Source organism: Mesoplodon bidens (genome assembly GCF_964165515.1).
Source record: "Mesoplodon bidens genome assembly, chromosome: 17".
Taxonomy (NCBI): Eukaryota; Metazoa; Chordata; class Mammalia; order Artiodactyla; family Ziphiidae; genus Mesoplodon; species Mesoplodon bidens.
The window spans coordinates 50,702,034-50,774,122 of NC_138174.1; the positions used below are offsets into that span (position 1 = coordinate 50,702,034).

Here is a 72,089-nt window from a genome sequence, read left to right on the forward strand (position 1 = left end):
CATGTGGGATCTTCCCGGACCGGGGCACAAACCTGTGTCCCCTGCATCAGCAGGCGGACTCTCAACCACTGTGCCACCAGGGAAGCCCTATGATGACTCTTTTATTGTGAAAGAAATTGAGTTAGGGTAAACAAGTTAGTTTACAAATAAGACCATTGGAATTAAAATAAAACAAATAAATGAAAAAACCAACAGATTTAGAGCATCCATAGAAATGACTCTGAACTCCCCCTATATATTTGAATCATCCCAGAGAGCACTTAAAATATTCCAGTACCTGGCCCCAACCCTTAGATCTGGGCTAACTCTGACCCAGACATCCAGTATTGTTGAAACAGAAGATTCTAAGGAGCAGCTGGGCTTGAGAACTGCTGAAGCAAATTGCAGTATTCAAATAGATGCTACCAAGCACCTGAAATAAACATATTACCTCATTCAGACATTAAATGGAGCAGATCCTGGCAACAAATTCAAAGGGAAAACATGTTACATGGCTTCCATTTTCTGGATGAAGTATACTAAACGCTTCTTTAGAAATGACATATTTCTGGAGTAAAATTTAAGGTTGAATTTTCCTGGATTGACCTTTGTGTAAGGTCTTGAGTCGTGACTTATGGCTTCAACCAAAGCCTTTCAATGGACACTGCCATTCTGCTCAAATGAATACTTCTTAGAAAGACCTGTTATGGATGCAGAGGATATATCCTTAAAATGGGGCTGTGAATGAAATTTTGGCTAGGTAAAGAAACAAGGAGAACTGAGAGAGGAAGGTCTTTTATTATTACCTTAATTTAGATATAACCCAGTTACCCCATTAGAATTAGTTTGCATCTCTCGCTTGGGGAATCATTGAGTAGCCAGGAATATTCCTGAAACCTGATTTGCATGGGTACCCCAGATTTCCATGAAAAGGTAATATAAGCATTTATCTCAGCTTTGGCCAAGTTCCTTAGTTACTTGAAGTTACTTGCCTGGGAGACATCCTGATGAAAGTTGGGCAAGCAACTTTAGGTAAAAGGTTACCTCTAAGACTTGAAAGGTAAGGACCTGACTTCTGCCTTAAGACCTAAATAAAAGGGAGCTGAGTTGTCATCCAGAAGTGTGATACTAAATCTTTCTGTAGCACGTGTACCCCAGAGCATGTGGCTCTTGTAGCTAATATAGAGTATCTGCTCTAGGTACCAGAAAGAGAATTCAGTCATGAAAGAGCTTCCAATCAGCACTTGATAAATGTGCAAAACATTGAGTTGAGGAAGAATCTAACAGACATTTTTAAGTTCCTCAAGTTCTGTCCCTAAGCAACCCTCTTGGTAACATCCTGGTTGTTTAGTTACTGTTGGCTCATCTCTGTTAATTGGTTCGAGTCCTTCTTGAATTTATGGGCACCTAGCCCCACTGGGATTAATGGTAGGAAACTGTTAATGAAGAATAAGAAAAATAAATTAATAATTTCCACCACTGTGGGGAGTCATATTCTGAGTCCTCACCTTTCTAGCTAAAAGTTTGTAAGGGGTGAGTTATTTAACTCCTTTATGCCTCACTTAACTCATCTATAAAATGAAGATAATAATTGTACTAACTGGTAAGGTTGTTGTAAGAATTAAATGAGATAATGCTTGCCAAGGGCATTACACAGTCCCTGACACACAGAAATCATTCAATGAAAACTAACTGTGTTTGTGATCATCACTGATGTCTTCATTGTCACTATCATCATCATAAATCCTGGAGTGAAATGCAAAGGTTTCCCAGGTGGGTAAGACAATAAGATAGACATCTATTTCTGGAGTGTCAATTTTACTAAAATATTGAAGACTTGGATTGGAGAGAGAAACATTTTTTATTAAAACAAATATAAATATATTTTGAAATAAATTTCAAAAATCCCATGGATATTTAGGCTAAACTATGAGTAATTTGTGCTTGCAAAATGTCATAAATCCGTGCAACTTCATGTTAAGTCTCAAGACCTCAGAGGTCACATATCCCCTCTCTTCTGCCATACATGGAGCAGAACTCTAGGATCAATTGCATCTATTTAAAAAAAATTTTGATGGAAGCAGACAACACATTGACACTTGAAAGGATGAAAGGCAGAGCTCTTTGTTACCTACAACACCAAAGGAGAGAAGGCAACTGGGCAGTGCTATCCAAGGGCTTGTAGGGTAACAGCTAGCTGGAGCTGTAGTGGGTAGCTTATTAGGGCAGGGGTGTGGGATTATCTAGGTTTCTGGGCTCCCTGTGGATTGGCTAATTTGAATAGTTTCAGGTCCAGGATAGAGGGGCTGTTTCTGGTTGTTGGGTACCTGGCCCTGGTGATTAGGGCTGTCTTCTTATAGTAGCCTCGAGTGTGAGATCCTGAAAGGGAAGGGGTTGGGGACTTAATCAGCTGTTCAAGAAAGAGAACTGATTGGCCTCTAACTAGTCAGGACCTCAAAATCAGGTCAAGATAGCATTTAAGGGCTTCCCTGGTAGCGCAGTGGTTGAGAGTCCGCCTGCCGATGCAGGGGACACGGGTTCATGCCCCGGTCCGGGAGGATCCCACGTGCCGCAGAGCGGCTGGGCCCGTGAGCCACGGCTGCTGAGCCTGCGCGTCCGGAGCCTGTGCTCCGCAACGGGAGAGGCCACAACAGTGAGAGGCCCACGTACCACAAAAAAAAAGATAGCATTAAAAAAAAACCCAACTATATTCCATCCATGGCCACCATTGTGCTTGGGCTTGACAGGGCTTAGGGTGTATAGCAGGTGTATGAGAAGATGTGCTACTATTAAAGAAGCTCCAGAATAGGAGGATGATTCCTGAGATCAAATTCCCATTTGTACACGATTGTTCTGCAAGGTACATAATAAGGAGAAAGTAAGGTATCGTGATTACTTCAGATTCTGGTTTGGAAAAATTCTGCGTGAGTTTCTGCAGTCTGTATTCCTCTTTACTAACTCCATGTGAATGTCTGCTTCTGTTTTAAAAAAAAAACTTCATTGAGATATAATTTAAATACCATAAGATTTATCTGATTGAAGTATAGAATTTAATAATTTTTAGTAAATTTACAGAATTTTGTAACCATTGCCACAATCCATTTTTAGAACATTCCCATTACCCCAAAAAGAGTCCTGCATCCATTTGCCATCAGTCACCGTTCCCGCTCCAGCCCCAGACAACCTCTAATCTGCTTTTTGCCTGTGTAGAGTTGCCTTTTCTGGACATTTCATAAAGTAAATGGAATTGTACAGTAAGCGGTCTTTAGATCTGGGTTTTGTATCTAGCTTTGAGTTAGCATGATGTTTATGAGGTTCATCCATGGTATAGCACGTATCAGCACTTTATGTTCCCTTTTATTGACGAATAGAATTCCATTGTATGGACATACCACATTTTGTTTATTCATTCACCAGTTGATGGACATTTGGGTTGTTTCCAGTGTGAGGATATAGTGGACAAGGCTGCCAGGAATGTTGCATACAAGTTTCTATGTGGACCCATGTGTTCATTTCTCTTGGGTAGATACCTAGGAGTAGAATTAGTTGGTCATATGATACATTTATGTACAGCTTTTATGTACAAATTTTCCAAGTGGCTGCATCATTTTATGCTCCCAACAACAATGCATGAGAGTTCTAATTTCTCCACATCTTCACCAACACTTGTTATTGTTTGTCCTTTTGGTTATAGGCATTCTAGTGGATGTGTGTGAACATTTACTTCTTGGTCTTGGTGTCGGAGGATGGAGGGAGCAAAAAGTACCAACTGAACTGAGAAGGTATCTTGAGACTGAAACATGAGGCAAGAAGTTCCATATAAGCAATGGATCAGTTTATTATAGGGTGATTTGCTCATGGGGTGGGATCCAGTGGATGATGATCTGGAAGCATTCACAGCTGTGCTCCACCCACTGAGGAGCCATTGGGACAATTTTATAGTTAACCTAGGGCATGGGGGGTACGTGCTTGGAAACAGGAAATACATTCCTAAGTCAAGATTTATGAATGGGTGACTAGTCTCGTGGGTTCTGGGAATACATCAGCAAAGGTCTTCATCATTGTTTGGAGACTAACAGAGCATAGAGGCCACCTGGACCTAACGATTATTAAACAATACTAACTACAAAGCCCTTGACTACAGTGAAGAGATTTACTACACAGTACAGCCCTAGATAGGGTCAGTGAAAGGACAGGAGGAGTTGATGGGCCCAAGATGGCATCAGTTATGCTAACAGCCATACAATTGGTTTGATAGTGTGTTTGCAGTATATCTTTACTCCAAAAGTCTCTTCTATTCTGTGAGATGAGGGTAGTACCTCTGTCTTGGAGCTTGTTTCCCAACCTTAAGGGGAGCCATCCAGTTCCCTTTTATTAGGACTCAAGGATCCAGGAAATGGGATTGTACTGTGTTCTTTCCTTTTATGGTCCCAGAACATATGAGGGACATTTCCATATTGATTCCATGACCAGAAAGTCATGAAAAGGTCATATGATAGATAAAAAGTGAGTGTTTATTTCAAGCTTCATCTGTGGTAAATGATTCTATGGTGAGAAATACCTCAGAATTAATTGCTTTTGCCCTGTTGTCCTTGGTTAATTGGCAGCACATAGCTAAAATACTTTGGAGTGAGAGATGGCAGACCTAGCCCAGATTATCTGTGTTTCAAAATAGATTAGTTTATGGGGGAGGAGGTTGGTATAATGCAGTGAAGTTTGGATGATACTGGACCTTGAGCAGGTTCTGAGACATAGTTACATTATTCATAGAATAGGAATGGTAAATCATCAGAGGGTTTCAAAACTATTTTTTTAGTTGAAGAACTCTCTCATCTAGAAGACTAATATATTAATCAGAAATAAGAGGATTTGCTCCGTCTGGAATGGGGTGAGAAGCCAAATTCCTAAAGTTTTGCTTTCTTTTGGTGGCTAGTCCTCTCTCGGGGAGCACAATTACAGAGCCCTGGGAATCTGCAGTAAGGAAATTACTGACTATATCATCTGTGAAGTTCCCACTCAGCGACTAGGAATCTATAAGTATATAGCTTTTCAATTCTAGGAAAAGTTTTCTTCTGATGCGTTGCATAGATTTTACCTCTGAGAATAAACAATTGGCATTAAAGAAGCTCAAACAACTTATTCATAATATTTTACATAAAATTCAAAGCATATAATGCTACTAATAATCCAGAACATTTTGTAAGGGAGAAAGTGTTCCATAAAATGTTGAGAGATTTTCTACCCAACTGCACTCAAAGAGTTAGGATAGAAATGCCTGTAGTTTTTGTAATAAAATCTCTTGGAAGGAGTCAGTCTTAACACATGATTCTCATAATGAGTGAACTTCTTTCATATATTCACCAAACTATTTTTGACAACTAGTACACACCCATCACTGAACCAGGTACTGTGGTGTCTATTTAATAGATGTGAAATTTCTTTTATGTAGAGAGTATTGTCTCAGTAGAATACTCTAGTGGGATTTATTGGAAGAGGACTAGACTTTAACAATTAAGGTCAGATTTTTAGAACTCTGATAATTGTCCTTCATTTCTGCTTGAAATCAGCTCTATCTGTTGACACTCAGCTACCCTGGGAACACCCTTTGAAGAACCCAGAGCACCTGATAATATCATAGTTAAAATAAGAATAAGAGGTGGTCTGTGCTTCCTTATGGGAAATGAGTACAATTAAGGTGTTGAGACTAGGAAAAAATGTGAATAAGCAAAGGATTTTATGTGTGCTGGGAAATTGGTCCAGAAATTATTTTAAGTAAATTTTGTAGTCTCAAAAGTTAGAATTTAACCTTTCTTGCCATTAGTTTAGTTTGATTATCCGTGGAACACTGGTTAAATTGCAAGAAATAGTAGAATGGCATTTTTACCCTAAACTTCTAAAGTTTGTATTTTATCTTATTTTATTTAGTTATTTGTTTGTTTATTTATTTATTTATTTGCAGTACACGGGCCTTTCACCATTGTGGCCCCTCCCGTTGTGAGCACAGGCTCCGGACGCGCAGGCCCAGCGGCCATGGCTCACGGGCCCAGCCGCTCTGCGGCATGTGGGATCCTCCCGGACCGGGGCACAAACCCGTGTCCCCTGCATCGGCAGGCGGACCCTCAACCACTGCGCCACCAGCGAAGCCCATTTATTTATTTTATTTATTTATTTTTGGCTGCGTTGGGTCTTCACTGCTGCGCGTGAGCTTTCTCTAGTTGGGATGAGTAGGGGCTACTCTTCTCTGCATTGCATGGGCTTCTCATTGCAGTGGCTTCTCTTGTTGCAGAGCACAGGGTCTAGGGGTGCGGGCTTCAGTAGTTGTGGCACGCGGGCTCAGTAGCTGTGGCTCATGGACTCTAGAGCGCAGGCTCAGTAGTTGTGGCTCGCGGGCTTAGTTGCCCCGCGGCATGTGGGATCTTCCTGGACCAGGGCTCGAACCCTTGTCCCTTGCATTGGCAGGTGGATTCTTAACTACTGTGCCACCAGGGAAGCCCCTCTATTTTCTTTTTAAGAGAAAGGGAGACTTAGCTAAATTCTGAAGCAGGGATCCAAATATTTTTACTGTCTCTTATAATCCCACTCTCATCTCCTGAGTCTCGGACCTTGTCAGGTACCTAGAAGGAGCAGGGAATTCAAATGGCATTTTGTGGATTTAATAAAATGTATATTTTGTTTAATAAGATGGATATAAAATGTGTATCAGTGTTTCTACCTTTATAAAATTGGAATAATAAACTTTTCTTAGTTATTTGAATTACAGAAAAGACTGATTAAAGTAGAGCTTGTTATTATTGTTTCTAAATTGCATTGTTCATTACTGAAAAAACTCACTTGTTGTATCCGAAGTTATCCAGTGGCTTAGAATAGTAATAAAAGGATGCACATTTGTTTTCAGTAGGCAGTTTTAAAGTTGGTATTATACAATGTTCAGGAGGTAGATATACTCATGTTTACTTGTTCAATTGAAAAACATTGCCAGGAAAAAAAATGACTTGTTTCCTGTTCCTGAGTTATTGCTATCTTATTCCTTTCAAACAGACCATGTCAATTATCCATAATCTAATGTCTAAAATGCAAAGAAATAGGAAGATTCACTTTCATCATTTTGTCCTTCTTTGATGCACTTTAAAATGCAGAATGTTTTTTTAAGTATATAGTTGTTGTCTTTTTTATTTTTAATTTAAAGAATCTAGAAGAATATGACATACCACGTGGGCATCACCTCATGTCTTTTTAGATACACACGTTGTAGAAAATCTGTCCATTTGTCTAAGCAGTTATTGGAAACAATAGTTCCTAAATAGAAGACAGTATGATCTACTGGCAAGAGCACAGGACAGGGAGTCAGGAGACCTGAGCACTTATTCTGGCTCTGTGTCCAACCAGCTGTGTGATCCTGGCAACAGCAGTCAACAATCACTGGCCTGGAACCAAACAGGTTCATCCTAAATACTTGGTGAATGAATGGATTAACTCAGCCAATATTTGTTGTGTGTCTAACATGTTCCATGCACTGCTGTATGTGCTAGGGTTAGAATAGTAAACCAAGATTCCCTGGCCTTGTGGAGCTGTGATTCTAGTTGAGAAAGATAGACAGCAAAACAAGTAAATTTATAGAGTGGCAGATCTGATAAGCTTTGCTTTGGGGACAAATGAAGTAGAGAAAGAGGGTGCCGTAGATTGAATATTTGTGTCTCCTCAAAATTCATATGTTGAAACTTAATCATCAATGTGATATTATTTCGAGGTGGGGTCTTTGGGAGGTGATGAGGTCGTGAGAATGGAGCTCTCATGAATGGGGTAATATCCTTCTAAAAGAGCCCCAGAGGGCTTCCCTGGTGGTGCAGTGGTTAAAAATCCACCTGCCAATGCAGGGGACACGGGTTCGAGCTCTGGTCCGGGAAGATCCCACATGCCGCGGAGCAACTAAGCCCGTGCGCCACAACTACCGAGACTGCGCTCTAGAGCCTGTGAGCCACAACTACTGAGTCCACGAACCACAACTACTGAAGCCACGCCCCTAGAGCCCGTGCTCCACAACAAGAGAAGCCACTGCAATGAGAAGCCCATGCACTGCAACGAAGAGTAACCCCCGCTCGCCACAAATAGAGAAAGCCCACGCGCAGAAATGAAGACCCAATGCAGCCAAAAAAAAAAAAAAAAAAAAAGAGCCCCAGAGAGCTCCCTTGCCCCTTCTGTCATGTGAGGACACAGGCAGAAGACAGCCATCTGTGAACCAGGAAGAGGGCTCTCACCAGATATCAAATCTGCTGGCCCTGATCTGGGACTTCCTGGCCTCCAGAACTGATAAAGGAGGCTGCTACTGAGGGAAAAGAAAGGGTTTTATTTTCTCATCCAGGGCTGGGTTTTAAAAATGCTTTGTGGAGTTGGAGGTGGGGAGTCTCTCTGTGAATGCTCGTGTGTGTGTGTGTGTGTGTGTGTGTGTGTGTGTGCGCGCACGCGCGCGTATGGGGTGAGGTAAAAGCAGGGTGAGGTAAGCGGTTAGGAAGATGGCTCAGCTTGCAAGTACTAAAATTTAAAGGCATGAATATGTGCAGATCCCGGCTGTAAGTGGTAGTTAATAGCTGCATGAGTCCAGCTATCACATGCTCATAGGATGGAAGGGACATGTCTCTTCACGTTCACTATTTATCAGCTACCTTTGCATATCACGTATTTATTAACAATCCCTGAACAAGAAAAACAACATTCAGCATCCTGATTTTGTATTTTCCTTTTGGTTTCGTACTACATGTGGTCTTACCCCTTACCCTTTTTTTTTGACACAATTGATTTCTTAGGAACCACAATATTTGGAAAAGGATACACTAGAAATCCTTTTGAGTGATCCATAACGCTTCTCCTAAGTAATAGAGTTGAAGGTTGAAGCCAGATAATTGTGTGGAAGTGCTTTTAAAGAGATTTTACTGTTTGGGATGATGATTAGAGACAAGAAAAGTAGGACATTCCTCTCACTGTCCCTAAGTGGTGGATTGTATTACAGGGAACTCATCATGACACACAGTGGTGGGTTTTTTGGATTGACACTAGCCTCACTTATTGGTTCCAAATTGCTGTTGTGAGCTGAATAGCCTATAGTTTTTTTGGACGTACTGGGATTTATCTGAATTTATTTTTCTATCTGTTGTGCCTTGACATATTGACATTGGTTTACAACAGACTGAAAACTTAAAGCTGACCTTCAAAAAATAATTTCTCAAGCAATAGTTCTGGAAACAAATGATGTGCTGCTTTTCTCTAAGGTGATTTCTTGGTTCATATTTTCTTGGTAAAGGCAAACTTAAAATGTTTTGCAAAAAAAAAAAAAACCAACAACAAAAACTGGTATAGATCATAACTAACCTGACCAAAATAAAATGTTTTGTTTTGTTAGACAGAGTACATGTTTGTTAAGATGTCTGGCTGGGTAAGTGGAAAAATAATTGTTTTACAGAAGAAAATTGAAAAATCAATCTAACTTCACTGTACTATCCATCTCCTCCTTTCCGTGAAAGAAAGGCCGTTTGTCTGTGCAGGTGGTCTGAGTTAGAGTCAGTCGCTCTATTGATGACAGGTAAGATGCGGTGTTTCCCCAGAACACTGGGGTCAGAATAGGCTCCTGGATTGAGGAAAGATGAACAAAGTACTCTACTGGGATAGCTCTTCTTATCGCTCTCTCCCTGACCAGAATAAACGAACAGAAGAAAAGAATTAACTCAATTCAGGAGAGAATTATAAAACCAAGCAATTTATTAGAGGAAAAAAAAATCTTTGAAAGGTTTCATGTAGTTGAATTATTTGTCCAGAACAAGAGAAAGTTTAAGGCTGAGTAAACAATTATCTTAAAATTATTTCAGAGAGTATTTTTTATAGAGGATGTTTTACTCATTTAATAAATAGTTCTTGGGCACTTGTGCCAAGTGTACAATGGTGAGTAAGGTAAGACCCTTACTCACCAATGAGGGTAAGACCCTGCCCTTAAGGAGTTTTGCCTGGGAGAGAGCTCCTCCCACAATCAAGTAAGTGAACAAAAGATAAAGGAATCACAAATTGTGATAAGGACTGTGAAGGAAGCATGCAAAGGGCTCAGACAAAAAATTAAAAAAGAATCTACTTTAGATAGGAAAGTCTTTTCTTTCCCGTCTCAGCTTAAATATTCCTTTAGAGGAGGCATCACGTTTAGGGGAGGTGGCATTTAAGCTGAGATGTGAAAGAAAAAAAAAGGAGCTAGCCATGCATGGCAAACAGTGGGGAGGAGGAAGAGTGTTCTAACAATTTTGTACATGCAAAGGCCCTGAGGCAGAAAAGTGGTTGGCTTTGAGGATCCCCTGGAAGACCATTATGCTTAGGTGATGGGAAGAACAGGAGAGTGACTCAAGATGTGGCTGGAGAGATAGGAGAAGTCAACATCACGTAGGCTTCGTAGGTCATGTTAAAGACTTTGGATTTTATTCCAAGCACCAGGAGAGTTTATTGAGGGGTTAAACTGAGGTAGTGACATGATCCAATAAACATTTTTAAATATTATAATTTTACAAATATTGAAGTGGAGAGACCAATCAGTAGGCAGTTACAATACCCAGATGATGATGGCTTTATCCACCTTGCAGAGGCAGAGAAAGAGAAAAGTGCATGAATTTGAGACACATCTTGGAATGGAACCCAGAGGCAGAACTTTCTATTGCATTGGACATGACAAGTATGGAAAAGGAAGGAATCAACATTTCTATTTTTGGGGGGGTAGGGTGGTGGCTGGTAGTACACTTGGCTTAACAGAGGCATACTGAGAGTGGTGAGGTGGAAAAGAGATTTGATGAGAAAATCAATAATTTTGTTTTAGATATGTCATGTTTCGTATGTTCATGGACTCCCCCAAGTGGAGAAGCCAAAAGGATGTTTTAAAGAGAAGTATGGAGCATCAGAAGGGGCCTGGGTTAATGATACCAATGTGGAAGTCAACAGCTAATTCAAGGCTGTGGGAATGGATGCAATCACCTATGAGGAGAATGGAGGGAGAGAAAAGAACGGGTGAAGAACCCAGCCTCCGTGAGCATGATAGAGGCTGGGTCAGGAGACAGAGGAATCTAAGGAGAGGCGGTCAATGAAGCAGAAAGAAAACCAGCACATGGGGCATGGGAGTCATGAAGAGAGTGTTTAAAGGAGGGGAGAACAGTCAGTTGTGCCAATTGCTTCTCAGAGGTCTGAGGACAGAGTAACTAGTGCCTGTTGAGTTTGACAACATGAAGTTTTGGGTGATCTCGACCCAGGCGTTTCCTTGGATGGTAAGGCTGGAAGACCATATGCATTAGGTTGAAGAACTAAAATGGGAAAGAAAGACATGAAAGGTAACCTTCTGTCCTACGTGCTGAAGACTCAACCCTGCATCCAACACTGGTGATTTAGGAATAATTTTATGACAGTCAAAATTGATTTCCTCAATTTTGAGAGAGAAATGTAGACTCTCTCGTTCTTTGAAAGCATTTTAAAGCTCCACAGCTCTTGATATATCCAGAATGCTTAATGGTAGTCTAGCTACCAATATTTATTGTGTTATCTGAACTAGAATTTAAAATTTGTCATCAATCACTATTTTTTGAGTTTTCCTGCTTACCCAAGTCATCTAATAAACAAAAATTTTAATCTGCACTTAAATGACTATAAGCTGGTGGTCAGCATTTCTGAATATCCACAGTGAACAAAGTATCATGTAAAGCACCTGGGGGGTTACAAAAGAGGCAGAGACATAATCACAAGGTTCCAAGGAATTTACAATTTCAACTCAAGCTGTGGCCCAATATTTATAGAAAACAATTAAGCAACTTTCTCTCATAATAATCTCAACAAAGTCCTGTTGTCCCCACCATGGTTTATTATGAATAAGGAAGATTTTCTGTACAATTAATGAATTAAATATCATCCATTTCAGTATTCCGGAATGTATTTTGTAGATATATGATTATGTGTGTCTCAATAACAACTTTTTAGAAGCCGAGGAGATAACAGAGACTCGAACCAAGATTAATCAGAAGAGTTGTTTCTAGTATAATGTTATATGCCAATTACATCTCAATTTTTTTAAAAAAAGTTGTTTCTCTCTCTCTCTCTTCCAGTCTAAACCCAATCTGTCCTTATAGAACTCCAATCCCATCTCCTCACACTTTCTCAGGGTTTTCTTCTTTACGATATCCCCCAAATCTTCTGTATCTTTTACCTCTCCCTCTCTAGCAGTTTACCCCCATCGTTATGTAAACTCTCAAGATTCTCATGTATAAAAAAAGACAAATGATTTACAAGCTCCTCAAGTTTAAGAGATGCCAACTCAAATACATGTTCTCCCCTCGCTCATGGCATGCACACACACACACACACACACACACACCCTTCAAAATAATTTCAGGCTTCCTTTCCCTTGTGATTCCCCCTCTCTGTGAACTACATCACCCAAGCCAGACACCTGGGACGTGTCGTTGACTCTTTAACTACCTGACCCTCACTTTTCATTCATCAGTAGGTGAGGTCCTGTTGACATACCTTCTAAATATCTCTTTAGTCCAGCTACATCTTTCCAGGACTATTACCCTAGTCTAGGGCACCATATCTGTCACCTAAATCACCTATGACCTTTTAACCAGTTCCTGGAATTCCAGTTTTGCTCTCTTTAACTATCTACAGTGCATCCATGGTGATCTTTCTAAGTGCACATCCCTGGACTAAAAGTATTTAGTGTCTCCCCATCACTACCCAGGTCAAATCTGAACCTCTTATCTTTGAAGAGCCTTTCTGAACTAGATTTGTTCACTTGCCTGTCACTGTTCTCTTGCCCTGATGCTACACACACTTATGCAAACACACGTACACACAGAGACATACACACAGTTCAGATACACATACACATGCACAGAGACATACACACCCATGCACATGCATGTGCGTACATACAGACACACACACACATCTTCAGAGAACATGTTCTCACTCATCTCTAGGCTATGTGGTGCTGTCTTCTTTCCTGGGAGAATTTCTTTATGACTTCTGTCTAGCTAACTCCCACTCACGCTCAGACTTCAGCTTAAATGTCACCTGCCCTAGGAAGCCTTCCCTAAGTGCCGTAGAGTCTGGGCTCCTCTACGCTTTTCCTGTCAGAGTTCTTACTGAGCTCCATGTTGTGTGATTGATTTTGGGGCTGCTGATAGGAATAAATAAACAGTGTTGCTTATCTCAGATTTATAACTTGGCTTTCTCCACACTCTTTTTAAAATGAACTGAACAGTGAGTCACTTTCCAAGTGACTACAATGTCAATTTAAACAATTGAAATAATAAAAACTTTCCTAGTCTAAAAGTGACTAGGATAATGCTTATTTGTGTCTTGTTGATTATACTATGTTTCAACCTCTTGGAAAAGATAATTTTTCTAGCACCACCTACAACATATTAAAATGAACTTCACTTTCAGCCACTGTTTTCTTTTTCCCCTGTTTCCTTTGATTTGCCAAAAAGCTTAAACTTTCAAGAATTATTTTAGTAAGGCATTCGAATTTACCTGCTTATTATATTGAATGTATAATAGTTTTAAAATCCCCTTTGGAATTTATTCACTTAATCTTTAGTCAACATTATAAAATGCTTCTATATTACCTGTTTAGTAAAATAACCTTGTCATACTCCTGCCAACCCCAAGGAATACAGACACTCTGCAAATAATAAACACCAGTGTGATTAATAAGCAGCATGAAAAAATCTAGCCAGAATGATTATAGAGCTTATGACCCAGGAAATGCATTCACATGCCTCACTCTATCACTATTCCATTTTTCAAAATTAATTTTTATATTTGTTAAACTAACATATGCACCTAGTTGACTGTAAGAAGGTTTATAATGAGTAATACCTGCTTCCCGCCCCTTCCCCGTATCCTTTGCTTTTGTGAATTCTGTACCCTTAAATAACAACTTTCTTTTTTTCCTAGCCTTTTCAGGCTTTTCCTTTCATATTCCTAAATAACATATTTTACTGCTATTTCTCGACTTTTCAATTAGGTGTTATCTATATTTTTCCTGTTTTTTTTTTTTTTTACTTCTTAAATTATAAACTATAACACAACTCTAGAAAAGGGCATAAGACATGTATACTTAAAGAAATACTTATACAAATTTAGTAGTATATAAAGTGCATCCTATTTTATGTAATATGTATATAATAAATAATATATGCATATATATGTAATTTTATATAGTACTTATATAATACATATTATAATGTATAACACATGTATAATATAAATAGTGCTGAGGCTGAGAAAACTGTAGTAGAGTATTTCATTGTATGGCTATACCAAAAACTCCAGCCACAGAAAATTATCCTATAAATTATCATAGATGGAGTTAGAGTTTTTCCATTTTAGGCCTAAACAAACAATACTTCTATGAACATTCTGATATCTGTATCCTGGTCACATAAGCAGTTTCTCTACAAGTAGAAATTTTGGTCACAGGATAAGCATATCTTCAACTTTTCTAGATAGTCTGCAATTGTTTCCCCAAGTTGGGTGTTAGGTTTTTACCATAGAAAATTAAGATTTACCTTTGTTGCACCATAACCATCATACACACTTTTCTTCCCCTTTTCTTCCAATTTATTAATATCACAATTTTATTTGTGTCACAAGACTATTTAAAACAGTCTTCGGTGTTCATATTGACAACATAAATTAACTTATATCCAAGTCATGTACCTATTATGATTATTTTTCTCTGCAAGAAAAAATTTTGGAGATGAATAATTGTATAATGACTTTTTTTGTTTGCTTACATTCTATGTAACGATTATCCATTTATCCTTAGATGCTTTCATAGACTTATAAACTCCTGTAAATATGGTCAAACATAAAAGGCAATCTCTCTGTTCTACTTCTTCTTGGAGAGATACTTCCTCTGCTCTTCGGCTCCTAACTAGATTAATTGCATTGTAGACAGGTTAAACAGTATTTTTTTCCCCCCTCAATCATCTTGGGAATAGTTTTTGAGTCTTTCCTGTGTTGGATTCACCTGTTTCCTGGATTCCTTAATTTCCTTCCTCAGTTTAGCTTAAGCACATTTTGGAAGAATAGCTTTCCATTCTACTTTCCCTCAACTTCATCTCTGAAATCCTTTAATTTTATTTTCTTTTATTTCTCCCATCCTATTCTCATTTTCCAGGAGCAAGCATTTTTTCCATCTTTGAATGTCCCTTTTATTTATACAGCATCCAGGTTTTGCTGTTTGTTGTTTATTGCTCTGGGAAAATCAATTACAATTTTGTTATATTTTTTTTCTTGTGCTCTCTGCACTTTTGTTTCCTCAGTCTCCCCAGTTTTTTTCTCTTTGTTTCAGGTTCTTTCACTTCAGAAATTTTCCTAAATGTCTACTGGTCTTTGCCTGCTTGTTCATATTTCAAACTGTGGCACCAAGGGGCAGATTGGAAATTCTATGTGTGTGGTGGGGCAGAAAACCCATTTCAGTGAGAACATTCCTCACCCTCAATATTGATATCTGTAGGTATTTTTTTCCTTGAGTTGAGCTGGTTATTTCCCCAGGACAGAATCTTCAGTCTCTTGCCAGGATGTAGAAGGCTGCCAGTCACCCTTCTGGTGTGTCTAGTGGAGGATGAGGGCTGAAGCTCTCACTGTCTATAAGGCAGGTCTTTGCTTAATCCTTCTGATTCCAGTAAGGGGCCTCCGTTCCTTCCCACCTTCAGCTGTCCTCACCGTGTGACCAAGTCCACGGATAACAGGCACAACCTCTCTGGAAGATAAGCTACGTGTCTTCAGCTGACTTGGAGCAATCACTCGTTGTACAGGGTGGAGATGGATGCTTGAGTCTGATCTCTTGGAATTTTAATAGAATCTTTTGTTTCTTGCTTCACTTCCGTCCCTTGTCTTCAAAGACACCTGTTCCTCCAACTCCTGAGCCTCTTCTGGGCTGTGAAACAGGTTGGCTTGCCTCCCTGGCAGCCACTGTGTAGAGAAAGCCAAAATCTGACTCTGTTGTCCTTTATCTCTCTGGTTCTCGTCTTACACAATATCGTTAACATTTCTAGTCAGCTGCTATCTCCTCTTTCATCTCTGTCTTTGTGAGTTTATACCTTTAAGCATTTTTTTCCACTCATTTTAGAGGAGTTTTGGAAGGAGCATGAGGAAAAAAGCATATATATATATATATATATATATTTTTTTTTTTTTTTTTTTTTTTTGCGGTACGCGGGCCTCTCACTGTTGTGGCCTCTCCCGTTGCGAGCACAGGCTCCGGACACGCAGGCTCAGCGGCCATGGCTCACGGGCCCAGCCGCTCCGCGGCATGTGGGATCTTCCTGGACCGGGGCACGGACCCGTGTCCCCTGCATCAGCCGACGGACTCTCAACCACTGCGCCACCAGGGAAGCCCAAAAGCATATATTTTTAATACGTTACCTTTAACCAAATGCTTAATCCTTCTCTGTTGCTAAGGTGACATGCTATATGATATATATATATAATGTGTAATAATGAGTTAATAGGAGATGAGAAAATAGAGATATGTTATCATCATCATCTCTCTCTCTCTCTCTCATACACACACACACACACACACACACACACACAAACTGCTCCAGATGAGTTCTCCGATGTTTCTCAAACTGCCAATTTCAAAGGTTGCTTTGAACATTCTCATTTTACTCTGATTGACGCCTACTTCTTTGTTTTTGTATTACCTTCCCATGATGCTGGGGACACCAGGCTTCCTTGTTTCTTACTGTGTCTTCTGAATTTCTCTTCTCTGTTCACTCCTCATGCATTTGTGACTCCTGTTATTTTATTCTTTTTTTCTACTTTTTCTGATTCTCCTTGAACATTTCCTCCCTTTAATTAGCATCTCTAAACCATGATACACACATTTTTCATCTTGCATTCCGATAGAGCTCCTAAGTTTCTCCGCGGTTGCTCCATGATGGTACCGTAAGCTCATTCTGCCCCAAACAGACTTCATATCATCCCCAGAATTCTTTTTTTCTCCTCCAATTCAATTGCTACCTCTTTTTTCCCTTAATGCTATTTATCTAAGTCAGGGACTGGCAAATGTTTTCTGCAAAGGCCAGATAGTAAACACTTCAGGCTCTGCGGGCCGTGCAGTTTCTGTCACAACTGTGCTGTTGTAGTGAAGGGCAGGTATAGTCAACAGGTAAACAAGTGAATGTGGTTGTCTTCCCAAGACTGTATTTACAAAAGTTGGCCAGTAGGCTGGCTTTGGCTTGGCCTATAGTATGTGGATCCCTGATCCAGATTAATGGCCACCCAGCCAAAAACCTCATAAGAACTTTACCTTACACATCTATCTGCTTCGTGGGTTACGACGACTGTGTCTTTCCAGATCTGCCCTTCACCACCTTCACACACTTTCCTCCCTCAGACCCTCATCCCTCTCACCTGTCGATTGCAGTAGCTGTTTAACCCATCCCCTTACTTTCCATCTCATAGTCATGCTACACATTGCTTCCGAAGCAGTGTCTTATGAGAACAGAATTTACTCTGTTACTTCTTGTTTAAAATACTCAGTGTTTGGGGCTTCCCTGGTAGCACAGTGGTTGAGAGTCTGCCTGCCGATGCAGGGGACACGGGTTCGTGCCCCAGTCCGGGAAGATCCCACATGCCGCGGAGCGGCTGGGCCCGTGAGCCATGGCTGCTGAGCCTGCGTGTCCGGAGCCTGTGCTCACAACGGGAGAGGCCACAACGGTGAGAGGCCTGCGTACCGCAAAAAAAAAAAAAAATACTCAGTGTTCTTCAAATCTCTACACTGCAGGGCTTCCCCAATTTTATTTTGGTTTTTTTTTGTTTTTGTTTTTTTTTGTGGTATGCAGGCCTCTCAATGCTGTGGCCTCTCCCGTTGTGGAGCACAGGCTCCGGACGCGCAGGCTCAGCGGCCATGGCTCACGGGCCCAGCCGCTCCACGGCATGTGGCATCTTCCCGGACCGGGGCACGAACCCATGTCCCCTGCATCGGCAGGTGGACTCTCAACCACTGCGCCACCAGGGAAGCCCCCCACCACCAATTTTAGATGTATAAGAGCTACTTGAAGTCTTTGTTAAAGACTTCTGGGTCCCACCCCAGAGGTTCTGATAATATGAATGAGAGTTGAAGGTCAGGAATCTGCATTTTAAACAAACATCCAGATGAGTCTGCAGCATGCAGTCCTCAGATATTTGAGAAACACTGGCCATGGAAAAGGGCAAACCCTTCTGTGTGGAACACAGGCCCTGTGATCTCTCCAGCCCCATCTCTCACAACCCTTCCTTTAACGTGTTGTGGGTCAGCCCTTTTCCTGAACTGGCCGTGCTGGTTCACCCCTTCACTTTCCCAATTAGATGGTCATTTTGCCAGTAATGTCAGTAACTCCTGGTCTGCTGGGAAAACTTCCTTTAAAGCTCAATTCAAAACTTCCTTTAAGGCCCAACTCCTCTGATGAGTTTCCCTGAACTCTTGATTCTTACTGTATGTATCTATATTCTAGTATCTATAACAAATTAATTGCTTTAATTTGTTTATTTGTCTATAGTGATTGTGAGTTGCTGGAGGGCAGGAACTATGTCTTCTGCATTTGAGTATACCTATGTTTTAGAGGGGACAATAAAATTATATAGTAAGTACGCTAAAAATTTGTTGATTCCATGTAAGAATTAAGTTAGGAATATTAATGTCTATATTTTATAGATAATTCAACTGGAACTCTAAGATATTAACTGGCTTGTTTGAGGTCAACCATACTGATGAGACAGTCAAGGATATCATATTGTTTTTTGACTTTTTTTTTGCAGTACGCGGGCCTCTCACTGTTGTGGCCTCTCCCGTTGCGGAGCACAGGCTCCAGAAGCGCAGGCCCAGCGGCCATGGCTCACGGGCCCAGCCGCTCCACGGCATGTGAGATCTTCCCAGACTGGGGCATGAACCCATGTCCCCTGCATCGGCAGGCGGACTCTCAACCACTGCGCCACCAGGGAAGCCCAGTTTTTTGACTTTTGATGCTTTTTCCATTACACGTGCTGCCTTCCTACCAGTGTGGAGTTATTCCCTGTGCTTAAGCGAGCCTTGAATCCTGAAAGTGTCCAGTGAGATTTTCTGATCTGGGTATACACATTCGATCTGTTGATTATTTAACGTTGTCACTTCTGAGGCTGACTAACGACTGAAAGCAAGTCAGTCCAGCCAGATACATTGTTCTTCACAAGCTTGGCCTCTGCACTCTTTGGATTTTGGAACATTTACATCTTAGAGCTGCTACATCTTTTGGTTTTCTGCCAAGGATCTAAATTGTATTTATTCTGCCTACATTTACTATAATGAATTATGTGGGCATTATTATTATTATTGTAACTTGACAACTAACAATTCAAGAGAAGGTAGGCTCTTTTTGGTGACTCCTGAGAGAGGGTTCTGCCTGGGTTTTGCTCTCCTGTACTTCTCATGTAGCTCCTGAATTCAGAATACCTATATCTCAAAATACCCAGCTCAGATTAGGCAGCTGAAATCCAACAAAGGTGAGGGATGACTCATAGAAAGCTCTGAAACACTAGGCTGAGTTTAAGATAATGATATGGGAAAAGAGCAAATGTTAATTCTAGATGATTTTTGCCAGGGAAAGAAAGGGATTATGTGCTAAGAGATACAGACCCGTGAACCTCAAGAGCAGTCAGTACACAGTTATTTAGTGGTCACTTCCTTTTGCCTTGTATTAAATTTTGTTATCATTTCTATCTCCTGTCAAGTAGGAACCTCTCATCTTATTAATTTCATCCCATCTTGCTCTCCAAAGGAGCTTATGAACTGAAATGAGTGATTCCAAAATCTCATTTCAGCCTTTCAACTTTCACCTATGGTACAATAATGATTAAACAGTGAAATGATCCAAAGGCAGGAAACCAGAGATGGAAAGACACAAGGTGCCACTGGAAACAATCAGTCAGATAATCAACCTCGGAAAACTGAATGTATATATATCTGGTTACTCACCACAATAAAACATAATAGAAACTTGGCATTTTAATGTAACAGCTTTCATATTTCCTTGATAATTGTGTGTTTAACATAAATAATGTCCATTTGTAACATTTATATTTCCTTTAAACACTTAATAATAAATTAATGTTAGTTATTGCCTGCACAGTGAAAAACAAGCTGGTCTTTTTTTAAAGCAATTTAAATTTTTATTGATTTTGTTTACATAACATAGAATTAGCAACTACAGTAGTTGCCACTTTAAGTGACCTCAGAAAAACAAAATATATAATTATTTTACATGGTTATATTACAATTTTATAAAGTTAGCTACAGCATACCCATGCTTTGTTATAAACTGTATTCCTTTGGCCATATGTTGTAAGCTGTCAATACTAACACACACCCACATTAGCAAATATAAAGGAGAAAACAGTATAAAATCACTTATAAATCTTTTAAGTTTTACATCCATGTTAACATTATTTTTGTCCATTGTTATATTATACAGTCCTTAATACTAGAAAATATGTTTTAAAGTTAAACAGTAGCACCTTTTCCCATATTGATTTTATTTATGCTAAGAAATCATGCTTGTTTCTTACCAACCTTTGTCAGTATGTTAAAATTTTGAATCAAACATTTTTAGAAAAGCTACTGAACACAATTTCATTATAAATAATGCATGTATATGCTATTTGTGTGCAGTTTAAAATTTGGCAAGATGATTACAGACCACAACTCTGACAGGGAGGAGGAAAGGGCATTATGATGCAGATGAGAAATAAAATGAATGGTAATAAAATGAGCTCAAATTTAAATAGGAATAAAAAATATATTAACAAACTGAAGACAGTAGTAACCCAAAGTTAATTTAAAATCCGAAGTTTGAAATGTCTTTCGTGATGACAAGCATCTGAAAAAGTGATTGGGAAGAAATTAATAAATAAGCCTGGGATTTGTAAATAGATTCCACGTGGCATGTGAATTAATTACTGTCCTTTCCTTCTGGCCCCATTATTGGGGTTTTGGTAGCATCACGTTAGATGCTGGCAGAAAACAACATTGCTCGCTTATTCTCAACATGTGGCTGTGGCCCTGGGTTACCAAAAAAAAAAAAAAAAAAAAAAAACCACACAAAAAAAACAAAAAACAAGGGTAGAAACTCTGTTATATTTTAAGACAGAGTTAAAGCTCTTGGGCCCAATTTGTTCCTGAAGCCACTGTGAGAACATTGCGCTGTTTTGCTGGAACAGAATCAGGACCTTTTGCATTGATGTGACGGGCAGTGACGAACATCAGGCTAAGAAAGGGAATCTGTCCCCATGGGTTTCCTCCCGCCCCATCTCATTTCCTCTGTCTTCCGTTTTCTCTTGTACATACTTTCACACACATCTCATCCAAGTTAACCTGAGGCACTTTGCTGGGGAGATGAAAGAATTAGGCAAGAATGCACAAAGTAAGAGGCTCTTAACAGTCTCAAAAAGCAGCTTTGCCTGTAAGTGACAGGAAAGCCCCACATCCAGAATTCTTTTCTATTAGTTATTTACACAAATAATATAAAAATTAGTAATAAGCTTTACAGGTAACTGTTACATTGACTCTAATATCTATGATCTTAAAAATAGTGTTTTAACTATCGTATGATACATTGCCAGAGACCATCTTAACTGCAGCAGGGGTGAGAGAAGATGCTGCTTCCTCCTTTGCCCCATGGACACTGCTCCAGGCAACTCACATTCTGTCCATTATGGGGTTCCTGGCATCTCTCCATCGTAAAGGTATGAACGCTGGGGCCTGCCCTTTGTTTAATCATCTACACGTTGTGTATTGTAGCTAAGTATTTACAGATGACAAAACTAAACACATAGCATTTAAACTACAATAGTGAAAGAAGAAGAATGTTTTAATAATCCTCAGAAAAATGGTAGGTAGTATTTTCTTTGCAGAGTACACGAATAGGAGATTTCAAAGCAGTGTTTTGGGATGGCATTCCAAACCTTCTCTCTCTGCCCCTTTGTGACATTTGATCTTATCTGAATGTAAAGTTGACTATTTTCAAAAACCTCAATCTCTCTGATACTCCCTCCTGATCACTTAACTATGTCTCTAACATCAAAAAAATACACCAGCTGAACTGCTTTCATATGTTGGCTCCAATTATAGTCCAACCAATGGTGTGAGACTATTAATAGAAAAGTTCCTTTAAAAGACTTTTAAAATTTTAAATTGAGTAATTTAAATTTCATTTAAAAATTCTGTTTCGCAGCCACACATTTTTCCTTGGCATCAGATTCACCTTAATTTAAAACATAAACATCTTTAATAGGAATTCTGAGTGAGCTCAGTTTAAACGTAAGTGGTGTATGAATATACCAGAAGTTCTGAAGAGCCACATTGAAGTGCTGAGTGTAAAGGATTAAGTGCTTTCACAATGAGGCTTTCTTAATTCTCATCGCTTTTCTTCTCATGCTGTAAACAGCTCATAAAATGTCATGAGTAAGTCTGAGTGTTAAGAAAATAATCACTCTTACATTTTTACATTGTTCTGTGCAAACACACAGTTGTTTTGTTTTGTTTGGCGGACGCCTCCTTGTTTTAATGATTTCTGTCCAAAGTAAAGAAAATGAATATTCCTTCTTTCAAGATGAGCTGTATTTATTACTGGAACGGAAGTTGTCATATCCGTGATCATTAGCTTTGAACTTTAAGCACGACTGCTTTTCCTCCAAGGACTGCTTTTCTTCAAATGACTGGCACCAGCAGCATAAGCATGACTGTACAAAACAAAGTAACTCGTTATAAGTTTACATCAGTTACACTATCACAACCCTTCCTCCTCTCCAGAATTCTGGCTTTCTTTGCATGATACACAATTCTGCCAATTTCTTTCCATGCCCTTTTATTTTCCCCTTAAAAACATATAATTACATAAGTAGTATATGATAATTCTTTTTTTTTTTTTTTTTTTTTTTTTTTTGCTGTACGCGGGCCTCTCACTGCTGCGGCCTCTCCCGTTGCGGAGCACAGGCTCCGGACACACAGGCTCCGCGGCCATGGCTCGCGGGCCCAGCCGCTCCGCGGCATGTGGGATCTTCCGGGATAGGGGCACGAACCCGTGTCCCCTGCATCGGCAGGCGGACTCTCAACCACTGCGCCACCAGGGAAGCCCTGATAATTCTTTTAAACTAGAAAATACAGAGAAGAAAAAATGTACATCATTAAACTTCCTCATCTTTAATTAAAATTGAAAGAGAAAGCCACTCTTAATTCTTGATACTTACTCTTGATTACTTGAGAAATACTTTTAATATTTGATAAATACATAACCCAAGACTTTTTCCTATGCAAATGGAAATATTACCACACACATATCTACACATGACTGTATATGTGCATGTTTGTGGAAGTGTGTGTATAATTATGTTAATAAAACTGGACTATACATACTACTCCATGGCCTTGACAGTGACATAAACATCTTCCCATGTCAATAAACTTAATATTACATCACCATTTTTTTCAGCCACGTGTTTAATCTCATGTGACTTTTCAATACTGTTACACAATAAGGTTATAAAGTATATGTGTCTCAGTTGTAGTCATCCAAATTTTTTCTTGGATTTTTAAAAATCCTGTTAATTCTGTTTGTTTTCTGAGAATTTATATGCATAAGAAAATGTGAGTTCCATTGCTTTCTATTCTGTAAAATGAGGGACATGATCTGGTGACATTCTCTTCTAGCTCTAAAATCTATGAGTTTATGAGTAAGCAAAGAATTTTATAGACTGCCTTTGATTTTACAAGGAAGCTAAGTTCTCAGTTTTCCAATAATGAACTTCCAGTGGAACCAAGCAGAACCAAGGCACCACACCCTCCAGTACAAAACCAAGCAGTTAATAATTAGGACAATAGAGCCACAGCCTCAGTGTCTGATGCACATTCCCCAGTTGTTTTACAGGTTCGGTAACTGCCACCAGAGGGAAAAAGCTAACTCCATGATGACCAGACTGTAACCCTGACATAAGCTGCACCATCTTGAGCAGTACTGAATCTATGGCTAGCACAAGTCCAAGAACGAGCCTGAAGAGAATGGGACTAACATTATTGCTCATAATAATCTGTACCTTGGTGAGCAGCAAAATAATTGTAGCTTGTTCTGCCCGTATATGTAAGCACGCAACTACAATAAAATTGTCAGCAAAGAGATGTTACAGACCCATGTTGACATCTTCCACTCTGAGAATATGGCGTCCCATGTCAGCATGAAGAAGTTACAGAAGATAGACCTTTGCCCCTAATCCCATAGAAATGGAATGGTGTTTGACAGTGGGGAACTAAAAGCAGCTCTTTTGCCCCTTTCCTGTTTGCCCATTTCTGTTCCCCTATAACCTCGAAAGGACCTAATTATAGAAATGTGATCACTAAGCAATTGAAACGAATTCCTGACTTATGCTCTCCTGAATGCACACCATGCCTTGTCTAACCTGTTGATTCTCTTCCTAGATAAAAAGAAGTAAGACTAGCTCTCTACCCACACTAGCCCCCCCTAAGCAATCCTGCATGCAGACCACTCCGGCAAGATAACATCTGAAGGGAGAGCCAGCCAGTCTGTCCGCAGGGGAGAGGCAGAACCCAACCTCCTGCCTTGATGATTCATTGAGATTCTTCCCCCTCCATTTTTCCCTTTAAAAACTGTCATGGCTGAGCAGAATCTTTGGTGTTGGTCTCTGAACACGAGTCCACCATCTCCCCAGACTGCTGGCTTTTCTGATTAAAGCACCTTTCTTTTCTACTGACACTTGCCTCTCGAATTATTGGCATATGAGTGGTGAGCAGGTGAATCCGGGTTCTGTTACACCAGGGACAAGTGAATCATTCTCACATAAGGGAAGGGAATATTTTATTTATGTTAGATTGTTGAAGAAGTGAATGAATGGATGGATAGATGTTACACACAAATGCAAGCAGGCAAATGAGGAATAATTTCACATATTCCACATCAAGGAGCACTTCTCTGCTATAGCATGAAGGCAGAAAAGTGGAGGTAAAACCTGAATTAAACTGCTTTGCTTGACTAGTTACTGTCACCTCTGTATGAAAAAGAAACTAACTTAGTTATAATCTACAGTGTGCTGCATAGTCCAAAATCTTCCAAAAATGGGAACGGTGCCTTTAATCATGTGTAGCTCTTATTTTATCCTGTGATATTTGTCAGACATCAATGCGTGCAATTTGCATTCATTTTCTGTGTAACTCTATGAGTAAACTTGATTGGTGGAGGCAGTAGGGAATGGTTGACTGGGATTTGTAGGCAGAAATCAATTATAGTGATTTATGAGCAAAATTCACATTTAAAAAGAAACAGCTAGGGCTTCCCTGGTGGCGCAGTGGTTAAGAATCCGCCTGTCAAGGCAGGGGACACAGCTTCGAGCCCTGGTCCAGGAAGATCCCACAGGCCGCAGAGCAACTAAGCCCGTGTGCCACAACTACTGAGCCTGTGCTCTAGGGCCCCCGAGCCACAACTACTGAGCTCACGTGCCACAGCTACTGAAGCCCATGTGCCTAGCACCGGTGCTCTGCAACAAGAGAAGCCACTGCAATGAGAAGCTCGCACACCGCAACGAAGAGCAGCCGCCACTCGCCACAACTAGAGAAAGCCCGTGCGCAGCAATGAAGACCCAACGCAGCCAAAAATTAAATACATAAATAAATAAATAAATAAGAATTGTCTATCATGTAATACTAGGGGAAACTGCAAAACAATTGACTAGATCTCTTTGGATAGAAATATTAATAGTTTGGAAGGGTTATATTTGATGCCAGATTAAAAAGGGCTTTTGATTTTTGAATACTCTCTTACCTTAAAGCAGTTTTTGAATCTTTTGCTCACCAAATACAGAGCTATTGGGTTAATACAGGAATTCAGGGAGGCCATGTTGATGCCAATGTAGTCCAATACCAACAAAAAGCTGCAAAAAATAATACAAGACATGTCTGTAAAAAAATATGCTGCTATGAACCTATATTCTTTACAGACTTTTGTGCTTTTGTGAACAAAATAATTAGCCATTTACAATGGTTTTGACTTTATCACTAGTCTTTGCAGATTATGATCTCTGTCTCTGTCTCTCTCTCTCTTATTCTCTGTCCCTGTCATCGCCCCACGCCACCCATGCTCAATTCTCTCGTTTAAAATGAAATCTCGGGACTTCCCTGGTGGTGCAGTGGTTAAGAATCCGCCTGTCAAGGCAGGGGACACGGCTTCGAGCCCTGATCCGGGAAGATCCCATATGCCGCAGAGCAGCTAAGCCCGTGCGCCACAACTACTGAGCCTGTGCACCTAGAGCCTGTGCTCTGCAACAAGAAAAGCCACTGCAGTGAGAAGCCCGTGCACTGCAACAAAGAGTAGCCCCTGCTCGCCGCAACTAGAGAAAGCCCGCGTGCAGCAACGAAGATCCGACGCAGCCAAAAACAAATAATTAATTAATAATAATTTTTAAAAATGAAATCTCTTTTGGAAGCGCTGAGGCTGGATGAAAAGAAAGGATATACAAAGTGCAAAGGAGAATCAGATCTAATGTTTTCTTTTCTTTTTTTTTTTTTTTGCGGTATGCGGGCCTCTGTTGCGGCCTCTCCCGTTGCGGAACACAGGCGCCGGACGCGCAGGCTCAGCGGCCATGGCTCACGGGACCAGCCGCTCCGCGGCATGTGGGATCTTCCCGGACCGGGGCACAAACCCGTGTCCCCTGCATCTGCGGGCGGACTCTCAACCACTGCGCCACCAGGGAAGCCCAGCCCTTACGTTTTCAATTGTGCTACTCACTCATTTGGACAACCCTGGCTCTCCATTCCCAGTGTTCTCCTAAGTCCCTTTACTTCTCCCTTCGAAATAGGAGTAAAGGTAAAAAAAAATGGCCATCTTAATTGCTCCCTAAGGATTAGAAAAATGGTACTCTCTCTTCTTGCCAATGAAAGGGATCAATGGAAAAACTTCTGAATGGCATTTATTTACACAACTATTTCTATTTTACCTTTCTTACCTCAATAGTTCACATCTATTGGGATCATTCCGATCATAAAGAGTGAGCTTCAAAATCCTGCTGAGGTGAAGAGGAAGCCAACACAGGGCAAAGACAAGGACCAGGCAAAATACTGTTTTGGCCACTTCCCGTCTCTGAAATAAAACCACGGTCAGACACTGAATAGATGCCTCATTATAATCACAGTGTTCTCACTTTCCAAATGAAATATTTAATATCGTTTACAAAAAATCAGTGGCATTTGTAAAAATTCAGGACACTGAGGTTTAAACTGAATAGCTAATGTGAATTAGACAGAAAATGATTAGAGACTCATCTTTAAAAAGTAATGGCTCTTTTTACATCTTTTTAGACTATGTAGAATATCTCCAGATAGATAATATAAAAAATATTCTTTGTATATTAAAAAATACCAGCACAAGAAAAAGGAAGTATGCTGTGGTGTATGATAATTTTAGTTTCTTATCACCATGATAATTTTCATATTCATAATCAGGATTGTAATCATGAGTCAGCAAATATTTCTACTTCCTTACCTGCTTTAAGTGATCATTTAAAGCAATTTGCATGCCACTCTTCTTTCTCAACATTTCACAGGTCATCAGGGTATAAAACAATGCAGTGATGGCCAATGGCAAGCAGAAATAGAAACTAAATAGCCACCAATCTTTAGCTGTCTTGTAAAACTATGGGAAAGAGAGAATGTTATACTTAATATTCCTCTGTAAGAAAATCTTACATATCAAATGTTAAATTAAAAAATACTCATCAAGGGGAAATTATCTTCTAAAGTCGATCCATTTTATAAATACTATGTAGAATCTTTCAGGCCACGTCTGCTGAACAAATAATTAAATTAAATGAAACAAACTTTTCCTAAAAAGCATTTCAATTCTCTAAGGAAGTGTGCTATCATTACACATAAAAATGTAAGTAATTGGGCAAAATTTTAAATATTTGGTAATTCAAATATTTTTGTCTTCACATATGCAAGTTATCCCTAAGGAATTCTTTGTGTGAAATACCACATCTGAATGGGTAAAGATATCCTAGTGTTTATGGGAGTTTTTCACTTTTTAACAAGTTTGTTTATGGGAAAAGCAGGTAGGAAGAGGTCTATATTAATCAGTTACCTAAGGGATGTATACATCTAACCTATCAACTAAAAATCAAAGCTGCTTGTAGCATGCCTTTTGTCTTATTCTTTTTCTGCTCTTTTCTTCTTTTCCTTCTTAAAATTGTTGTTCCAGATATATCTGTGTTGGAGCAGAATTTATGTAATCTGTGCAGTACTTTTCCCATTTTAACTAATAAGAAACAAGAAAACAGCAGTCTCAATTTCACATTAATGCCCCTCTTTATTCTTTTGTTTACCATGATCTATACATATTCATAAAGCTTTAGCTTGCCTTACGTGTAAAATAAAAAATAATCATTGGTGACATTTGGACCAGCCCCCTTTGCATTAACTCCTCTTAACCCATTCTATTGGGATGAGCCTTTTACACTTAGGATCTATCTTCTGATGACCAGTATTACCATTCTTTTCCTATTTCCTGATTAAAAGCTCTTGAATAAATGGCCAAGATGAAGTTCTTTGCAATGGCAGCTTTCCCTTTAGAGAGAAGACAAGCTTGGTATTCATACCGAGCTTCACGGATTCACATGGATTCCGATCAATCCATCCATACCAGGGCGACTTCTACTTGATCATTCCCTGAGCCACACACTCCTTCTAATGACTGCTGTGCTGCTTCATACAGAATATGTAGTAGCTGCCAGTCCTTATGGGAATTTGAGCAGAAATGCTATAAATTCAAATCGATTCTCTCATGTAAACTTGGTTTATCTGTATTCCTGAGCACCAGGGGATCCTTGGAGAAGTAGTGACCCAGCTTCTTGCAGCCTGGGTCATTAGTCACCATTAATCCCACTGCCCTAGGACCTACACTCTTAATTCATGCCAAGGAGAGTCATAAATCAGTAGCTTCCCAAGAAGAGGAGATCAGGGAAAAAATAGCTAAATATTTATAAGGCAACAAAAGAAAGGGGGACAAAAGAGTAAAATTTACCTGCATGAAGGCTGTTTTCTGAGTGGGATGGAGCAAACAGATTCTCAGATAACTTCCTTTGTAGTCAGTGGTAATCATGTCAAAACCCACGGCTTCAGGGACAGCCAGGACCACGGAGACCACCCAAATTAAAACAATTTCTACTGCTGTCCATTTTGGAACCCCGATTCCTTTAATTCGACTCCAAGAAGCAACAGCTCGATATCTGAAGAATAAAACATAATCGTTTGCCAAGCTGGCAGAGCCTAGTTTTATTGAATTACACAGTTTATTTTCTAAGTAACATAGCAATCGCTAGGATAGCGGTCAGGATATACCTGGCTTAGATATATGCTCTTACCTGTCAATACTTAGAGCACATAGACTCAGCACAGTGATTCCCACGGAGGCCTTCTGTATGAAAGGCACCAACTTGCACATCTCAACTCCAAAGGGCCAGTCCTCGGCAAGTAGCTGCATTGAGGAAACATAAAGCTCTGTTAGGGAGATTTTCACAGGGCGCCCTCTGAACTGTATGTATCACTTAGTGGAGACAAATGAACATGTAGAGTTAAAATAACAAATTCCAGTTCTTATTCTTTTTCTCATAGACTACTCCTCTGAAAAGCACTTGCATTTGATATCTGGAACAAGAGAGTGGATTGGGAATAATGAAAGGGCAGCCAGTTCAGGAGAATTAACTATACACAGACAGTAGCTTAGGGTCAAGGTCTCCTCCACTGCAGGGCCAACTGGGGCCAGTTGCTTAAGTTCTCCTTACAAGATTGGGCCTGCAGTGCTGAAAATGCCTCTCATACTGTTATGGAGTCTCAAGTACTCAGCTGGTGGCCAAATCAAAATAAGGTTAACTAAAAATAGGTGACGTGGGACTTCCCTGGTGGTCCAGTGGTTACGACTCCACGCTTCCAGTGCAGGGTTCCATCCCTGGTCGGGGAACTAAGATCTCACATGCCATGTGGCATGGCCAAAAAAAACCCAAAACAAAACAAAAAACAAATGTTTCTTAGCCAGAGAGACTAGACGACTCCTATGGAGAACAGTGTGCGTGTTCATGTACTTATTCTTCACTCTAGTCAACTTGACTGCTCTGTAACTCAGCACACAGCTCCTTGAACCCAGCAGGCACACTCCTTCACTAGGGCTTCACTGGACGTTCTTCCTTATCCTGGAAGGCTTTTCTCCCACAGATTCACTTGGCTAGCTCCTTGACCTCCTTCAGGTCTTACTCAAATCTCATCTTTTCAACATGACCTACACTGACCACACTATTAGGTATAGGAACTGGTCAGGCCTCCCCATCCCCCTCATCCTACTCCACTTACCGTTTCATCCATAGCACTTATCAACTCCTATTGTATATATTATACCATACTTGTTTGTTTGGTTAAGTTTTGCTGTCTGGAACCCCTAGCCCATCAGACAGAAAAGAACTTCTGCAATTGCCTAGTACAGTTCCTGACATACAGCAGATTCTTAAATATTCAGGCCCCTAAAATATATAGGCAGTGGCTATCCAGCCAGCAAAAGACCTAGTTCTTGGTACCATACGTATATTTCCGTTTATCTGACTTCAGACTATGCAACCATCTATTGTTAAACTCAGTGATTTTCTTTTTTAGGACAACTGGGTGTGCCCCACCCTGGTAAATGAATCACTTTAGGTAAACATCTGGGTCGAACGTTCATGAGGTTTTGAAAATAAAGAAAAGTATTTCAAATCTACGTGTCTGTGTGTGTGTTTTAATGTTTTAAAAAATAACCTTCCAAAAGTGAAAACTATTTTGAAACACAATTGAGTCTTTCCGTTCTTTCACTAGTGAAGGTTCTTTGTGGAGTTTGTCATGCTGGGTGATTGTTCTGTAACTAGAGTGGCACCCAAAGCTGAAATGTGTGTTTCAGTACGAATATGACTGGATCTCCAACGTGGAACCAATTTCATTTCTAAGGTAGACATGAAAAGTTACACCAACATGTAGAACAAATGTTGGCATACTTACAGCAAATATGCTTTTTCTAGGGCCTGAAAGCCTGCAAGGCCAGGCAGGCAACAGAAGAGTGGAGGAAGCCAGGTGTAAGAAAGTCATTGGTGTCAGGAAACAATAGGGAACAGAGGGGTCTGGGGTAAATCCTGTCTAAAAGGAGCTGCTGCTAATAAACTTGATGTGATTTTTGCCAAGAGATCCCCAATACAAAAGTATCTTGATTTTTAGCCCAAAATTGGAATTTTTATATGAAATCTCACAATTTATAAAAATTGTCAACTAATTCATATTTAAAAAAAAACACTGTCATATAACATTGTATTAACAAAATATTTTTATGTGTCAGACCAGCCTCTAACTTGTGACCTCTGGATTAATGAGCTGACTTATAACTCTGCTTGTTCATTCATTCATTCAGCGAACATTTATTGAGTACCTACTATGTGCCATACACCATTCGGAGTACAGAGTGCCTATCAGTGAACAAGGCAAACTCCCTGCTCTCATGGAGCTTACAGTCTAGTGAGGGAGGCAAACACAAAACACATAAATACTTAATATGGTGTCACACAGGCAGTGTCACCATATTGAAAGATTATGGTGGAATTTAGGGAGTTTTCTTGATAGGCTTCTCAGCAAGGTCTCTCTGAAGAGGCAACCTGCAGTAGGGACCTGACTAAAAAATGTAAGCCATGCAAAGAGCATTCTAGGCAGAAGAAAGAGCAAATGCAAAGGCCCTGAGGTCAAAAGAAGCTTAGTGAGAGGAAGGGACAGCAAGAAGGCTCTCAAGGCTGGGGTCGAGTGGTCCCGGCCACGTGTCTAGGAGATGTAGTTGCACAGGGAGGAGTCTGAATGTTTTTTTTTTGTTTTTGTTCTTTTTTTGAGGAAATCCATTGCAAGATTTTGAACAGGGAAATGGAAAATGGCATCATCTTATTTATGTTTTTTAAAAGATCACTCTGGGGACTTCCCTGGTGGTCCAGAGAATCAGCCTTCCAATGCAGAGAACGCAGGTTCAATCCCTGGTCGGGGGACTAAGATCCCACGTGCCGTGGGGCAGCTAAGACCGGCACGCTGCATCTACAGAGCTCGCGTGTTTTGGAGCCTGCATACCACAGCTAGAGAAGCCAGCGTGCCGCAACTAAGACCTGCGCAGCCAAATAAACAAATTAATTAATTAATTAATTAAAAAATATAAAAAGATCAGTCTGGAAGCTCAATGTAGACTAGAATGTAGAGTCAAGAAAGGAAGCTTTGATGAGAGATTGTGGGCTGAAACTTGTGGTGCCCTGGGGCTGAAAAGAATGGGTTATAGACTGGATATGCATTGAAAGCAGAGCTAGCAGGACTTTTTGATGGGTTGGATATAAGATATGAGACTCAGGAAACTCAAGGAGGTTGATCATGTGAATGGTGGAGACATTGGCTGAAATGGGGAAGAGCCAGGGTCCTGCAAGTCTGAACCAGCTATGAACTCAAGGTGCTTTAAAAGACTTGCCAATTACCCTTGGAAACATAATAAAAAGATTCCAAACAGTTAAAAGAACCCTGCCAGACCCAGTTTGGTACAAACTATCCAGGTAATATTCTGTCTAATCATTCTGATTGCCTTTATATGTATTGGGGTGGGGGGTGGGAAGCAAAACTAACACATATATGGTACTTACAAGGGACTAGGCACTACTCTAAGCCCTTTACACATGGTATATCATTGAATTCCCAAAGCAATCCTATGAGGTAGTGTTACTATTACCCTCATTTTATAGGTAAAAAAACTTAGGGGCACTTAGAAGTTTATTAACTTGCTGTATTGATTTTAAATATGCCCACAAATTCTTTGATACTCCTCCCTTCAAAAGGTGAAGCCTCATTTTCCTCCCCTTGAACACAGGTTGGACCTAATGATTTGCTTTTAGTGAATAGAATGTGGTGGGTGTGATGATGTGTGACATCTGAGACTAGTTCATAGAAGGCATTATGGCTTCCTCGTTGCTCTCTCTTGGATCACTCATTCTGGGGGAGTTGTCGTGTCAGGAGAAGACTCAAGCACCCCTATGAAGACTCCAACAGGTGACAAGGAACTGAGGCCACCTAAAAACAGCTGGCACTAATTTGCCAAGTGTGTGAATGAAAAGATCCTCCAGGCTCAGGCAAACCTTCTGATGACTGCTGCCCCACCAACATCTTGACCCTCATGAGAGACCCTGAGCCAGAACCACCAGCTAAGCAGCTCCTGAATTCCTGACCCACAGATAGAGTGTCAGGCAATAAACGCTATTCTTCAAGTTGCTAAGTTTGGGGGTAATTCACTACTCGGCATTAGATAACTAACATACTTGTCCTTGGTCACTCACTTAAGTAAGTAATAGATCCACATTTGAACCCACGTGGTCTGATTCTAGAATCTATAATGTTTTGAAGAAGCTGATCTTAGATGAAACGTGTTTAGAATTAAATCAATATTAGTATTTTAAAGCCCATAACTATGTGTCAAACAATGGTAAAGTATCTAGATGTAGAGTAAAATTTTCTTCTAACCCTCCTGCTATTTTATTCATCTACTGTCCAAATATTCAGATAGTGTCAAGTGTTTTCTTGTCTTCAAAGATTTCCAAATATGCAAATATTAGTATCACATAGGTACAGCCATCAGATGAATCAAGATGAATGAGGGTCCGGTCACTGAAGAGAGAGAAGTCTGGCCAATGAAAATGAGCTCTGCACTGAATCCAGGCCCTGTTTTGAGGTTACTATTGTTTTTGGCTCAGCCTAGAAATTGGATGATTGCTCTTCATACCAGTGGGAGGCCTGCAGCCCAACCTCTGACCCAAGTTATCACAGAGGACAGGGAAACACAAACTGAAAATTGTAGCAATTCTCTTCAAGTTCAACACAGAGATAGTCAGAAACCTAATCACAACTGAGAGATTACAGTTTTCTAATCCACCCTTCTGAAGGGAAAGAGACTGAAAAAAAACTCTTCATCATTTCAACTCAGACCTGAATGCTGCCAGTCCTGAGAGGCCACAGAAGGTGGGGGGACGGAGTGCCCGCTTCTATTATTTTGTAGTCAGTCAGAAGGATGACTTTGGCAACCTCTGCTTCTCTGATCAGAAGACTTTGTGGGGACACCAAGAAGCCTGATACCCTGTGACAGAGACCACGCCTACTGCTGATGCTCATCTCTGTCTGAATGGCCTCCAGCCTCAATGCCTTGGCAATTTAGGGCTTGGAGCTTATTTAAAATGCAAAAGATGTCAACCTCTTGTTTAATAATAAACAAAGCCCTGGGTAGGGGAAAAGCTGTGAACTTAAAAAAAAAAAAATCACTCTCAACCAAGATGCCATCTTTAAAATTTGGTGAAGGAATGTTCTTAGAGATTTTTATAATTCCTGGAAATTAACTGTTTCACTATTTCTTGACAAAAATAATGACATCCAACATCTATAATCTGAAGTCCAACAATACAGCTTTCTTCTTGGTAGAGGAAATTGATTCTCCTTTATTGCAAGAGGAAGCAACTCTAACTTTAAACCCAGCAATAATACATTCTTATTCCTTATTTGCAGTTTTCCCCATTCAATTAGATAATTTAAGGGCACGATCTAAATACTGAAGACAAATCATGCATGTAATCAAATCTCTCTGATCGCAAAAAGAATGTTAGAATTCCATATTGTTTCTAGGTCCCTGCCACGTGAATTAAACTTTTTGTTTCTGCGATACGCGGGTCTCTCACTGTTGTGGCCTCTCTCGTTGCGGAGCACAGGCTCTGGACGCGCAGGCTCAGCGGCCATGGCTCATGGGCCCAGCTGCTCCGTGGCATGTGGGATCTTCCCGGACCGGGGCACGAACCCGTGTCCCCTGCATCGGCAGGCGGACTCTAAACCACTGCGCCACCAGGGAAGCCCTAAATTTTCAGGTCCTGTTTAAAGCTAAGTTTGAATATATATTACCTACCATTTATCAAATGTGAGCCAGTCAGAAAATACTCCCATAACAGATACTGGTTTTCACACGGTGATGGCTCATCCAAGGAAGAGTTTTTGTTAGTGTTGGTCCTAGGAGCAATGTGGTGTCCATTTGACAAACGATAGCCGGTCCTTATGCTGGCCCCTTTCGCCTAAGGCTTCTACTGCTTCCCTAGCACATTTCTTTTGTATGAGTAAAGTAAACACAAATAAATAAATAAACACTAGATTGAAAAAAGACTTGGTCATACTGACTACAGGGTTTCTACACAAGGATGGCCATGATTTCATAACTTTATGTTGAAACAGCTGTTTGAGAAAGGAAAAAGTCAATAGAATCCCAAAAATTATTTTATATCATATTTAAAAATTATTTTTATATTAAATATATATTATATAATTTTTTAAAAACTTCTAAAAGGATAAATAACATGAACAGAAAATAAATATCCTTTCTGTAAAAGTATGATTAAGTGAGTCTTACAAAATCTCTCCAACTGGGGGATTTAGGTTTTTCAATTCTTTTTGTAATTAAAAATTACATTCTAGAGAAATTAAATGGAGAAAATCCTATTAATACACACCACTCTTAATGCCCAAAGGCATCTCGCCCCATAGAGCCAGGAAATGCCAAAGTTAACCATCTTGCACTAACAAATGTTCAACTGCCTCATTAACCATATATACCATTTTTCTTTCCTATTTTTTTTTAAATTAACAGTATACACTGAGTTTTAACTGTTTCTTTGTTTCAGAATATTCTACAACATTTTTCATGCCTAGCACAGTGCCTGGCACACAGTGACTGCTCATTAAATGTTGTTGAATAACAGTGAATGAATGAGTTCATGGACGAATAAACGAGTTTGATCATAAGGCAAAAACCTTGTGATAAAACTTTTGTCATGAACTTTTCAGTTCTTATATTTGAAACAATTTCTTTAGAGAATTGGGATGACTATGCATTTTATATATTGATTGATTTTTGTATTGTCTAGTCCATGCCCTCCTCCCTTCCAGATGATCAGGTCTTGACACATAGAGCCAGGGCCTCTGGGATTGAGGCGTTGGCTCTTCTCTTGGACTTCTGCCTTCCAAGCAGGCCGGAAAAGGTGGAAAGCAAAATTCCTCCCCTCCCCTCTCTCCCCTACTCAAACCTATCAGGGAAATGACTTTTAAAAAAACGAACCTACTGTTTCTCACTATCTGATGGGATTCAGTGAGGTGCTTTAGTTGTAAATTTGGTGGAGCTGGACTCAGGAAGCATAGAGACGCTGTAAGAGACGGTCATTTCAGAAGGTAGGTGAGCAACACATTAAAAATGACAACTAGGGTTGCTTTGCTGGATTGCTGTCTGTTCCATCTCGTGATGAACTGTGAACATTTCTTTCAAATGACTGGCATTATAGAAATGTTTTTACAGTCAGAGTCAAAAGAAGGAAATAATGGAGTGGTTGTGTTTCACAAGTTTGGGGAAGGGTGTATTCTTCTGCTTTTATCTCTGTTTCCTGTAGCAGATAAGAGTTTTTCTGCAATTGAACTGGCGTCTTAATAAGATAGTACACCCTCATTCAAGGATTTCCCATGTCGGATCTCCCTTTTTTTTTTCTTATTCAAACATACAGTGAGAATTTAAGCTGCTGGTCAAGTGCATAGAAAATATTTTCTTGACATACGTTGCACCCGTGCCCTTGGGGACGAATGTCAGTTACCGGTTCCATCCTGGGTCCATTAAAATGCACTTAATCACTTAAAGATTAGGCCATGTGGGTTAGAATAAGTGGGTGAGGAATAATGTCAGCTTATCCCCCAGGGGTACCATTTAAATACCACAATATGAACAGTGCCCCCTGGAGTTGTGCAAGGCAGAGAGGCCCTGTCCTAGGAATCTGTTGTGTGCACACTGGCAAAGAGAGGGCTTTCCACTGCTCTGGAAAGATTCCTATCACTTGCTGAACTAGAAGAATGACTCCATTAAAATGAATTAAGTTTCTGGAAACAAAATCTTTAAGAGAAGCAAAGAGATAGAATAAAGATAGAAAATAAATATGTCTTAGAGAAACTTAAGTTCACCTTAAATATATATCCTTTTGTTATAGTGAAATTTATTTCCAAGTCTGTAACAGGCCAATAAATAAATGGATTGCTACTCTCCTATTACCTGAACTTAAAAACTTATCCACAGTTTGTGCTTAAAACCTTTCATTGACATGTCACGTATTTTGAAAAGATTCAACTAGGAGCATTAAAACATGCTATTCACAAACCTAGCTTTATGGTCAGATTCACTTAGCTGAGCTGGATCTTCTAAGATCACTGTGACACCTGAAGAAACTAAAGAATTATAACCTGATGTCCTCATGGCTCAGAAAGTGACTCTCAAACTTAAAGAATTCAACAAATCTTATTAAGTATTTTCATGTCTTACTTAAATCTAATTCTATCCAGAGAATGGCTTATGGGATAAGCTATGGTGAGAAAGCGTTTGATTACCACGGAATTCAAAAGCCCATTAATATAATTTGAAAACACTGTGTGAGGGGCAAGAAGATATGTACAAAGTAAACATCCAGAGAATAGGCTTCCTCCTTTCTGGAAACCATGATGAAGCTAAGGAGGAGAGAAATAGAGAGGGGACGCGAGTTAGGAGGTGTGAATATGGCTGGGGGACTCAGCGACAGAACACTGCTTGATAAATGCTTCTGTCAACTTTGCTAATACACTTCTGACTCCAGAACAGTCCTCTTTCTCTCTCTCTTCTACCATCCCAGTTTGGCCGTTTTCTTGTTCCTTTACATTTTCACCAGAGAATCTATAGGGAAAGAGAAATAATAAGTCTCTAAAGTAAAAGCACCGGAAAGGAAAAAAGTCTGAAATTAGAGAAGTTGCCGGCTAAGGTACATCCATACACCATGCTCAGCTATCTCCCAAACATAACCATCCTCTTCTTAACTTTGCAAAGTCCTGAAAGAGAATGTTTCACATCATAAATTACCTCTAGAATCTTATTTCAGCTCAGGCTTTATCTGTCAACGCCCCTGAGAGCACTTAATCATTGATTAGCGTTTGGCATGTTTCTGTAAAAATCATCAACTATAGCATATTAGCCATACCTTATATGGTTTTCTTTGGAAAATGAAGACCCTGGCTCCCTGGCCTTGAAACAACATGGTCTTGGCTGTGTCATCCTCTTGTACAACTATGGAAATGCCTTCGATCTTGAACGATTCATTTAAAATGAGCAAAGAAAAAAATGTAAAGCCTTTGATAGATAAGCCTTACCACATTGAAAGAAACATTGCCTTGACATTTTAAGAGCCTTGGATTTATGGAGTGACTGAGTGGCAGATCAAAGGCAAACACAGGAAGCACCCTAGAGTTAACCTGGGGAACATTTCATTGCTCAAGGCCAAGAGTTTGCCCACCATTTTGTCACAGGCATCCACAGCCAACATGTGAAGCAGTGAATCAGAAATAGGAAGTCTTGAGTTTCTGGGCTATTTGACATCTGCTATTGACCTATTATTCTGTTATGGCCAATATCCTCATACATATAGAAAAAAGAACAAAATTTCCCTCCCTTTTTTTGGACAGTTATAAAAATATGAGTATAACATCTTCTGTCGACAAGCATTTGCCTGGAATTGATTGTTGCAGGCACTATGCTATGTGGGTGTTGGGGGGTTAGCTTTATTTATTAATTGACTCAAGGTCATTCAAAGCTAATAGTCTTACTCTTTATTAACACTTTTAAAATGTTAATACTTCAAATGTGCTTAATTAACACGCCTTAAAAACTTTGTTGCTTTAAATAAATGAACCTCAAAGGTATCTAAGTTCTGTTTTGGGTACAAAATGCTTCTGCTAATAAGATGTCTCTAGACATCACAAAAATGTCACTAAAATATCTCAGTTACTTAACTGGAAATATGCACAGTGTTATTATCTTGGGCAAAATTAGACTCCCCTACCCAATGATACCTTTACTTCTTCTATTGCTCTATATGCATAAACTGCATTTACTAATCAGAAAAGTATAACTTCGAAAGTTAAATTTGCTGGTCCTTCATTCACTTTTACTTCTAACTATGAAATTAGTTAATTATATGCAGACTTGTTAAGTACTAGAAGTAGTCTAAGTCTGGATAGTGAGAAAGGTGATTTTGTTCAGAAAGACAGCTTTGATTGTGTTACAAGCAGGAATGTCTGACTACGTGACAAGGTCACTTCGCTCCAAACTCACTTGAGGGTTCAGTGAAGCAATTCCCATTTTGACATACCAGCGTTTTAATGTTACACGTACCCCACCTTAAGTAGTTAAACATTAAAGGTCAGTAGTTTTGCTTCTCAGAGCTATGAAGGCAGCCTCTTTGACGCTAATAGTAGCCTACGAAGTCTTAACAAGAAAACCATCTAGAGGCACTCCAGCGGGTCACCAGCTCAATTTTTAGAAAGCTCTCCATCACCACTAGACATCTGATTATACTTGGATCCTTATCAAAGTCTGCCCATGTAGATATCTGTCATCAGTTTCCAAGGAGATTTGTTTTCAAACTCAATTTGCTTACACATAAAGGAAGCTATATTTATGTTATTTATTATATTTATATTACATTATATTTATGTTAACTATATATCTATTGAGTCAGTTATTCCATGCAAATATAGTACAAAGAGAGTGACTTGTTATAATTTAAAAACTCATTGTTTGCTCAAGCATTTTTAACTTCTTAAGATGTTAAGAGAAGTTAAAGAAATTTTAACTTCAACCTGCAATCAAGGCTTGTTAAAAATCACTGCTAAACTAAACCAAGCTATACCAACTAACCAACCAACCACCACCAACAACATAAAAAATTCACAGCATCTACAAGTGTACCCAGCTCTTCCTATACAGCTTTGACATTGGTGCTACTCCAACTTACTCTAGGCTCCTTTAGGCAACAAATGTCTAGATTATTCCATTCATTTTAGTCTACACGGGAATGGCACAATAAGTAGCTTGTAAATAAGGAGATATTCATCCTCACATCAGATGCTTAAACACTGGTTTGGGGGTCAGGTACATACATGGACCATGTAAATACTGGCATAGTGACCCATGTATGTATTAAAGATAGACATTGATACATATATATGTATATGGAGATGTTACATAAAATAGTGATTCAAACTAAGAGTACAAGAATAATTTTGGGCTACAGTATGGCAATACCTATCAAATTACAAATGCACATATCCTTTGATTCCATCATTCTAATTCTAGAAATTTACCCTTCAGATATAGTCACACATGTGTGCAAAGCCATATGGACAAAGATGTTATTTGTAGTCATGTTTATAATGGCAAAAACTGAAAAACAAACCCTCCAAGTTTCCATTCTTATTCACACACACACACACACACTCACACACATTCTAATGACATTTATTACTGGCTTACTTTGTGCCAGGCACTGCGACCAATGATATTCACCTATGTACTTATGCATCTATACATTCTTCATAACATTTAATATATTTATATATGCATATGTATACATATATATTTTTAAACATCCTCTTTGGATGCTTGCTTTTTCATTTTTCATCTGGATGCTCTTATGTCATGCAGTGACAGCCCTAGTGTGCGCTGCTGAGAAGGAGAAACGAGGCTTTTATTTCCAGCAGGTTCTCATGATTATCTGAAGCTCTTTTAGAGCTTCAATTTGCTGTCTCCCACAACATCGATCTATCAGGATTGCCTCCTTGACACAGGAGCCCTGGTGAAAAGACTGTCTAGAAGTTTCCAGAGAAACAGTTCCCTGAGGGAGTCAAAGCAGAGTAGACACATTCCCTGGGGTTTCTCAGCCCTCACAGCAGCCTCTTCCTGTGAAGTCCCATCCCATTCTACAGCCGCATCAAGGAACATGGCTTCCAGCCAGATCTATGACATTTTGTGGTTTGTCAACTTTACTGAACTCTAGATTTACTGAAGTCCAGATTAATGTAATAGATTCACGTTGATGTTTCTGGGCCTGTGGGTAAACCAACAGAGGAACTGCGGGATTTTATGAACCCTCAGAAATTGTGAATGTACATTATAGTATCTATTAATTATAATGTATATATATAAATTATCTATTTATATATTAATTATATATAACATATAAGATGGATAATTAACTGGATTCTCAAGAGAATAATAACATCCCACAAAAACAAAATTAGAAATCGCTAGTTTAGAGATTCAAGTCCCCCACTTCAGGATAAATTTAAATGGCACTCATAATTCACTTCAATTGCTTTGTATGAAGTATAATACTTGACTACTCTGAAATTATAAATGCATTTTTTTAATTGATATGGTGTCATAATTATTTAAGGGAAAATGGCTTTTAACTAGCCCTAGATTAGGCGTTTTTGTAAACAAAGTCTTTAGAATAACAAACAGTGATATTATCAATATTATATATTCATTACAGATCATCTGAAGGGGATTTCAGGAGATAGAAATCTTCAGATGACTCAAATTAAAACTGAAAATGCTTACCAAGTATCCTACTATGTAGTAGTGTGTCCCATAATTGCAGCACTGCACTCAAATGAGGTCCTAACAATACTCCAGGTTGGATAAGGGCAATCTATGCTCAGCTCATGCTGTGCAGGGGGCCAGGAGGACCACGGGTTCTAGGGCCAGAAGGCCTGGGTTCAAGCCCTAGTTTCATCACTTTCTAGCGGTGTGACATCGACCTTCAAGTGGTGTGACATCGAGCAATTTACTTCTTTACCTCTCCAAAATGTAGTTTCCCCATAAAACAGGGGTGATAACAATACTTCTTCCATAGGGTTTGTTGCAGTGATTTAATGAACTAAACCAAGTACTGAGTACATAATAAATGGTAGCCATTATTGTTATATTATATCTCAAGTGACACATATTTATGCACAATATAAAATTAAACCAAAAGCCACTATGTAGGATTCACTGATGGCAAACCTAGTGATGGGACCTAATTCTATGTGGTGGATTTGTTCATGACCAAAAAGGATGATTACATGGTCAGATTTGTAATGACTCAGTTTGTTTATTTCAGAAATAGAAACACAGCTTTAACAGACTGAATGGTTTCAGGCAAAACGTTGTAACTTCCTAGGGAAATCATAAACGAATTTGAAAGGAAAGGAAAAGCTGTGTGTCCTTTGGGAGTAGGATATTCTCTGGCTTAACGAATGTAATAATTTAGCCAGACAGAGAAAGTAAGATGGTCCTGGAAGAGCTGATTTACACCTGATCTGGAGGCAAAATGCCCTCAATCCAACCTTCCATACAGCACTTCATCTGCTGGCTGATTTAGGAGGGTTTCTAAATGGGCTGACCATGTGGGGTTCCCTGGGACCTTCCTAAACAATCTTTCACAAAACGCTGTGCAAGCCTAGCAAAACTAGATGTAATCTCCCTTTTCAGAAGGATCTTATCACTTATTTAAAATTTCTCACAACACCTTGTACTCTAAAATTTCTCAAGTCAGTTTTGAGGAATTGAATTGAAATTCTCCTGCCACATTGGAATGGTAAGACTTAGTCTGTAGGACTCCTAAAATGGGTTCCTTCTGGCCCTAATGGAGCTGTGACTGCATTTAAGGGACCCATTTCAGCCTGTGCTTCTCCCAGGAAACCCTCAGAGTTCACAAGAGCTGGTAGTCATGCAGGAATTTAGGATTTCATCTATTAATCCCTCATTTCTGGGAGTGTTGCCTTCTAGGACCTGGATCCTAATCCAAATCCTGTCTCTAAACCTCAGAAATCTCTAGAATTCCTTAATGTATGCCTTGTTGGATTAGGATTTCCAGAGATTCATAAAAGGCAATTTAAAGGCATGCCATCTGGTGACTTCTCCTGCCACAAAGATCAAAGTATCTCCCACAGTCCTTTCCTAAACCAACATGCCCTTTCTTTCCCTTGTACTGAGCCCAGGACTAGCTTTAGGCAAATCCCCAAAGTACATTCCCAATCCCTTACACTTTTGGTTCTGTTTTTATGCGTGACTTCCTATTGCTGATTACGATGGGCAAGCAGAGTTTTACAAATTTGCATCGCCCTTTAAAATTTTCCAGCTCTTTCACTCAGGCTACTTTTCTTAACACCACAAAACCCCAGTCAGTGGGCACTAGAAACTTTATTGTAGAGTTGAGGACGCTGAGGCCCAGAGATGTTGGGAAGTGTCCAGAGTTTCAAAGCGGGAGTCAAAGAGCGTAGGGGTTTGCGTCCTGCCTTAGCTCTTCAAGCCCGTTCCCTCTGATGCCTGCAGTAATCACATAATGCTGTTAGCTACTGAAACTGTTAGAGACTTTATGTTCAGTGTCCTCGGTCTTGTCCACAAAATCATTGATGGGGTGCAGTTTGTGCTTTGGAACCTGACAGATGGAGCCTGATTCTCCTCACCTCCATCACTTACTCACTGTGAGACCTTGAACATCCTATCATCTGTTAAATGGAGTAATGTCTACGCATGGGTTGTCAAAAGGAGTAAAAGAAAGTAACACATCTATCCCAGCGCCTGGCCCATCGTAGGCATTCAGTAATGGGTAGGTACAGTATGGTCATTCACAGCAGGTGAACTGTGTTTTCCTACTGTCCTGTCTGGGTCTCTTTCTTTTAGGCCATTTGTCTCCTAAAAACCTATTCGAGCCCCTCTACTGTTAGGGTCCTTTAAGAAAATGCTTCCCAAGGTTAGTATGCATTTGAATCACCTAGGTATTTTAAGATGCAGATTCTGATTTAATAAGCCTGGGTTGGGCTTGCAGTTCTAACAAGTTCTCAGGTGATAACAATCCTGCCAGTCCATGAACCATCCATTTCTGAGTAGAGAGAATGTACCTTGTGAGCTGGATTTAGGGACAAGGTCCTTCAGGACCAGTGGTTCTCAAACCTTACATGCAGGGCTTGTTAACATACAAACTACTGTGCTTCACCCAGAGTTTCTGGATGAGTAGGTTTGAGGTGGGGCTATAAGATGTCATTTCTAACAAGTTTCCGAGTTATGTTTATGCTGCAGCTCTGGGGACTATGCTTTTTCCAGGCTTAGCAGCGGGCTACTGAAACCAAAAGGCTATTTGGTTCCAGTGATTACTGACTTCTAGGAAGGGCTGGATCTTCGTGACTAAGCTTCCTGCAAAGGCTCTGGCATCTCCCCCTTGCTAACGGTGTGCCCTCCCATCGCGATATTAGCAGGCACCCTTTACCTTGTAGACATTGATGGGGATATCAATGGCGATGTGCAGCAGGTCTCCCAGGGCCAGGCTGGCTATCAAGATATTAGGGCCGTTTCGCATGCACTTGTTCTTGTAAATGATTCTCAGCAGTGTGGAGTTTCCGATGATGCCCAGCACGAACACTAGGCAGGACACCACCGTGTTGATGTACTTGAAAGTCTCCTTGATTTCGATGGGTCTTTCGCACGGGGGCGGGGGGAGGGTGCGCGGTGGGGTTCCCGCCAGTCTCCCTCCTTTCGGCATCTGCGGAGATGCGGACGACCGCTGCACGCTGGCGTTGGACCCCCGGGGCCAGGAGGTCTTAGTTGGGGGCGCCATGATCTCTCCGGCCCCCAGAAGTGGCGGAGTGGCCCCGGCCGGCGGGAATCCCCTCTCTTCAGCCTGGACCCCCACCACGCCGCAGGCAAGGATCAGCGCCAGCAGGGCGCGTCCGCACAGGCTGGGCAGCGGCTGCATGCTGCTGCCTGCTCCAGGGGGAGTCGGGTGGCCACTCTTCAGCTTTCAGTCTGGAGATCAGCAAGGGAAGGAAGACGGGACACCCGGGTCAGCTACCCCAGCCACGCCCCTGCCAGCGGCTAGCGCAGAGCGCAGCCGCGCCCGCACCATCCGCGCGCAAAAGTAACTCAAGTTTGCGCGCCAGTGGTAGGCGGGGGACTCTGGCGCGTGTGACCCGCCCGAGCCCGTCTCCTGCCCTTCCAGAGCCAGCTTTCGCTGGTTTTTCTCCCCTGCGTTTCCCGAGGGGTAAATGACTCGCAGTGGGGTGGGGTATTCTGGAAGGGGTGTGACAGGGAGGAAAGGATGGGTGTCTAGAGCAAAGCTCTGAGCTCCTGTTGTGCCCAGAGGGAGACGTGTGTGTTCGTTCTGGCTAAGGGCGCGTGGGGACGGGGGAAATCAAGGCACCTAGAGGCCAAGGGATGTGCCAGTCTCTGCATTGGACTTCTCAGGAACCCGGATACCCTGTGTCTGGACGCCAAGACTCCTTCCTCCCCGCGGGTGAAAGCAGCTACTTCCCGGCTGCCTGCGCTCGGGCTCCCCCGGACCCCCCACGAGTGTGCCGGCTGACTCGGAAAATCTCTGGGACATCTCAGTTCTGATTGGGAGAGTATCTGCATTAACGCGGAAGCTTCTGTGCCCTCCAAGTGGCTTCAAACACTCACGCGCTCTCCTTCGTTCCAACCCCATTGTAATTCGCTGTATCCATACATAATAATAATAAAAAAAAATCCCCAAACAAGTAATCCAAGCTGAAGCCCCAGGATAAGGTTCAATCTCTGATTTTAATTCAACACCAAGCCAGAACTTTTACCTCGCGGACCGGACGCGCCAGGCGCAGAGGGACCAGCGGGGACCTCCTTCCCGGGACGCACTTGGCTCGCAGCTGGGTTCCAGGCTGCCCTGGAGCAGAGCGCGCCTCCCTTCAGCTGCGGGCGGATCTGGCTCTGACGAAACACTGAGGGAATGCCTGACCGTGTAGCCTCCGCAGCTTGCTCGGGATCCTTGCTGTCCCTAGACAAGTACCTTTATTCATTCGTCCCTTCCCCATCAATCACCGCCAGACTCCTCCCGCCTCTTGCGACCGCGCGGCAACCTTTCCCCTGGAGCGACGCCTGGACTGCATCAGCAGGACCTGCCCGCTGCCGCAGAGGGCAGTCCTCGGCCCGAGACGCGTCCTGGGAGGCTGTGGAGTTGTCATGGTTCTCAGTTCTTCAGATGATGAGCCTAAACCAAGGGCAAGTTTTCACACACCCCGCGACGCTCGAGGCTTCAGACTAGAGCCGGGCTCTGAATTAAACGTGTTTCAAGCCCGCTAGGACTTTTCAGAGAAAAGTTAAGTATCCCGCCGTGACACCTAAACCTTGATTAGCTGTTGGGAGGGTGGGGGAGAGGCTGCTTTTGTTTTGCCCTTCAGTTTCAAGTCCGCATGGGTCCCCACCCACACGGAAGAGCACGATCCTTTCTTTTCAAGCCCTGTCCCTGCCCTAGGAGAGACCTAAAATTCCTCCTTCATTTTCTCTAGCAGAGGCTCTTCTTCCTGCGGTCTCTTGAAGTGTTATTGTCAGCCTATCTCTGGATTTTATTACTGTCGAAGGACCCGATACCTATAGGGGGGATGAAAATTATCAGAGAGCTGCCATTCAAATTTAGAATATTTATTTATGAGGCAAAGCCATAAAGTAAACTCCTCCTATCCATGCTTGAACTCAATTTTTAAGGGGTAGAAAGAATAATAATGACTGACAGTATGGGCCAGAGATTGTATAAAACAGAAGTCAGAAATCCAGGCTGCGCCAGGTACACTGGAAATTACTCTGCTGTCCTCCAGTCAGCTAAGTCCCTGTTGGCTGTGAAATTTCAGAGCCAGGAGGAGCCACGCATTGTAGCAATTCACGGTAGAGTCCAGGTGGCTCATTCTCGGCTTCACAGCTGGTTAATGGCGTAGGTGGGGCAAGCATCTTGGATTTTTTGTGTTCTATGCGATGCTTTCTGGGAAAGTCGAAGTAGAAAATCAATTTCTATTTAAAAAAGGTGAACTTTAAGTTTGAAATGTGGTCTAAAGAAGATGATTAAGGAATAATGCTAAAGGAATGAGAAATATGGTTTAGGGTTATGAGTAGCTAATTCCAGTGCCAGCTATTTTGAGCCCAGTACTCATCCTCCTTGTCTTGGTAAAAACAAGGTCAACATTCAGTCGCTTCCAAGCTGAGCCGAGTAACAATATAGAGTGTTATGTGAACGAGGAGTTACATGGACGCATTTGGAGTATGAATATTCTGCCCTGTTTTGAACCTGTCCTTCTTCCCATCGTACATAGAGCCCTACGGATGGGGCCATTTTCTCTTCCCTCCCAGCTGCTCTCCCATCTTCACTACTACCTCCATTCATATTTCTCCCACCCAGTCCTGGATGTCTATTCTAAGCCTCACTGAGTTCTCACTCTCCTCTTTTCTCTTAGCACTTTAAGACTGTTAAATACAACTGAGCACTTGATCACATTGAGGCTTTTCTGGCTCAATATTGATTTCATGTGTATCCACTTCTTTTTCAGGTCAGGGACAGAATGATAGGTTCTTTCTGGACCATCACAATGTCCCTGCCGCAAGTTGAGCTCAAGAAATAATTTTTAGAGATGTGATCATTACATTTAGGTTACTAATTGAATTATATTTTGGTAACTCTAGTCATAAGTCTCAGGGTCAAAGGCAAATAATTTTAAGGTAAACATACACATTCCTCATCTGGAATTTAAAATACAGTATTGGAGGGCTTCCCTGGTGGCGCAGTGGTTGAGAGTCTGCCTGCCGATGCAGGGGACACGGGTTCGTGCTCCGGACCAGGAAGATCCCACATGCCGCGGAGCGGCTGGGCCGGTGAGCCTGCGCGTCCGGAGCCTGTGCTCGCAACGGGAGAGGCCACAACGGTGAGAGGCCCGCGTACCACACACACACAAAATAAATAAATAAATAATAAATAAAATACAGTATTGGCTACCTATTACAGGACCTACTAGGCACCTCATCTACAGGATCTCATTTACTCTCTCACAGTAGTCCTTAGGTTAGGAATTGTTTTTCATGACTTTATAGATAGTGAAATGGAGCTTTAGAAATGCATGTAAGGTCACATAGCTGGTTAGTTGTGGGTCTATGATTTGGAGCTAGGATTTGAATCAGAGCCTATCTGGTTACATAGACTGTGCTTTTGATTAATTACATAGAGTCTAAACAGATTTTTTTTTTCCTAATTTGAGAAGGCAGTATTTTAGACATCAGAATATTTCATTGAAGTTTAACCTTCAATTGAGTGAAAACGTAAAAGTAACCATGTGAAAGATTTATTATTTGATCCTCATGAATGACCTTAATCAAGTCACAAGAAATTGAGTCTCAATTTCCCCTTCTGTAAAGTGGAGGGAAAGGATTGGATGATCTTTAAAGCTGTCTCACTCTAATACATCGGTTTAACAGATAAGCTAACTGATCCTGTAAAAGTGGCCTGAAAAGCAAAACAGAGAGGCGAGATCTTATGCCAGACCTTAGTTTTCTTCTTTGTACTCTCTCTACTAATACTTTGAGCACTACTACTACAGATACAAGAGGTTTTTTTCACCTGATGACTTAAAAGCCTTTATTGATAAACTTTATGTGTAAATTCACCAGTAGTTAAAGTGCTGTGTAAATGGCATTTGTAAATAGGAGTAAAAAGTTGGATCAAGTTTTAATAACCCTTTCCTGAAAACTTTTGGGTTTGCACTAATTTTGCTGTTAGCACTGATGAAGGATATTTTTTTTTGACTTCGTAAATGTGGAAACTTTTACAAAGTTGCTTTTACGAAGACACTTTTTGAAGTGTCCTAGGAAGTATATCAAAATCCTAGATTGGCTAAGATCGCCCATCAAAGACAGAAAGGGTGGTGAAGAACAATGTCCCACAATCCTTTTAAATGCTTTAACTAGAAGGTCTTGAGGGCATGCACATTCAACAGTGCACTTCAGAATTCATTTCTCAGAGACGTTTGCCATGGGGAGCTTGCCCAAAGCTAATCTTTTCCCTGGGTAAGAGAACAAAGAAAAGCCCTTTTAGTCATAAAAAAGAACTAATACTTTCATGTGATCCCCTTGATATGAATGTACCTTTCGAAATCTACCTGGCAGTCTCTAAATCATGAATGCTGGGGAACACGGTGTGTGAAAAACAGAAAGCGTTGGTTCAATTGCTTCTCCACACATGATGATCCAATAGTGGTTGAAGGAAGAGCAGATAGAGGATTTAAAGTGACTGTACAAATCAACAGCAAACAGCCTGAGCCTTTCTATTTTGGGATTTTTCTCATACATTAAGTGACTGCAGCTATTTGGGCCTTCTGGCTAAGGATGCTTTTTTTTTTTTTTTTTTTTTTTTTTTTGCGGTACGCGGGCCTTTCGCTGCTGTGGCCTCTCCCATTGCGGAACACAGGCTCCGGACGCGCAGGCTCAGCGGCCATGGCTCACGGGCCTAGCCTCTCCGCGGCATGTGGGATCTTCCCGGACCGGGGCATGAACCCATGTCCCCTGCATCGGCAGACGGACTCTCAACCACTGCGCCACCAGGGAAGCCCAGGATGCTTTTTTAAGTCTTTTAAAGTTAAGGTATAATTCATATATAGCTAAATGGACAGGGCTTAACTGCACAGTTTGCACTTTTGGAAGAGTTTTGACAAATGAATGCCTCCCTATGACCCATACTTAACAGGGATTTTTGAAAATGCGTTTATTCTTCTAAAGTAGCAACATTTGAATATTTTGGATTTGGATACTATTCTATTGAAAATTTTATTTTGACATTATTTCTGCTCTATTAACTTATTTTATACATATTATCAGTTTCTGTAACTGAAACATGATTCATAAATTAGAGGTGTGCTTGTAATTGAAAGAATCTAAGATTTGAAACTTTATTGATGGTTGCTTAATAATGCCCCTAAAGTAATAAAAATTTAATAGGCTTATAGTAACTAGAAATAAGACATAATTAGTTCTTTTCTGCTTATAGAAAATACGAGAAATAGCAACGCCACACTTGCTTTTTTTTCTGTTTGAGAAAAGCAGTGTAGTTCAGCTACCTTAGGCTACTGTCTACTTTAATTAAAGGATTTAATTAAAGGATTTACTCTCCTGCTTATGGCTTAAGTAATTTTTATATTCTTTTCTTTGATGTATTTTTTTTCAACGCCAGTGTCAGTAAAAGAAAAAATGAGTATAACTTGGTCTACAAAATCCTTAAAACTGTTCACCAGAACTATTTAGCACAACTTAAAAATGTCTTAGAAATTCCTTTTAAGCAGGCAGTCCAACCTGGCTCACTCAGTTTGCCAGTGCACACTTGACATTTATGGAAATTATTCTTAGGCCATTCAATCATGCACAAAACACTCCCATTCTTTGATATTAGAATAATCCCATCATGTGTAAGGAACTCCTTTGGAGGCTGTTATTTCAATGATATAAAATTTATGATGAATTTATGGATCATTTCCTCTATTCTCTTTAATTTTCACCTTTCCTTATTTCCATTCTTTTAATATCCTAATGGTGTGTCCAAAAGGATGTGAAATAGTCAAAGGAAGTTAGAAAGAAAAGAGAGAGAGAAACTTGGGGATTTAACAATACCCTGTTGAATAAAGGAGAATTGCTATTTTCTTAAAGAAAGGAAAAGTTCTTTGCAGTAGAGAATAGAGTGTGTTAGGAGATGAGAAAAAATTTCCACAGCAGGCTTTTTAAAAAAATTGTATTTCATCAATGAGATACTTTTATTTCACTTCTGCTAATAATTAAGGTCTGGATTTTAATGAAAATCTTTTCAATCAAATTCTGTTGACATCTTTAAAAAGTTTCCTATCCGTTGAGATCTAGTAGTAGAAGAATAGAACTGCTTGAACTAAAATGTAAAGGGAAACAGTGAATTTCCTGAAAGTTCATTTACCTTACATAAGATGAATAATTTTATCTCCAGTCAAAACTAAAATAAATAGCTCAGAATTATGGCATCTTTGTTAAGGTGAGGGATCATCAGGGGCTTTCAGAGCGGTGCCCGATTTCACAAACCTTAGAGATGGTTGCGCAGAGAGTTGCCTCTTCTCTTTCAGGCCTTTGAGGAAGAACAGTTATTTCTACCTGTGGAAATAGGGATTCTGAAATGGTTTTATCAGCTATGGATTATTGAAATTGCTCACATGCTTTCATAGGAAATGCACAAAAGACGTTCCTTCAGGGGCTGCTGTTCTAGATGCAAGGCTGGCATTCGAGGGGCCACTGCAGAGGCAGTAGATACCAAGTAATAGGCAGGGAGGCAGGCAGGATAGAGCAATAAGGAATCCAAAGTGGTTCATCCTTTGAAAATCTACATAGTTTATTTTTTTATTGTGATAAAAAACATGAAACATAAAATTTACCATCTTAATCATTTGTAAGTGTACAGTTCACTGGTGTTAGGCCTTGTTACAGATCTCCAGTTTTCATCTTGCAAAATTGAAACTCTGTACCTTTTCCCTCTCCTCCCAGGCCCTGGTAGCCACCATTCTAATGTTTCTATGAATTTGACTACTTTAGATACCATACAGTAATTGCCTTTTTGTGAATGACTCATTTCATTTAGCATAATGTCCTCAAGGTTCATCCATGTTGTAGCAGGTGACAAGATTTCCTCTCCTTATCAGGCTGAAAAAAAAAATAATGTCCCATTGTATATATATAGGCAGGGAGGCATATATATATACCACATATTGCATATCCCTTTTTCTGTCCATGGACATTGGGTTGCTTCTACCTCTTGGCTATTGTGTATAATGTTGCAATGAATATGTGCTGTGGACTGAATGTGTGCCTCCAAAATTCATATGTAGAAACCTAATCCTCAGTGTGATGGCAAGTGGGAAAACACAGGCTGGGACTGATGAGCAGAAAGCCTTGGGCTAAAACTGGTGAGCAGGAACCATATGCTGGGGGGTTTTAGCAAAACTTTCCTGAGGGTGGGAGCCCCTGGTGTTCTGCACACATGCTGGGCACACAACTTGAAGCTGAGTTTCAGTCCATGTGAAAGCTTTCACCTTTACCCTTATGAGGCAATACCTTTGGGCTTCTCTGGTGGCGCAGTGGTTAAGAATCCGCCTGCCAATGCAGGGGACATGGGTTCGAGCCCTGGTCCCGGAAGATACCACATGCCACGGAGCAACTAAGCCTGTGAACCACAACAACTGAGCCTGCGCTCTAGAGCCCTTGAGCCACAATTACTGAGCCCACGTGCCGCAACTACTGAAGCCCGCATGCCTAATGGCCCCTACTCGCCACAACTAGAGAAAGCACACGCACAGCAACAAAGACCCAATGCAGCCAAAAATAAATAAATTAATTAATTAAAAAAAAGGCAACACCTTTGAGTTGTAACCCCGAATGGGGGACATTTACGAGGGCCCACACTAATGGTGTGTCCTGGACTCCAACTTTTGTCCTCCTACCTCTGCAAGGCTGGAAAGAAGCTGCCTCTTCCCACAGCTGAATTGGTCAATGCCTGGGGGCAGCAAAAACAGCCTCAAATGACAGGCTTACTTCTCTGGGTTTCTGATTTCTCTGGGAACTTGGCCCAATAATCATTACCTTGTTAAATCTTTTATGTCTTCAAGCTAGTTAAAATACACACACACACACACACACACACACACACATACACATACAGTATAAGATATATATCCATTTCTCATCTTCAAAAGAAAGGTTGTTCTTTTTTTCATTATGTTTTTTTTTAATTTAATTTTATTTTTTATATAGCAGGTTCTTATTAGTTATCCGTTTTATACATATTAGTGTATGTATGTCAATCCCAATCTCCCAATTCATCCCACCACCACCACCCACACTGTTTTTCCCCTTGGTGTCCATACATTTGTTCTCTACATCTGTGTCTCGATTACTGCCTTGCAAACTGGCTCATCTGTACCATTTTTCTAGATTCCACGTATATGCGTTAATATACGATATTTGTTTTTCTCTTTCTGACTTACTTCATTCTGTATGACAGTCTCTGGGTCCATCCATGTCACTACAAATGACCCAATTTCGTTCCTTTTTATGGCTGAGTAATATTCCATTGTATATATGTACCACATCTTCTTTATCCATTCATCGGTCAATGGGCATTTAGGTTGCTTCCATGACCTGGTTATTGTAAATAGTGTTGCAATGAACATTGGGGTGCATGTGTCTTTTTAAATTATGGTTTTCTCAGGGTATATGCCCAGTAGTGGGATTGCTGGGTTGTATGGTGGTTCTATTTTTAGTTTTTTAAAGAACCTCCATACTGTTCTCCATAGTGGCTGTATCAATTTACATTCCCACCAACAGTGCAAGAGGATTTCCTTTTCTCCACACCCTCTCCAGCATTTGTTGTTTGTAGATTTTCTAATGATGCCCATTCTAACCGGTGTGAGGTGATACCTCATTGTAGTTTTGATTTGCATTTCTCTAATAATTAGTGATGTTGAGCAGCTTTTCATGTGCCTCTTTGCCGTCTGTATGTCTTCTTTGGAAAAATGTCTATTTAGGTCTTCTGCCAATTTTTGGATTGGGCTGTTTTTTTTAATATTGATCTGCGTGAGCTGTTTATATATTTTGGAGATTAATCCTTTGTCTGTTGATTCATTTGCAAATATTTTCTCCCATCCTGAGGGTTGTCTTTTCATCTTGTTTATAGTTGGCTTTGCTGTGCAAAAGCTTTTAAGTTTCATTAGCTCCTATTTGTTTAGTTTTGTTTTTATTTACATTACTCTAGGAGGTGGGTCAAAAAAGATTTTGCTGTGATTTATGTCAAAGAATGTTCTGCCTATGTTTTTCTCTAAGAGTTTTATAGTGTCCAGTCTTACATTTAGGTCTCTATTCCATTTTGAGTTTATTTTTGTGTATGGTGTTAGGGAGTGTTCTAATTTCATTCTTTTACATGTAGCTTGTCCAGTTTTCCCAGCACCACTTATTGAAGAGGCTGTCTTCTCTCCATTGTATATTCTTGCCTCCTTTATCAAAAATAAGGTGACCATATGTGTGTAGGTTTATCTCTGGGCTTTCTATCCTGTTCCATTGATCTATATTTCTGTTTTTGTGCCAGTACCATATTATCTTGATTACTGTAGCTTTATAGTATGGTCTGAAGTCAGGGAGTCTGATTCCTCCAGCTCCGTTTTTCTTTCTCAAGATTGCTTTGGCTATTCAGGGTCTTTTGTGTCTCCATACAAATTTTAAGATTTTTTGTTATGGTTCTGTAAAAAATGCCATTGGTAATTTGATAGGAATTGCACTGAATCTGTAGATTGCTTTGGGTAGTACAGTCATTTTCAAGATATTGATTCTTACAGTCCAAGAACATGGTATATCTCTCCATCCGTTTGTGTCAACTTTAATTTCTTTCATCAGTGTCTTATAGTTTTCTGAGTACAGGTCTTTTACTTCCTTAAGTAGGTTTATTCCTAGGTATTTTATTCTTTTTGTTGCAATGGTGAATGGGATTGTTTCTTAATTTCTCTTTCTGATCTTTTATTGTTAGTGTATAGGAATGCAAGAGATTCCTGTGCATTAATTTTGTATCCTGCAACTTTCCCAAATGCATTGATTAACTCTAGTAGTTTTCTGGTGGCATCTTTAGGATTATTTATGTATAGTATCATGTCATCTGCAAACAGTGACAATTTTACTTCCTATTTTCCAATTTGTATTCCTTTTATTTATTTTTTCTTCTCTGATTGCCATGGCTAAGACTTCCAAAACTATGTTGAATAATAGTGGTGAGAGTGGATATTCTTGTCTTGTTCCTGATCTTAGAGGAAATGCTTTCAGTTTTTGACCATTGAGAATGATGTTTGCTATGGGTTTGTTGTATACAGCGTTTATTATGTTGAGGTAGGTCCCCTTTATGCTCACTTTCTGGAGAGTTTTTATCATAAATGGGTGCTGAAATTTGTCAAAAGCTTTTTCTACATCTATTGAGATGATCATATGGTTTTTACTCTTCAATTTGTTAATATGGTGTATCACATTGATTGATTTGCATATATTGAAGAATCCTTGCACCCCTGGGATAAATCCCACTTAATCATGGTGTATGATCCTTTTAATGTGTTGTTGGATTCTGTTTGCTAGTATTTTGTTGAGGATTTTTGCATGTATATCCATCAGTGATATAGGTGTGTAATTTTCTTTTTTTGTAGTATCTTTGTCTGGTTTTGGTATCAGGGTGATGGTGGCCTCATAGAATGAGTTTGGGAGTGTTCCTTCCTCTGCAGTTTTTTGTTAGAGCTTGAGAAGAATGGGTGTTAGCTCTTCTCTAAATGTTTGATAGAATTCACCTGTGACGCCATCTGGTCCTGGACTTTTGTTTGTTGGAAGATTTTTAATCGTAGTTTCAATGTCATTCCTTGTGATTGGTCTGTTCATATTTTCTATTTCTTCCTGGTTCAGTCTTGGAAGGTTGTACTTTTGTAAGAATTTGTCCATTTTTTCCAGGTTGTCCATTTTATTGGCATAGAGTTGCTTGTAGTAGTCTCTTAGGATGCTTTGTATTTCTGTGGTGTTTGTTGTAAGTTCTCCTTTTTCGTTTCTAATTTTATTGATTTGTCCTCTCCCTCTTTTTCTTGATGAGTCTGGCTAAAGGTTTATCAATTTTGTTTATCTTCTCAAAGAGCCAGCTTTTAGTTTTATTGATCTTTGCTATTATTTTGTTTCTATTTCATTTATTTATGCTCAGGTCTTTATGATTTCTTTCCTTCTACTAACTCTGGCTTTTGATTATTCTTTCTCTCGTTCCTTTAGGTGTAAGGTTAGATTGTTTATTTGAGATTTTTCTTGTTTCTTGAGGTAGGCTTGTATTGCTATAAACTTCCCTCTTAGAACTGTTTTTGCTGCATCCCATAGGTTTTGTATCATCGTGTGTTCATTGTAATTTGTCTCTAGGTATTTTTTGATTTCCTCTTTCATTTCTTCAGTGATCTCTTAGTTATTTAATAACATATTGTTTAGCCTCCAAGTGTTTGTGTTTTTAACGTTTTTTCTCCTGTAATTGATTGCTAATCTCATAACGTTGTGGTTGGAAAAGATGCTTGATATGATTTCAATTTTCTTAAGTTTACCGAGGCTTGATTTGCGCTGCAAGATGAGATCAGTCCTGGGGAATGTTCTCTGTGCACTTGGGAAGAAAGTGTAGTCTGCTGTTTTTGTATGGAATGCCCTATAAATATCAATTAAATCTATCTTGTCTATTGTGTCATTTAAAGCTTGTGTTTCCTTATTAGTTTCCTGTCTGGATGATCTGTCCATTGGTGTAAGTGAGGTGTTAAAGTCCCCCACTATTACTGTGTTACTGTCGATTTCCTCTTTTATAGCTGTTAGCATTTGCCTTACGTATTGAAGTGCTCCTATGTTGGGTGTATGTACATTTATAATTGTTCTTCCTGGATTGATCCATTGATCATTATGTAGTGTCCTAACTTATCTCTTGTAACATTCTTTATTTTAAAGTCCATTTTATCTGATATGAGTATTGCTACTCTAGCTTTCTTTTGATTTTCATTTGCATGGAATCCTTTTTCCATCCCCTCACTTTCAGTCTGAATGTGTCCCTAGGTCTGAAGTGGGTCTCTTGTAGACAGCATATATATGGGTCTTGTTTTTGTATCCATTCAGCGAGCCTGTGTCTTTTGGTTGGAGCATTTAATCCATTTGTGTTTAAGATAATTATTGATATGTATGTTCCTATTACCATTTTCTTAATTCTTATGGGTTTGTTTTTGTAGGTCATTTTCTTCTCCTGTGTTTCCCACTTAGAGAAGTTCCTGTAGCATTTGTTGTAGAGCTGGTTTGGTGGTACTGAATTCTCTTAGCTTTTGCTTGTCTGTAAAGCTTTTGATTTCTCCATCGAATCTGAATGAGATCCTTGCCCAGTAGAGTAATCTTGGTTGTAGCTTCTTCCCTTTCATCACTTTAAAGATATTGTGCCATTCCCTTCTGGTTTGTAGAATTTCTGCTGAGAAATCAGCTGTTAACCTTAGGGGAGTTCCCTTGTATGTTATTTCTCATTTTTCCCCTTTTGCTTTTAGTAATTTTTCTTTATCTTTAATTTGTGTCAATTTGATTACTATGTGTCTTGGTGTGTTTCTCTTTGGGTTTATCCTTCCTGGGACTCTCTGCACTTCCTGGACTTTGGCGGCTATTTCTTTTCCCATGTTAGGGAAGTTTTCAACTATAGTCTCTTCAAATATTTTCTTGGGTCCTTTCTCTCTATCTTCTCTTTCTGGTACCCCTATAATGCAAATGTTGGTGCATTTAATGTTGTCCCAGAGGTCCCTTAGACTGTCTTCATTTCTTTTCATTCTTTTTTCTTTATTCTGTTCCATGTCAGTGAATTCCAGCATTCTATCTTCTAGCTCACTTATCTGTTCTTCTGCCCCAGTTATTCTGCTGTTGATTCCTTCTAGTGTAGTTTTCATTTCAGTTATTGTATTGTTCATCTCTGTTTGTTTGTTCTTTAATTCTTCTAGGTCTTTGTTAAACATTTCTGGCATCTTCTCAATTTTTTTTTTTTTTTTTTTTTTTTTTTGCTGTACGCGGGCCTCTCACTGCTGTGGCCTCTCCCGTTGCGGAGCACAGGCTCCGGACACACAGGCTCCGCGGCCATGGCTCGCGGGCCCAGCCGCTGCGCGGCATGTGGGATCTTCCGGGATAGGGGCACGAACCCGTGTCCCCTGCATCGGCAGGCGGACTCTCAACCACTGCGCCACCAGGGAAGCCCATCTTCTCAATTTTTGCCTCCATTCTTTTTCCAAGGTCCTGGATTATCCTCACTATCATTATTCTGAATTCTTTTTCTGGAAGGTTTCCTATCTCCACTTGATTTAATTGTTTTTTTGAGTTTTATCTTGTTCCTTCATCTGGTATGTAGCCCCCTGCCTTTTCATTTTTTCTATATTTCTGTGATTGTGGTTTTCATTCCACAGGCTGCAGGATTGTAGTTCTTGCTTCTGCTGTCTGCCCTCTGGTGGATGAGGCTATCTAAGAGGCTTTTGAAAGTTTCCTGATGGGAGGGACTGGTGGTGGGTAGAGCTTGGTGTTGCTCTGGTGAGCAGAGCTCAGTAAAACTTCAGTTCAGTTGTCTGCTGATGGGTGTGGCTTTGTTCCCTCCCTGCTGGTTGTTTGGCCTGAGGCGACCGAGCACTGGAGGCTACAGGCTCTTTGGAGGGGCTAATGGTGTACTCCGGGAGGGCTCATGCCAAGGAGTACTTCCCAGAACTTCTGCTGCCAGTGTCCTTGTCCTCATGGTGAGCCACAGCCACCCCCCGCCTATGCAGGAGACCCTCCAACACTAGCAGGCAGGTCTGCTTCAGTCTCCTATGGGGTCACTGCTCCTTACCCCTGGGTCCTGATGACCACACCAGTTTGTGTGTGCTTTCCAAGAGTGGAGTCTCTGTTTCCCCCAGTCCTGTCAAAGTCCTGCAATCAAATCCCTCTGGCCTTCAAAGTCTGATTCTCTAGGAATTCCTCCTCCCGTTGCCAGACCCCCAGGTTAGGAAGCCTGACACAGGGCTAAGAACCTTCACTCCAGTGGGTGGACTTTTCTGGTATAATTGTTTTCCAGTTTGTGAGTCACCCACCCAGCAGTTATGGGATTTGATTTTATTGTTATTGCACCCCTTCTACCATCTCATATGGGTTTCTCCTTTGTCTTTGGATGTGGTGTATCTTTTTGGGTGAGTTCCAGTGTCTTTCTGTAAATGATTGTTCAGCAGTTAGTTGTGATTCCAGTGCTCTCGCAGGAGGGAACGAGCACACATCCCTCTACTCTGCCATCTTGAACCAATCCTCCATTATGGTCTATCACAAGATATTGAATATAGTTCCCTGTGCTATACAGTAGGACTTTGTTGTTTATCCATGCTGTATGTAATAGTTTGCATCTTCTAATCCCAAACTCCCAGTCTTTCTCTCCCCCACACCCTCTCCCCCTTGGCAACAACAAGTCTGTTCTCTAAATCTGTAAATCTGTTTTTGTTTTGTAGATATGTTCATTTGTGTCGTATTTTAGATTCCACATATAAACGATATCATATGTCTTTCTCTTTCTGACTTACTTTGCTTAGTGTGATCATCTCTAGGTCCATCCTTGTTGCTGCTAATGGCATTATTTCATTCATAAGAAATGTTGTTCTTAATTGCCTAGTTCTCTATTCCTGGTGGTAGAAGTCAGAGGTTCATCTGAGGGGATGTGAGGATTGGGGAAGTCTGTGTCTAGAAACTAGGTCAAGGGTTAACAAGGGTGGGAGTGCTCAAGACAAATTTAATACAAATTTCCCCTTTTTGACCATTTGGTAAGAGACTAGCCATGGAATTTGGGTGAAATAGACAATCAGGAACTTCACAGAAGTATTTTCATGATATTTTTCCAACTCCAAGGTAGTTGAAAAAGTAGGTAAATGATTATCACTGGGGTGCTTTGGATAAAATTTATCCTGAGTAAGAGCTATAACATCTTTAGACTTTCACAATTTCTTTTCTTCTAACTTTATCCATCTATCCAACCATTCATCCCTCTATCCATCCATCCATCCATCCATCTAGATATTCACAATGGATAATCCATGCCTTGTGAGGGAGTCAAGTATTTGTAGAAAAAATTATTGTTACTCAGGTATATTTAATCTTTTATATGCAAGCAAGAAGACAACAGTTAAATTAATCTTTTGTCTTATAAAATTTGGGGGGTAAATAAAATACCACTTTTATTATATATACATGTGTGGATTTAATATTAGATATGACTATAATATCTCATCATATTTTCAAAGCTGTGATGTTAACCACTATCTTATGTCAAGAACCAAATGACCTGATCTTTGGTGGTCCTTCTTTACCACCAAGAAATATTCTGAGGAAATATTTCATCCCTTTTGTTTACCACAGGGTGGTATTGTTACCAAATATTTTATATATTTTTTTCATGACAGTGTTTTCTGGTGTAAAATTATCTAAAGTACATGATATTTTAAGGAGCTTTGTTTCCAAAAGGAATGTCTTTTCCTGAAAAGGTTTACCACTGAAGCCATCAACAACGTGTTTGGCTTAAAACTACCTCTAAAAACACATATTTAAGTTATTCAATCTGAAATATATAAATGCAAATGGATTTGCCTGAAAAACAAAAATGGCCCCTTCCCTTGGAATTCCAGACATAACACAGCTTCTGGGAAGTCAAGAGAAGATCAAGTCTGAGAACAATGCGATCCTTACCTTTACTCTAGGGATAAGCTGAATTTGCTCCAGGGATAAGAAGCAAAGGCAAAATGTCACTGTCTTGGTAACATTTTCACCAAATTATTTAAGAAGAACTAAAATGTTTCTAATGCTTAATTTAACAATATTCATCTTCCAATCCCCAACTGTTAAATTCATTTCTGTAAGTATCAAATTTACTTCGAGCCCAGGCCATTAGCAGAAGATACAAAGCAATAATGATTGAAGCATTTTCAGTTGTATTCAAACATGTATCAGGTTGAAATTTTAGGTGCAGACACTGATGAAGGTCAAAAGGTGAGTGACTCATTTCCTGTACTTGTCACTATGCTGCTTGTTACAACAGATTTCTGGAAGTGACTGACAATGGAAATAATCATGCAAAGGGATTGTTTGCTTTGTATGAGCAAATGAAATGTGGGCCTAGTACCATGAATTGTTTTGATTATTAGAAATCCTCAGAGCATATGAGTGAGATGACCAAAATATACAGGACTCGATCTCCCTAAACAGTCAGTAATATGATGTAGGGGAAAAGGGTAAGATAAATATCTAAGATCTGGTCATGGTAGGTGTACCTTTCATCTATACATATGTGTGAATATTCTTTGATACTTAGTGATGTTTTATTGGCTTCAGCTTGGTCTAATAACACAGCTCCTGTTCTCTTTAAGTGGCCTTTATTTTTTAAAAAGTACATTGGAAGACTTCCCCTTCTTTGGTTTATTTGCTATTACTTTTTGGCTGAGATTGATCTATCTATCTTAGACCCATGAGATATCAACTCTCTTAATTCTTATATGGGTTAGATGTTTCTTAATGACCTGAAGACATATTTGTACATGGCAGGCAAATTTTCCAATACCTTCTTGATAACAATCTTCTTTTTAAACCTCTGGATTAGAAAAAGCAGAGACTCATGTCCCCTTACAAGGGAGGTAGCCTGGAAAAGATAAAAGAGCATGGACCTTGGCAAATCTGAATCCTGGTTATTTACCTAGCTGAAAAGCCTTACGTGAATCATTTTACCTCGATGTATCTCCTGGGTAAAAGGGAGAATAAGAATAGTGACTCCATTGTAAATTTTAAATTCTACAGTTTGTAAAGCATTTAGAATAGTGCTTGGGATAAGCTGACCATCTAGAAATATCAGAGATCATTTTTATTTATTTTTTTTTATTTTATTTTTATTTATTTTTGGCTGCATTGGGTCTTTGTTGCTGCGCGCGGGCTTTCTTTAGTTGCAGGGAGCAGGGGCTACTCTTCATTGCGGTGCCCGGGCTTCTCATTGTGGTGGCTTCACTTGTTGCAGAGCATAGGCTCTAGGTGCATGGGCTTCAGTAGTTGTGGCTCGCGGGCTCTAGAGCACAGGCACAGTAGTTGTGGCGCACGGGCTTAGTTGCTCTGCAGCATGTGGGATCTTCCCGGACCAGGGCTCGAACCCATGTCCCTTGCACTGGCAGGCGGACTCTTAACCACTGTGCCACCAGGGAAGCCCGATCATTTTTATTATTAATACATTTTCTGGTTGCTTGAAGGTAAGTATTAAGGTGGGGACACTACATGATGGAGTCTCTCTGGCGAGGCTTGCTTCTAACAGAATTGACACATGTATGATTGATTGACAGCTGAGTTTATGCAATTCCTGGTTGTTGTGCTGAATTGCTTTCTTTTGATGATCAACTATATAATGACCAGAAGTGAGCAAGACTGACCATCTCAGTGATTATTTAACTGGTCTTCAAAGACATGGCCATTGTCTTTATAACCAATTAAATGACAACCACTTGAAAACCGGCCAAGAAAACTGAAAACTGTGAAAATTAGTTATATAGATGCTGATTTTGCATCACTTACAGAGTTAGAGCTACATAGATTCAGTTGCGTTGTTTATTCCAGTAAGTTCTTAATATGTACTTTCATATAAGAAGTGTGCTCCAAAAAAAAAAAAGAAGTGTGCTCCAGTAAGCTACTTTTGGAGAGGAGTGTAAAAATAACTGGTTCATTGGGCTGTCAGTTCTAATTTTTACTTCAGAATACTTTAATATTTTATATTTAATATTATTAAACATCTGTAACATGGCACCACAGGTTAGCATAAATGATTTCTACTGTCTTTGGCTGTTTGTTCTCTGGAAGACAATAGCGTTGTGATGGAGAAATGGTTTCGGGTAGAAATTTCCATGTTGGTGGACATGTACTATCCATCATTGCAGATCTGAGACCAAAGTCATATCAGAAATTTTGATAGTTTGTAACATACTAACTTTTCATAAGTATATGCAGACGCTATTTAGAAGAATCCAGCATTTATTGATACATCTGTTATGCGCCAAAATAGAACTTTTAGCAGTTCTGAGATGTTCTCAGAGATAATGAGACTTGGCTAAACACATGCAGTGCTTAAAGTGTAGTCTTCGAGGAGTTTAACATGCACAGCTGGGTCTTGTTATTGGTGCCAGTGGAATTTGGAGCACTCTCTATTTTACGACATTTCTACACCTATTTTTACCTTATAAGGTAAAGACCCAAACTCTAAATGTGTATTATACATAGGCCTATATTTATCAGCAAAATACTGATTTTTGCCAGCCAAAGAGAAACAGAAATTCAGTCTCCAGAGGCTATTTTTGAAAAGCAGCATCTAAATAGTTGCGGCCCAATGTCATGATGTTGTTGTTGACTAAGATAATTCAAGCCTGTTTTCCTAAAGCCATTATGTAAAGCCAGATTTCTATTTTTTAATACAACATCTAAAATACTTACATGGATAATTGACACTAAAATTAAATGAAACTTAAAGTATTGCAAGGCCATTGATGAAGTGGCTCAGTTTTTTGTTTTTTTTTTTGTTTTTTTTTTGCGGTACGCGGGCCTCTCACTGTCGTGGCCTCTCGCGCTGCGGAGCACAGGCTCCAGACGCGCAGGCTCAGCGGCCATGGCTCACGGCCCCAGCTGCTCCGCGGCATGTGGGATCCTCCCGGACCGAGGCACGAACCCGTGTCCCCTGCATCGGCGGGCGGACTCTCAACCACCGCGCCACCAGGGAAGCCCGTGGCTCAGTCTTATTAGCGTTTATGTTTAAAGCCATGCCCCCAAATCTTCCTTTCCTTACATTGGTGAGGAATTTTTCAAATTTTATATAAGAAGTTATATTAAACAACAACCACTTTTAATCAAGCTGCTTATAAATGATACTCTTGGAGAAACTTCCTGACCCATAGAGGTTTCTTCCTCTGTCTTAATTATGCAGCGTTGTACCTGCAATGAGACAAATGTTTGTACCATAGGACAGCCTTGCTGGCCAAAGCCGATCGGTGGGGAGGTACCAGACCCAAGCTGTCCTACTGTCCTATCAATGTCCTTCTCATAGTTTTTTTGTTTTTGTTTTATAGTATGTCAGGGAAACATTTTTTCACAGCAGATGTTAGTGGTGTCTCTCAAATGGCAGGGGTCAGTTCACAGTTAGGAGAATTTCACCAGCTACCCAGAAAGGGTGGGGAAGAGCTTTACTGACTTTGAATCCCTCCATCTAGCTTTGTTTTTTTTTTTTTTTTTTTGAGGTCTAGCCGTAACCTTCCCTTTCCTTAGGGCTAAAATAGTGGAACATGAAAAAACTCTTTTTGCCAAGTTATGTTCAGTAGAGCATCTTTCAGGAAGCATAGTAGTCAAAAATAGTTATGACTGATACAAAAGTAAATTCTTTTCCATGATTTGCCCCCTCTTATTCTGACAGATTGTACACTTTTCTGTTTGACAGTTGTCTATCTCACTCCACTAGAATAGAAGCCTACAATGACAAGAACATTTTCTTTCTTATTCATTACCACGTTCACTGTGCCTAAACAGTGACAGACACATGGTAGGTTTTCAGTGAATATTGGTAAGCGAATACATTACCAAAATTTAAAGATGGTTAGCCATCAACATATCTCTTTCCTGGTGGCAGAGAGGAGGTGCTTATCTCTGTCAAATATTAGGGGATTGAAGAATGAATTTGTGTGTGTGAACTGAAAGTAGGAGGATTGGAAACAGAAATTAGTTTTTCAATGCATGATGGCTGACTCAGACGACCTGACTAACCTACCTCCTTCATGTCTTTGTTAATACGAAATTTTTTAATGAGGAAGACTTTCCAAAGCTGTACTAGATTAGGCCTCCTAAGGGCTTTCTTATCACAACAATTATTACACTATATTGAGATTGCTTGTTTGCTTGTCTGCCTCAATGTATCCAACAATTTTCTCTACTTCTAATACTGCCACCACCATAATCACCATCACCACACCCTTATCACCACCACCATCACCAACACCACCAAAGATTGTAGGTCCTTTGAGATGAGGGGCCATGTGCATACATACAAACAGGGGAGGTTTTGAACAAATATGCTTAGGTGTGTATCAGAGGTTGGAAATATAGAAATATATGGCTAATGTCTCTAAAACTTAACTGAAAAAAACCCTTCATGGAATGCTAGACTTTTTTTCTTTTGGAAAAAATATTACTTGAATTTTCTGATTTTCTATTTCAAATGTATGTGAATGCTATTGTGATTAATGTAATGCAAAAATTTATTAAAGTAAACTGCAGTGGAGAAAAAATTAGAAGCAACTTACATGCAACCATTAAAAAATTGGTTACAACATAATATTATTACATACATAGTAGGAAATACTGTTTAGTCATTGATGATTGAATAAAGTATCAATAGGTCTATATGGAAAGATGTTCACAATAGATTGCTGTATGGAAGAGTCTGCTTCAGAACAGAATGTATAGCTCCTGAATATTTTTATGAATTATATACACACATGTGCATGCACACATGCACATACATGCATATATGTAAAAACATAAAGAAAAATTTAAAACTATAGACAACAAATCATTTATAATATTTATATTGGGGGTGTGAAGTGTGTAGAAAGCTTATGAAGGACTCTTATTTTTTGGTTTTAGAAGTATGTGTTGTTTAGAATATATTTTAATGAGTACACAGCTAGTTACTGTGGCAGCCAGTCTACAAGATGGTCCACCATGATCTCTGCTTCCTGGTATTAAATCTGTGTGCAGTCCTTTCCTACATTGTACCAGTGTTGATGTGTTGATCTGTGTTATCAATAGAAGGTGACAGAAGTCATAGTATGTGACTTCCAAGTTTAGGTTATAAAAGACCCTGCATCTTCTCTCTTCTCTCTCTTCTATGTCTCTTTCGCTCTCTCTGTGTTCACACACACACACACACACACACACACACACACACATATTCTTGTCTCACTCCTCACTTGATCTGAGGAAAGCCAGTTGTCATGTTACAAGCATTCATGTAGAGATGCTCTTCTTATAGAAAAACTGAAGGCTCTGGCCAATAGCTAATGAGAAACTGAGGTCTATTAACAGCCATGAACCAGAGCTTGGGAGTGGATCTCACAAACTTAGTCAAGCTTCAGATGACTAACTTCCCAGTCAACAGCTTGACTACAGGCTGAAGAAATCCCTGGGCCATAACTGTCTAGCTGTACCACTCCTAGATTCTTGGTCTCAGAGACTATTTGCTATAATAAATGTTTGATATTTTAAGCTATTAAACTTTGGGGTAATTTGTTACAGAGAAATAGATAACTAATGCAGTTAGTAAGTACTTATTGAATGAATACCTGAATTAACTTTGATTTCAAAAAATATATAATTGTATTCAAAGAATGAGAGAGCACTTTTAAAAACCATTGAATTCCTGGCAGTTCTATGTCATTATGTGTGGTCTCAATCCACAGATATGAGAAGCAAAATTGCTGTCATATGGAGGAAGTGCTTAAGACATATATTAACATTGTAAGTATTAATATCATATTTGAAAGGGTTAGAAATACTGTTGTACACTATTGTTTATAAAATTGAAGTGATTCTGATTTAGATTCAAAGAAAAGCAACCCCTTTTTGTAAAGTGAGTTATTTTTTACATAGCCATATATAAATATTTATAACGTATACTCATATGCATATCTATATGTGTGTGTAACAAACATAGACATACACATAATTGACATGCTAATAGAAATTAGATTGTTTACAATTAAATGTAAACTGAAGTCCAAATGATAGTAAACAGTGAAAATACATTATATATTAATGTTTTTCTCCTTAAGGAGGTATGTGGTTACATTCAGAAAAATCCACTTATTTACAGCTAAGTGCTTATTGGATACATAGAAAACCAAGGTACTTTGGGTAAACTTCTTCAGCTGGCTTACAGGACCACGTTAACTGGCCAGTGATGCTGATGTGGGTGAAGGGGAAGAGACATTTAGTAAACAACAGCAATATATCTATTACCAGAAAAGAATTTGCTTTACAAGGATTTAGGGAAACTTCTGTCATGAGACACTGACTTTGCTCTTTAGAAACGAATGCTCAGGTTACTTTGTTATTTGGGAAAAGATTTTCTTAAGATGTTTTTATTTTTTGTTTTGATGCTGGGTTGCCCTGATTGGGGGCAGGGGCCAGCAGGCAGTGTAGTAGCGATGGTGCTTGGTTACTAGTTTTTAAAATACATCTAATATCTGAGGGAGGAATGGTTTGCTACACTTTTTATTCATAACTTTTCCTCCATAAAATAATTCTTTTCCTTGATGCTTAAATTCCTAATAAAATTCTTGTTGAATTGAATACAATTCATGCATTCATTTCACTCATCCATTCATTTATATATATATATTAAAAAAACCCCACAACATTCTGAATGTCTTTTCAGACTGTAAATATTTATGCAAGTGTTCTTCATTGACTACTACTTCTTTGAACACTACGTCCTGTTTCCTTTCACATCTTTTTCTCTCTACGTACTCTAGGTTAGAGTATATGCCATGTCATTTGGAGTAATCATTTTTATCTGGGAAAACCTAGCTTGCAAGTTATCTCTTACTGTTGGCTATGGAATTTGGGTACATGTTGAGTTAAACGACAGTTTCTTCCAGGCCTGAATTCTGTGTATTCTCTGATTACTCACTAAACTATACTGATGAAAAATGTAAGTTCATCTCCAGGGTAATCAGTTTACGTGATGCCAAATATCCTCGTGTTTGAGAGCTTCTTTGTTAGGTCCTATATTTGACATTTTTCCTTTGGATTTTTTGATTTTGAAGGTTCTATCTGTATCTTTCCTTTTCACTTGTGGTGGAAAACTCTGTCCAATCACAAATTTGGTGCCTTTGATCAGGGCCCGCCTTGAAGAGTGGGTAGCTATACTTAGGGTGTGATGAGGGTTCAGAGACCTGACCTGTCACAAAATTTTAGCATATAAATGACATTTGGAAAATTCTGGTCTGCGTGGGAGATGTTGAGAATTCCACTGTCAGGGAACTCTTGTGAAAATTCCTACAAAGGGTTATATTAAGTAATTTGCAGGTGGAAATTTTCCTTATCATCTTAGAATTTTATTCTGAATTCTCAGTACACACACTGTACAGGTTCTGTGACCCACAATACAAGGTGTGTGATTTTTTTCCCAGATACAAAATACAACGGTAAATTGTCTTCTGCTTATAAAATTGAAAAATAAACTTATTTAAAAATCTGAACAGAGAAAATAATAAAGAGCATAGAATACCATCTTATAAAACAAATATTTAAAGAAGTAAGTATGTAGGCAGTATTTAGAACTTGGTCACTAATTCCTAGCTTAGTAATACGACTTAACCATAATCTTGGTTTTTTCTGTCCATCAGGATGTTTGTTTATTAACTCACCCTGAAACATGTCTTTGAGCCAACTCTTTGTCATGATTGGAATTTAGCTGCCAAGTCTCTGGATCAAGTTAGCATCAAACTTTCAGACTACTTCCCTTAGCTACTCTAAGCAGCTTATTTTCCTTCTTGGACTGTCTGAGTTATTTAAATGGATGATATTTGTTTGCACTTCCAGGTTTCTGATCTTTAGGAAATCTGTACTACTTTCTCAGTATCTTCTCTGCCCATTCCTCTCCTAAGAGCTGAAGGAAAAAAATGAATCGACCACATGGGGCTTGTCTGTTCTGAAAATATAAGATGATTAGTTATGTCTACTTGAAGTGAAGTAGTCTCTGTGTTATTATTACATAGGAGTTAAATATCCTTTCATCTAATAATAGTTATCTCTGGTTAAATACATTGGCTAGAGTAGGTCAAATCATACAATAAAAGTTCTCTTTAATAAGAAGCATTAGCTCACAGACTAATTTTTATACAACTGTTTCCTGAAAGACTCAATTCTGTTTGTATAGATAAAAACAAGACAAAATAATATCAGATGCCAATTTTATAACACAGACATAAGTATCTTGGCAAATTAGATTATCAGAAAAATGTGAATAAAGAGTCAGTTAAGAACAGGGAAGGAATAGACCCAAGGGTGGAGACAGAAGTCCTGAATTTTTGACACTGTCTCAGAAAGGAAGGCTGAAGAAGGTACAAACATGAACAGATGAAACAAGGATTCTGGGGATTGAAGATGCTCAAAGTCTCTGAAGTAAAGTGCACATCATAGACAGTTTCACCTATTTCCTAATCTTTTCATGTCTCTCCTTAGATCTAATTTATCAGAACATATCTACATAGTGACATGTGAAAAAGATAGGAGAAACATCAATCTCTATTACTTATTTAACAATGTTTATTATTTAAAACAATACCAGTAGCAATAGTTTTCATTTATTGAGTGAAATCTCAATGACATATCAGTTACTTAATTTCTCTATGTGTATGACTTTATAAAATCTTATTTAAAAACCCTGTGAAGTAGGTATTTCCCAGCATTCAAAATGAGGAAACTAATGCAAAGAGAAAGTAAGTCTGTGCCTACGGACATAGAGCAAGTAAGTGACGGATGGAGAATCTGAGACTAAGTCCATCTGACTCCAATCCCACACTCTTCTCCAAAGGTTTTGATCATGCTCATATTGACAGTGCATGTTAAGGTCTATTCACAGCTTCCACTGACATACTTATAGAAAAAGACAATATATACAATCAAACCCAAAAATACTAAGTGAATCATTCCAATGATTGGTGTTGGTCAAAGCAGCTTTTCTTTTAATCCCTTTGTAGGTGGAACTCAACTTTAATGTTTTAGTAACATAAATTTAGAGTTCAACTCAAATCTCTCCAAGATTAAAGCAAATGAATAAGTCAGGAGGCATAATGACTTCTGGAAAACATCCAGTTGTAATAAGTCTGTCATGACCAACTAAAGAACACATCACATTAAAGAAGCAAACTTTGATGTTTTGCCACGTATTAAAACATGCAAATTTCCCTTGAGTGGCATTATATGTATTTAAGAAGTGTTGGTGACAGGGCTGCTTTAAATGTTCTGCAAGTGTCCTTTTATGGAAATACGTTTTCTGTGGTGATCTTAAGATGCTAGCAGCTCCTGTGCCTATTTCAAAACACCCGTGGATATTGTGGATAGATAAACTTCAAAATTTAATTTGTGGAACATTTATTCTGGTGGGTAGAAAAGTAGGATGGACTACTGTATTGGGGACTTTTAACTTCTATGACCTTCAGCAAATTTTCTAATTTCTCTGAGCTTTAATGTTATCATTTGTATATTTGTCAAAATAATATCTTCTTCAGAACTTTTTTGGGGGGATTAAATGAAGTCATGAACGAGAAAAAATGCTTTGTATATTTTAGGTGCTCCAAAATGTCTATCTTAAAGAATTTCTGCGCAGATTAAATGAGACGATGATGGTAAAGGATTTGCACAATGTGAGCACTCAACAAACATACATGATTCTCTTTGTTAGGCATTCTTTTAAATTACGGTAACACGTTGGACTTAAAATGGTGTACAGACTCATGTTCTTATGTAATGCACTTCATGTTGATATTCACCATTACTACAGCTATCTCATCATTAACTTACTCCAGCAATGAATAAGCAAACACTTATTGATTAACCTCTAGGTTCTGGGTACTATGCTAGGCACCAGAGATTGAACATACAGAGGGGGATCAGATGTTATTAATGCCATAAAAAAGATTCATGGTAGGCATGTGATAAAGGTGTGAAACATCAGAGAGAAGGCAGAAAAGGGAGAATGGTTAATTCTAATAGAAAAAAGTTTAAGAATTTTTTAAATAGGGACGATCATAATGGAGTTGAGTTCCAGGCAGAAAAGAAAGACAGGAAATTTCAGAAAAATGGAGACTCTTGATAAAATTCTCAGAGATATAAATTTTCCAAAGGTACCTGGGAAGCTTTAATGTCAGTATGGCTGGAATAGAGAATAGAAGAGGGGCATTCAGGGCAGTAAGGGTGAGATTTGAAGGATCATGGAGGCTCCAATACACCAACCTAAGAAGACTATGGTTTACCTTTTAGACTTGGGGAGCATGTGAACTCACAGTTGGTGTCATGAGCATATTAGTACCAGAAAATCTCATTCCAAGCCAAGTAAAGGATGGATTGGATGTGTGTATGTGAGGGGGTAAGTGAGGATGCACAGAAAGCACTTCAGCTAAAATTATCACAGTCCCTGAGAAAGATGAAGAGACTTTGGCTTCAAATATTTGGAGAGGAGATGGATGGAAATTGAGGAAATCATTTATGACTCAGAACTCACAAGATGTGGTCTCTGTATGTGAGTTGAAGGGAATGAGGAGTCTGGAGGTAATTCTGGCTTGGGTGCATGTTTAGTATTATTCATTAAGAGAGGAAGCCCAGGAATTTTGGGGGGGGGGGAAAGATGGTAAGTTCAGGTTTGGACTAGTTTAATTTAAGATGTCTGGGAGATATCCAGGTGTGATGTCTCGGTGAAAATTGGAGGTGTGCGTCTGGAGCTCACATCTTAGATGCAGATAAATATTTGAGACTTATCAGCATTTAATTTGGATGCTCTCATCCAGGTTGGCTATGGGAAGTGAGTGCTGAAGCCAGCCCACAAAAAGACTGAGAAGGGATGGCCCAAGAGGAAGGAGAGTAGTCAGAGAAGACCAGGGAAGGAAGACATTGAAGAAGCAGCCCTGAGGCACAGTGTAATGGTAATTGAAAAGTCCATTGGAGAAAATTTTGTTTGTTTTCAGCCTCTATAGACACTCACTATTTCTGGAAGAAAAACTTCTTAGGAGAGAGAGGTGCCACGGTGTGTTTGTCTATTCTCTCTGAGGAAAATAAATATCTAGAAACGAGCAGCGTTCATGAGGAGACACAACTGTTTGAATTGCACTATCTTAATTGGTTGATGTTTAATTTATATAATGTCAAAATTCTTTTAGTGTTATATCAAATGACTAATACTTGCATGATGTTCATAAGATTCTTTCACATTTGCTAGTTCATTTTTCTCCCAGCAACCTCATTTCTATTTTATAGATGAGGATGTTTCTCTTAAGCAGGTTAAATGAGGGTGCACAGGTTACCAGAATTGGGTTAGGAAAGCTGGAACAAAAATGTCTTAGTCAGGTCAGGCTGCTACAACAAAATATCATAGGCCAGGTGGCTTAAACACAGACATTTATTTTTCGGAGTTTGGAGCCTAGGAGTCTGAGATCAGGGTGCCAGCATGGTTGGGTTCAGAGAAGAGCTTTCTTTTTGGCTTGCAGAGGGCTAGTTTCTTACCAAATCCTCACATGGTGGGGGGAGAGAGGAAAGAGAGAGAGGGAGAGACCTGGTGTCTCTTCCTCTTCTTATAAGGGCACTAATACCATCATGAGGGCTTCACCCTCATGACTTTATCTGAACCTAATTACCTACCAAAGACTCCATCTCCAAATGCCATCACACTGAGGGTTGGGACTTCAATATGAATTTCGGGAGTGAGGGGGCACAAACATTCAGTGCACAACAAGAATCATGGTTTTAAATTTTTTAAAAGGGGTAAGAGTTGTTGGTTAGTGGAAGCCTTCTAAGTATGTACAGTAGGGACAGGGACAATTGTTTTACACCCTGGAATCCATTTGGCACATGGTAAATGCTCAATCACTATTTGTTGAACTAATGCTCAAA

At 39.7% G+C, this 72,089-nt stretch overlaps 1 protein-coding gene across 1 annotated transcript; it reads right to left on the reverse strand.

The window, feature by feature from the left end:
* Positions 1 to 20,167: 20,167 nt before the first annotated feature.
* Positions 20,168 to 46,126, reverse strand: EDNRB (endothelin receptor type B). Its single transcript, XM_081214835.1, has 8 exons — positions 45,611 to 46,126; positions 44,275 to 44,810; positions 29,437 to 29,549; positions 29,097 to 29,301; positions 27,561 to 27,710; positions 27,025 to 27,158; positions 25,845 to 25,953; positions 20,168 to 22,758 (listed from the first exon to the last, which is right to left on the reverse strand). The coding sequence occupies exons 2-8, from the start codon at positions 44,758 to 44,760 to the stop codon at positions 22,624 to 22,626; spliced, it is 1,332 nt and encodes a 443-aa protein (XP_081070961.1). The 5' UTR covers positions 44,761 to 44,810; positions 45,611 to 46,126; the 3' UTR covers positions 20,168 to 22,623.
* Positions 46,127 to 72,089: the final 25,963 nt, after the last annotated feature.

Coding starts and splice junctions, on each gene's coding strand:
- EDNRB (XM_081214835.1), bottom strand. CDS start 44,760: ATGCAGCCGCTGCCCAGCCTGTGCGGACGCGCCCTGCTGGCGCTGATC. Junction 29,550..44,274: donor TCCCCATCAATGTCTACAAG/GTAAAGGGTGCC, acceptor TCCTCAATGCAG/CTACTTGCCGAGGACTGGCC. Junction 27,159..27,560: donor TAAATGATCACTTAAAGCAG/GTAAGGAAGTAG, acceptor GTTTTATTTCAG/AGACGGGAAGTGGCCAAAAC.